We start from the raw sequence: 72,089 nt of genomic DNA on the forward strand, positions 1-72,089 counted from the left end.
ACCGTTTTAAAATCCCTTTGTTGTAGAGGAATTTAAAACGGCTGATCTGATTGGCTAGATTTAAATTCTCTTTGTTAAAATTGTAGCCAATCAAATCATGTGTCCCCTGAGCTACTTGTTTCCCGTGCCCCGGCTGAGTCACACTGGGGACGAGAATGGTTAATCAGGTTATAAGTGATGAGGTTACAGATAAGCATTTGTGACCTTTTATTCTAACTTACAGATTACAAACTGGCAGTTTTGTGCCGACACTGAATCAGGAAACGAGAACTATGGCGAACAGACCCTTGACCAGTGCCGTGAAAACAGAGAAAAATACAAAACTAAAGACGATATTGACGAGACAGTCCTTGAGCTCAAGTTCGACATCACAAAGTTCTCGGCTGATGATGATATCGATGCTATCATTAGCTGTGTCAATGACGAAAGGGATGGTTTTGCTCCTGTCTGCCAGTTTGGTAGTCACTATGCCGTGACATTTTCTGAAACTGTAAGTGCATATAATTGCTATCCTTGATTTCACTGTTGTTTCGAATTCCGAATTGTAGTATGTGGAGGAGGACAGGGGGCGGGAGCCCGGGAGAAAAGGAGGCAGGAGGCTTGGTGCACGGGAGGTGGGAGAAGAAAGAACGATAAATGCAAAGGGATTCACAAGATTTCGTGAACAGGAAAAAAATTGAGAAAGTTTTTGCAACCGTTTGTAATATTTTGTGATAAAAATGTAGGGCAGGCGGTAACCACTAAGAAAAGGGCGGAAACTGGGTGTATAAGATACGGGAAGCGGGAAGGACAGACCCCCCCATTCCCCCTCCTTATTATTGGCTAGCCAACTTAGAGTAATGAGACTTGACTGAATTTCTTTACTTGAACAAAATTTCTACGAGAATTTCGCCAGTCGTTTCTTGCCGACGGCGATATAAATTTTTTCAAATTTCATTACTGCATGGCTTTAAATAAACTATTTTGCACTTTCTATATTCTTACCTTTAAAGTACTATGGACACGTGACCCGCAGGGCGCAGGCCCGTTTTTGGCGCTAAAACTTCCTTCCTTTCCTTTGACTTCTTTGTTAAGGATGAAACTTTTCCAATACAATTACCTATTTAAGTTGAAAAAATGAGAAAATCAAGCAAGTTGATAGTGCTAGTGCATAGAGCCTTTTCTGCTAAAGCACTAAATTTATAAAGTGATAGGTTATGTAAAATAACAACACTTGACTTTGGGGACAGAAATATCCAAAAGCACTGAGTATGGAATGGTGTTACTTCTTCCCTGTTGCTGAACCTGAAAGCCGTTTTTCCAATGCTTATAAATGTGGGTTTAACGGAAATATCTCGTTCGCGTTTCAGGGAATCCAAAAACGCTTCACTTATCCCATAATTATATCTATGCTTTGCGGTGTTTTGTAAATTTTTGTGGGATTTTTGGGAGGAGATAGTTTTTCTTAAAGGATTAGTAAAATTTAGAGGAATAAAAGTGCTCTTGGAGTGCTCTTGCGTGGGGGTTCGACTGTCTGGTGGTTTTTCAAAAAAAAAAAACTCTTTCTTCGATCTCTTCTTTATACCTCTTAAAACTCATCCAGCTGACCTATATTTTACTTACAGACTACAATAGACGGCGCTGTGGCCTGTCTACCCAACGAATATCCCAGGATAAATGACTGCGAGGCTCCTGAAGTTTCTGTTATTTACAGAGAACGATTGACTAAGAAGGACAAGGACAAGAATAAGGATAAGGATAAGGACAAGGAAAATGGAATGGCTAATTCGACGTGTAATAAGTCCGCTCTTACCTTTGCTTTGCAGAAGTTTGAAGTCTCGGGGTTTTACGATCCTTGTGAAAGTCTCATTTGCTCAGGCAATTTGCATAAGTTGCCATTTTCTTTATTGATGCTGAGTTTTATCAATATGCTTTTCAGTTTTTTCTGAATAATGTGGATGTAGTCGATGACGGGTCTAGACCTTAAACTAAGCGGGGGAGGGGATTTTTTGTGTGTACACCCAAATTAAAAATCTTTAGCTGGGGAGTCATTAAAAAAGTGTCTTTTACCAAAAATAAGGAGGGAGCGGACCACCTCCCCCCGCCCCCACTAACCCCTCCCCTAGATCCGCCACTGGTAGAGCGCGATCTCTGATGTGTTACTCTCATAGAGACTGTATAGAGTTGTAGAGTATTTAATATAAGGCGTAAATAGTTCCGAAAAGCGATGAACACTTATAGGCGTATCTCCGCTTTACTAAACTTAAGGCTAGACTTCACTAGGGACATAGCAAAAGCATAACCTAGCGGCGATAGCAGTAACGTAAACACAAGTATATTAAAGCACAAGAAAAACTCTTGTTTTTATGTTGTCTCCATTAAGAACCGACTTCTTATAAGCATAGATGGCCGTTTTTATGCTAGAGACGTTAAAGCCGTCTGGAACGTTAACGTTAAAGCTGTCTCGAGACGATCGACTTTAACGTCAGGTATAAAAACGGTAAATAAGACAGATGCCTTTAACGTCTGATGGCTTTAACGTCTTTTCGTAAGATGGACGACGTTTTTCACGGACAGCTTTAACGTTTAGACGTTAAAGGCGTCTAGTATAAAAACGGGACGCCGTTAACTAGTATAAAAACGGTAAATAAGACAGACGTCTGATGGCTTTAACGTCTTCGTGTCCATTTTCCTCCGAGTGTAGAACCCATTTTTTCTGAAAAACCGCCTGCTTAATGCGTCTCGTTTTTATACCAGACGGCTTTAACGTCTAAGACGTTAAAGACTTCTAGACGACACGACTGTATCGTCTGTAGCATAAAAACGGCCAATGTGAGCATTAAAAAAACAAGAACTGTTTGTTCCTATTGTGTTTATGCTGTCACGGTGACTCCTAGTGAGAACAACATATAAACGAGTGTGTTCGTTCTTGTGCTTGTGCTGATGATGCTGCCGTGTTTACTTTGTGTATACCTATAGCTATGAAAACCATCGGGAGATCAGGGGAGCACTGTTCCCATTTACTCAAAACAATTGTATTTATTTAAAAACAATTCCTATAGCTTTGTATTGTTTCTTTTAGTCTACACCGCTTGATAAAATGTTGTTTGTTTAGGTAGCCTTTAGGGAATTGAATTATCTAGAAATTTTAAATATTTCTTAACTTTCTTAGAAACGTCGAGGAAAAGAGACGGTCACTGCACGTTAAAGGCTGATTGTATGTGATAGCTCTGCCTATCAGATTGCAGCATTTGCATTAGAACACAAGTATTAAGAACTATCCGTTCTCAGTCCTAGAGTTGCTGCAAAGTACAAAGTATGATCAATTTTTTGTCATAAAGTGCATTGAATGAAACAACGTTAGTATAATTTAAGCAAGCCTAAGCTTTACAATAAACAGTCTAGAGCGAGCTTAAATAAACAGTCTTTAGTTGTAAAGTAACAGGATGTATGATAACTTAACCCTTTTACGTACAAGGTGGGGGGAGTAGATGTCACTCTCGTTGAGGTTTTTCCGTAATTTTGAAAAGAGAATTTACTCTATAATGCTGAGACTTTCAGTCGCTGTTCCTCCAACCCTTGCGGACATATTACTTTTATCAGTCACGTCGTCGTTTTTAATCGGTCGAGAAATATAAAAAAACCCCGCATTACTGCCTTTTAAAAATACCCGAGAAACTCCTGCTCTGTGCAATAGTGGGACGCCATAGGTTCTCCCTGGTAGGCGATACAAATTGTTTATATGAGAGAGAGTTGTCCAGCCTGCCAGGGTTGCCAATTATGTGTAATGAGATGTTGTGACTTTAGCGAGTTTGCCGTTTAAAAGAAAGGAAAGCTTTATTTAGCGCTCGAGAGTTTTCTGATCTGAATTTAAGATTTAGCTCAGCGGATCACGTTCAAACTGTCGATTTGACACTAGGGTTAGTTTGTGGCAGCGGCGCGTTGCAAAAAAGTCTATTAAAATACAAAATGATAAAAGGAGAGGCAGAAAGTTTCTGGACCTCTCTCTTTTTTATGCAGAGATGAAAAGAGGCTTTTCGGGCTGTGGTTTAGCTAGCCTTACGACTTTTTGGGGGTCCCTGTCCAAACATTTGGCGTCGTTCTCCCTCAATGCCAACCCTGTTCCCAGAGTCCGCGTTCCGTGGACTCTAGGACGAGATGGCCGAGATGCCATTCCAGTTTTTATTCCATGATTCATCTGGCCGTGAGAGGTCTGAGCATCAATTCTATGGTTAGCCAATCAACAATAGAGTTCACTTAAAATTGTCCAATCACAGCGGACCTGCGAGCCTCGCGGGTTCTTCTCTTCTTGGCTGAAAAACAACAAATTTGGAAGAGGATGTAAAAACTTGGAAATTCATGTTTCTAATTTTAATAATTTGACAAGCTGGCGTACCTGCACAATCGCGCATGGGTAGCTGTTGGCAAAAGATACCGACATAAAGTATGGACAGCTGGTTTTACGTGCATAAAGAAAGTTGTCATTCGTCCTGCACGTAAATGTTGAAGCAGGTTATTTTCTCGCTTGATGGCGACCTGAAGCTGCAAATGACTTTGCTCGCTGTTGTTTTATGTTGAAAAGTTAACAAAGCGTTTTATTAGCTGCTACAGAGAAGCGCAGCTCGTTCAATTTACAGTCGCTAACAAATATTCCAGAATGGCGAACCGCTTTAGGCAGTTTAGACAGCTGATATGGAAAAACTTTCTGCTCCAGGTAAGAACAAGCGCTATTAAAGTTGTGATGTCGCGATTTAATAATACGAGTTTTATTCTGTTGTAAGTAACTGTTGACGAAATTTGTCACATGCCGAACTAATCTAGTGCTGTGTAGTTCTAATTCTGTGTTTTGATCGTTTCATAATCAACAGAAACGAAGGCCGATTGGAACAGCATTTGAGATCGGTATACCGATCGCTGTTATGGGAATACTTATTTTGATTCCATTGTAAGTACTCTGCTAGCATATTTAGCTGTGATATAAAGGTTTCTTTTAATAAATAAGAGGTGTTAGATGGGTGTGTACTGATCAAACCATCAGATGTTTTCACTGCAGTCAATTAATATTAATTTTAATGAAATAATTATGCATGTTTATCATAGACAATAAGCAATTATTAGATGAGGCTAAGTATGATATGTAGAATTATGCAGATCGAGGAGGGTGTTATCCGCCGAAGCCGAAGGCTTACTGACTCCAGTAATGGAAGAAATTGCCTAATGCAAATGCGTCTGTTTGCCATGATGTTATTGGCAGTAAGACTCCTGTACAGTTTGTCAATAGTTGGTCAATATTATTGATCTGTTTATATTATCAGGTCAAATGCCCGATTACGATATGACACGTGCCTGCAGGGAATCATGATAGTTACAATTATCGTTGCCATATCTCGCGCAGGCATGTTTTGATGAATAAAATTACCAATTGATTCCCAGTGCAAGTGCGCACCATACACTGTAGAGGGTCAGGCATTAAGTTGTTCTGTACATGTCTGCAGTTTGTTTGTTGGTTTTGTTTACACCATAAATTAGTCGCTGAAGATCGATGACTTCTGGTCAGTCAACAATAACATTTCTTATCAGATCACACAACCTTTTGTTGTTGTTATTATTATTATTATTATTATTATTATTATTATTAGTTATAATTATATATATTAATTATATCATATAACTCTTTTTTACAGGGCAGATGACGATAGATCTCAGGAGCAAAAGAAGTGTTTTTGTAAGAATTATTACATTTTAATTTATTGGCAGTAATATATTGTTGTATAGTTTGTAAAAGTGCAGTTTTCATCCAATTGTACCTCACTGCAATAGTATCTTTAGTGACAAATTTAATGTTTTCATTTGAATATCCCTTCTTGTGAATCCAAATTACTTTGATGAAATGTTTGTGAAGCACAGTTGAGTGATAATTTAAGGTGGCTCGTACCGGTTTTTCTTGCGTGGGAAGTCTGGTGACTAGCGCGCGCGTCACGCTTCATGCCCACGAGTCACGCGCGAGATTTGAAAAGGAAAACAAACATGGCGGCCGAGTGCGAGGTTGCTTTTCTTCATTTTGAGAAAGAAATTCCGCGTTCAACTGAAGTTTTTTCAACAAGAACATTTTAAGTCAACTTAATGTTCGACAGTTAAAATGTTTTCGGATCTCGCTGCTCGAGTTACAAAAGCAAATTCGCATGTGCTACGATCGATCTTGTCGGAGATCGTGACTCAATTCCACTTTTTTCGTTTCAGCTTATTTGAGTTCGCTTTCAAACACATGATTATTCAGACAAAGAAATACTAAACAGTAAGACCAAAGAGGCACAACTGGCGCTAACTGAAACTGGCTAAATCCCATGAAATCCTGAGCCGAAAAGTTTCGCAGACAAAGCGAGGGGAAGTCCACGCGCGTTGCGCGCGTATGTGCCCGCAAAGATCAGCGGTAGTCAGAACTGAGCATGAGTAAATACCAAACTTTTAAAATCGAAATTTTAAAGTGCGCGGAAACGCGCGTGGGAATTATTGAGTTCGCGAAGGCTTTAGCAAGAAAACTAACCCGATGACCCCTATTTTTTATTGCCCTAATATTTTCCTTTTATGTAAAGGAAACGCCAGAAAAAATCTAAAAAAATTCTACGAAAGGAATTTTTAATTACTTACAAATTGCTCTTTTTTGCATTTGCAAAAAATCCGCTTCGTAGAATTTTTTTAAAATAATTATACAGTTTCTTTTTCATATGCTTAAAGTTATCACGAGAAAAAAAATGGGGGTCATCGAGTTAGTTTTCAAGATATAAGCACTGGAAGCTGAAAAAGGGTCCAAAAAAATCATTGCCTACCGTTGCCATAGTAACCACTGATGACGTAATTATTGGTATTTTGGATCAACAACACAATGGGTAATTTAATTATACAAAAATTTTGTTACGATCTTTAATTATTTTTTTGGCCATTTTCTTCCAAACGTCGCACAGTCAAAAACCTGAAAACTGGTACGAGCCACCTTAATTAGACTCTGAGGTATAATGTACTACATTAAATACCATATTTATTGGATTAAGCGCCCTGGGCGCTTATTAAATTTTTGGGTCATTAGAGTGGGCGCTTATTCGAGGTGGGCGCTTATTCGAGGTGAGCGCTTATTCGAGGCTGGGCGCTTATTAAATTTTTATCATTTTCAGCAAGTAATGAGTTTATTTTGCAACAAAACAACAAATAACAACAAAATGCGAAGATGTCCAAAGCAGAATTTTAACTGTTCATAGACAGTATTTCTGTAAAATACTAAAAAACTCGGTCTTTGGCAGGGAAGTGTCTTTAGTTAGTACAACTAAGTCAATTTCAATCTCATTTTCACTAAGGTCAATTAGCGAGGGAGTGAGGGGGGGGGGGAAGGGTGGGCGCTTATTTGAGGCTGGGCGCTTAGTAACTTTTCTTACCTTAAAGGTGGCTGCTTATTCGAGGTGGGCATGCACTTATTCGAGGTTGGGTGCTTATTTGAATAAATAGGGTATCTACCTAATATAATATAAACATTTAATATAATTTACTTTTTTATTTATAAGGACTAAATCAAAGAAAATGTCTTGCAGCCTTGTTTGAGACTTCATCAGTTGAGTTCCGTGGATCAAGCTTACGTAATGTGAGGCCAGTAGCATTCTACCCAGCAACCAGCACAGGTACATCTTTCTATATCTTTCTTATAGTAAATGGTTTGAACCCAGGAGTATCAGTAGGTCGTGAAGTATGATCGTCCGGGTGAGAGTAGTTCTGAGAAGAACTGTTGTTGGTGACTGACGTTTCGACAACCTGAGCGGAAGTCATCTTCAGAGTCAAGTGAAAAGTTGTTGTCAGTCGATGTTGTTATAAGTCTGGTCCTTTGATGTTGATTGGTCAGTTTTTTACTGTCAGTTTTTACACGAGTCTTACAGCCAATAACATCACGGCTAAACTGACCAATCAACATCAACGGACCAGACTTATAACAACATCGACTGACAACAACTTTTCACTTGACTCTGAAGATGACTTCCGCTCAGGTTGTCGAAACGTCAGTCACCAACAACAGTTCTTCTCAGAACTACTCTCACCCGGACGATCATACTTCACGACCTATATCTTTCTTGTTGCAACACTTGGTTTAAATTTAATAATGTATGTTGGTTAAAGACATGTCACAAAATTGCATTAGTCACATTCCCAAATTTAGCCATGCATGTCTCAGTAAGAATCTTTGTTCTTTCCTGAAAGGCTAATCACAAAGTTTATGAGAGTTTGTGGAAAAATCAGAAAGTTTATCAAAGAAAGTAATCCCTATGCCTATGCACTAATACATGTAAATTGTAATATACCGGTACTTGTGAATCAAGTGATACAATCGTCATTGTAAGTTTCTTTTTTTTTGTTTCAAAACTTGAATCACTCAACTCGAGACTCCAAGTTCTCAATTTAAGGCCTGCTTGATACATGGGGCTTTCAACGTTTGGAGGATCTAAGTGGTTGAACATTTAGTTGATTCGTTCAAGTTTCAAGTGACTGTCAACTTACATTTGACCTGTTTTGTGGGCACATTACTTCCATGAGCAAGGGTTCAATATTAAGGTGAAGTTGATAGCCAACAAGGCAAGTTATAGTGCCGAGTTGGCTAATAGATATAACTATATCTCATATCCAACAAGAGCATATTTTTAGTAGAATAATTGAGAACTACATTATTTGAGCTCCCAGGACCGTTCTCTCTGAACGTGTACACATACTATTTTTGTGTTTTATTGGTTTAAATTATGAGCTCATATACCATGGCCTGTTAACCAATCAAAACTCAGATATTGCAATATATTAATATACCATGGCTAGTTTTTAATAAAAACACATACATGTAGCATCTGGAAGAGAGGAAAGGAGGATGGAAGAAAGAGTAAAAAAAAAAGAATAGAAAAAAAGAAGGAAGTGGGTGGCATTACAATAATTTTAATGTTACATGAATTATTTATGTGGGATTTAGTTCTGTGTTACAACATAAGCAAGAGTAGGATGTTCACAATTATCACGTTTCTTGACTTTAAAGATCTTGTTGACAATTAAAAATGAAAAAGGCATTTAATTGGTTCTATAGTGTCAGAGTTGATGGCAAAGGTGGAGAACATCACCGGGTTGAGAGCAGTCAACCAAAGTGTTACAACGGGAAAGAAATGGTCGTCTGGTGCTAACATGGCTGCAGAGGTATCAGCAAATCGTGAAAAGTATTTTGGAGGTTTGCATCTTTTATTTTATACTGCATGTTTATTAAAAAAAACTCTTCATTAATTATACACTCTTCTCCATAAAGATATGCATTATTTAATAACTACAGGTGTTAGATATGTTAGTTGGTTTAATGAACAAATATAGTGAATGTCATCATACATGGGAGCTTGTCTCCTTTTGCAAGACCCCCCACTATGTAGATGTAGATGTAGATGAATTGTTATGATTATACCTTTTCTACATGTACATGTATAATGCATACATACTGTACATTGTACAGATCAACATGGATAATAAACAACATATAATATTTAAGTCAGGGATCCGAAGAGGATCAAGAAGTGAAAAAGGTAGAGTATTCAGTAAGAGTGAGGGGGAAGGGTTGAGGATCGAGTGAGGAGAGAGGATTAGGGAGTGAGGAGAGAAAGGCAAGAAACAAGAATGAGTGATACGAGTGAAGAGGGTAGAGCAAGATCTGAGAGTACGGGGTTAATAGGGAGAAGTGAGGGGTAATTAAGGGTTGAGGAGTAAAAGGAGAGGGTTAAGAATTGAGGGGAGATGGTTAAGAAGCTGAGGGGAGATGTGCGAGGAGTAAGAATTGATGAATAGGAGTGAAGAGGGTAGAGTGATCTAGTGAAGGGAAATTAAGATGGAGAGGATAGTGGAGAGGGTTAAGAAGTGAGGAGAGAATTTATTTTTTAATAGACAGTAGTGAGAAGTAAGAATTGAGGGATAGGAGTGAAGAGGGTCCGGTAGAGTAATAGTGAGAAGTGAACAGATATGTCCAGGATTGAACGCTAATGAGATGCACATTCCTTATGACAGGCATCACATAGTGTCCTCATTAATAAAAGTTCGCCAATCAAAACACACCAAATTCTGTCAAATAGGAAGTAATATGGAAATGTCAAATAACAATTGAAGTCAAACATGAAGTACTAAATAAACAATACATGTGTTCAATCCTGGACATTATAAGTGGAAGTGAAGGGCAAGGGGTGAGGGGTGAGAGGAGAGGGTTAAGGAGTGAGGAGAGAGGTGGATGAGTGAGGAGCAAAAATTGAGAGACAGCTAAAAAGGGTACTGTAGAGACTGAGTACAAGTGAGTGGTAGAGGGAAGAAGTGAGGGCAAGAGGTGAGGGGAGAGGGTTATGGAGTGAGGGGAGAGGACAGGGTGAGAAGCAAGAATCAATGGATAGCAGGTGAGAAGCAGGAATCAATGAAGAGTAAGCTAGAGTAAGTGGTAGAGGGGAGAACAGAGGGGTATGGGTTAAGAAGTGGGAGAAGGGCCTGGTTATGGAGTGAGGGAAGATGGGTAAGCAGTAAGAATGGAGGGGCAGGAGTGAAGAGGGTAGAGTAAGTGTCAGGGGTTCAGAGGAAGAAGTGAGGGTTAAGGAGTGGGGGGAGAGGGGTGAGGAGTTAAAAATAAGAGATGGAAGTGAAAAAAATAGAGTAAGAGTAAGGGGTAGGGGGAGAAGTGGGCGGTAAGGTTTGAGGTCAGTTGGGGAAAAGGGGTAGGGAGTGAGGGGAGAGGAGTGAGACCATGCATTGGAATTAAGGGTCAGGGGTGAAGAGGTTGTTGTAAGTGTGAGGGGTAAAGGAGAGAAATCAGAGGGGTCACTGTGAAGGTTGTTGTTAACAAAGTACGGTCCTTGAAGAGTATTATTTTATTCCTTACTAGATCCAAGTAACAGCCATTATGATTACAGCAGGCCACTGCCTTGCGATGCTTAATCTTTTACTACTCTCTATTATTTTGTTTTGTAAACCAAATAAATGTTAAATTTCATTTAGTCAACTTTTTTAAAATAAAATAGTTGTCTAAAAAGATTGGATGTTCAAGTGAAACTAAGGAAATTTAATAATTTATTCATTTGTTACATAAATGAAATCACTTCATGTTACTCATCATGATAAACATTAATTTATGTATTTAAGTGTTCTTCATTCAAAAAGGTAATTTCTATCCACACTCAGTTGTTTCTTAAAGTAATAGCAAACAAAGATCATTTTCTAACAAATTTAAAGTAATTTATTATTGTCTTTTTAAATTATCAGATTGTTAAAATAATATTCATGGTGACTTTACTTAACTCACATGTTTCATCTGATAGCATGAGCCATAAATTGCATTGTTTCAGCCATTGAATTTTACACTTTACAACGGGTTGTAAACGGGATCCCGTATAAAAAAGGAAAGTCGTTAGTGTACGTTTTCGCGTGAAAGGTCACATTATTATTGTCTTTTTAAATTATCTTGTTAAAATAATATTCATGGTGACTTTACTTAACTGACATGTTTCATCTGAAACCAGTAAGAATTAGGTGTTAATGTTGTGATAGCATGAGCCATAAACTGCATTGTTTCAGCCATTGAATTTTACACTGATGAAGAAAACAAACTTCCCAAGAAAGTCAGATATGCAATTCGCCTCCCAGGATATTGGGATACAGACTCGGCGTATCCAAGTTATCAGCGTGTTGGTCCCAGAAGCTGGTAATGATACTATTTGATTACTACATGAGCATGTTATTAAAATAATATTTAAATTAAAGAAATGACGTTAATGGGGGCAGTATTCTAAATGTAATGTTATAACTGAATTTATGAAATGATATTAACATTACTCAGAAAATGAAAATGAAGGTGAATAAAAAGAAAGGATTAATATCATAAAATAAATAAACCAGCCATTAAAACACTCAAATGAACAGAAACCTTGTAAACTTAATAGTTGAATTTTTATTGTTTTTAATACATGTTCATTGAATAGTTAGTGTTATATAATTATTGTGTTCTTAAGGTTTCCTGCCTTACCCTAAAATGAAAATGTTCAAGGAACTGCATGTGCTACAATCTTGGTTGATTAAATGGGTTCATTTTTGTAATGCATGCAGTGCCATAAGCAGACAGGCATTCGGCCCAGCTATGTTGACTTTTATGTGATCATTATGGTACCGGTGTAGTTAGGCAAAAATCGAAGATTGGCTTCCGAGATAATTTTCATTTTCAAAGCAATTAACATACCTAAGGGGGGTACCATGACATTAATCATTAATATTATTTACAGGGCCGTAACCAGACCTTTGCCATAGGCGAGGAAAGATCTTGCTAGGGGGTTCTGGGGGCATGACCTCCAGAAAATTTTGAAAACTAGAAGCTCTGAAACTCTTTCAGATACATTATTCATAATGTATTTCTTGAGAAAAATCAATCTTGTCCAACTGCAGATTATTTTCCCCCCAAAAAAGCTATTAATTTTTGTCTTTAATTTTGGGTGAAAATCTAGACGAGGCAAGTGCCTCGTCTTGCCTCTTGCTAATTATGGCCCTGATTTACAATGTAACTTTTATTAACATTGCAGGAGTAGGTATGATCACCAGTTTTTACCGCTACAGTATGCAGTGGATATGGCCATTATACAAAGCCATGCTAACTCTGAACTTACAATTCCAGTGGAAATGAAGGTGAATAAAAAGAAAGGATTATTATCATTTATGCATATGTGTACATATACTGACAGCCAAGAGTTACTCTTTCATGGTAAAAATTAAGATTTTTCAACTGCGTAAAAATTAACGTTGAATGATTTTGTGTGAAAGATGTAGATTTTCTCATTGATAAATGGTTTTGCACCACGTTGCCAAAGAATTTGGAATCTTTCAGTTGGATGACCCATATACTGCGGTACTTAATGTACAAGAGATGTCCATAATGTTCGCTTTATAAAATATATACTATATACCAGGCTAAAAAGAGTTAAAAATGGTAAAATTAAAATGATAAAACCAAACGTTTTCGGCTGTTTGCCATCATCAGGGTGATCGACCGGCACCCTGATGATGGCAAACAGCCGAAAACGTTTGGTTTTGTCATTTTAATTTTACCATTTTTAACTCTTTTTAGCCTTGTATATAGTATATAATGTACAATATAGTTACACACCCTGGGGGTTTCATCTTAGTTATTTTATTTCATCATACTCTTTTGATTTCTGGCATCCATTTTGTTCTACATAGGCAAGTAAAAACGAACGACGTTTCGGAGTCGTCATGGCTCGTTCGTTATTATCGTTTATTTTTACTTGCCTACATATGTATATCAAAACCCTTACTTAGCTTATAAGCATTTTGTTCTACCACCACTTTTTATTTTCATAATCATGATGGTGTGATTGACAATGCCACAATTCAGGGTTATGTTAAAAGCTGCTTTTGAAATTAAATTACCGGTATTATATAATTTGTAAATGTTTAATATAAATTAATTATTGTAATTTAGTTATATTTTTTGTTATTTATTTCTGTTGCAGCAATTTCCTTACCCAGGCTATACAGAGCCAAAGTATGACTGGGTAATGCAATTAATTGCCCTCATGATGCCGCTGTTGGTCACGCTAGGCTTGATGTACTCATGCATGACAGTTATCAAGGTATAATTAAAATAAGTAATTAAAAGTTCATTATTGCAGTTTTCAGTGATATGCCAACTCTAAAATTCAATCCTGCCAACCAACGGTTAAGGCGTTTTGCTGCTGTCAATCATCTAGTAAGCAGACCTCTCAGGAAAGAGAAGTTCACTTCAACTGGGTCAAAAGGTCTCGTCTGTCAGTTGTGATTGGCAGATTTCTATCCATTTTATTTGTTTCCATTGTTCGTGGTTCAATGATTGTCGCCACTATTATGATTGACGGCAGCGAATAAAGGCAATTGTTAGTTGGATTTTGAATTTCAGAGTTCGCATTCCACCGAAAACTGCGTAAAAAACAAACATACCATACATTCTAGATGATAAAATAAATCCTTCTGTGGGATTTTGTGGGGTGACAGCTTTGTAATCTAAAAAATGTTTTTGTTTTTTGGTTTTAAAAATGGTTGGGTTACATACTGTTATCATTAATATAGTAAAATTAATGGTTTGAACCCAGTAGTATCAGTAGGTTGTATAGTGTGATTGTCTGGATGAGAGTAGTTCTCAGAAGAACTGTTGTTGGTGACTGACTTTCGACAATCTGAGCGGAAGTCATTTTCAGAGTCGAGTGAAAAGTTGTTGTCAGTCGAAGTTGATTGGTCAGTTTAGCTGTGATGTTATTGGCTGTAAGACTCGTGTAAAGTTTGTCAATAGTAATTGGTCAGTTTTGATCCGTCCATGTTAGGTAAGTTTAGGGTCAGTTAAGTATTCCCACTGAAATAAGTCTTTTCAGTGTGACGGTGCCAGTTGGTGGCTGCTTCAGGAGGCGGTTCCTGATTGCAGGGTTGCCATGGATACCTTCCTGCTGTGCCTGAATTGCTCAGGCCCCCCACCAACCTGTAAAGCACCAGTTCCCAAGGGCGTCTATTGGTGATGAGTGTAAAGATCATACATTGCATGGTGTTTGTCATTGATTTTGTTTTTGTTTGTTTTTATTTATTGTTAGGAGCTGGTTTTTGAGAAACAGAATCGTTTGAAAGAATCCATGAAAATGATGGGACTTGCTAACTGGGTGCACTGGTGTGCATGGTTCACTAAAAACCTGTTGTTTCTTCTCATCTCTGGCATACTTTTCGTTATTGTCCTCAAGGTAATGTATGTTGGGAATAAAATTAGCCACCAGATAACAAAATCTATCAAATCTATCAATTAAGTGCTTAACAAAGAGTTCAGTTTTTAAAGCAATAAGCCTTCTTGTCGACTGCTTTTCTCACTCTGCCACTCAATTGTCCTCAAAAACGAAACTTTATAATTTTATTATGTCTTGTGAAAATAAGATTCAACTTAAATTTTCTGAACAAAGTTACTTCCAAAATGGACACTGAAATTATGAATAACTGTTACATTAATCAATGGGCAGTTATATTTATCAACCAAAACCGTGCCAGGTGAAATGTTTATCCTAAAGGACTGTCAGCTATTATCTCAGCTTCCCATAACACATCTTTATAAAAGTGACAGGTATTTATTTTTGCTTGCATTTAATTGATAACTAGTCCATGGACTTCCACTGGAAGTATTTATTAATGAAACAAAAGAAACACCAAAGGTTTTTTTTGGTAGGTCCTTGTGTTCAAGCAATCAGATCCAAGTGTTATCTTCGTTTTCTTCCTCCTGTACCTCATTGCCAGCATCTTATTCTGCTTCTGTTTAAGGTAAGTAAAGTTTGCTTGTACTCCGGGTGGGCCAGAAGTGATCCAGTTTGCAAATTACAGATCTGTTAGTATTTTGTGAAATTTGCTCTTCCTCTACCTTGACGATTTTCAACTTTTTTCTTTGCATTATATTAATTTTTGTTAACATTTTTCTTAAAAAATAGTAAAAGATAAAAAAAAAAACGCGATAAAAATTACAAATTACCAAATACATCTTGTTGTAACAATGGTTTTTGAACAATGTGTTTTTCAGTGTGTTTTTCTCACGCCCTGTTCTTGGTATGCTTCTTGGTGCCTTAATTTGGATTGCAACATTGGTGCCATACTTCGCAATTTTTGATGAAGAGAAGTACAAAGCATTAACCAGGTAATAGAATAATTAAAATTGTTGTCCTCAGAAGATGACAAATAGGGACTGTTTTATCGCAGTAAACAGTGGCATCTAATACTTTGTCTTACTTATTTAAAAAGTGGCCACGGTTCCCAGTTCTTTTCCTCAATATATCTTAGATCTGTCATCAGGCTTTTAGCCAGGTGGGAGTCCAGGAGTCCTATCGACCACCGTTTTTCAGAGAAAATTGATATGAATAACGGCATACAGAGCTTTTTTTTGCAAACACCTCAGTTGCACGGCATGCTCCTCAGGCCCTCCAATGGGGGCAAAGTCAGGCCTTATAAAAATTTTGGACTCCCACTTTTAAATCCTGGCTATAAGTCTGTCTGTCATCTCAGTTTACACTGAGATATTTTGCATTTTACAGTTAACATTTAGTTTAAACATTAACTGGTACTTTTTTTTCTGTCTTTTCTTTTTTTCCCATGTTCCCTTTTTTCCCTACTTTTCTAAATTAAATTATTATTTATACATACTTAGTTACATTGTACTTATTTATTTATTTTTTCTGCATGGTACTTAATTACTTATTACTTGTCTTATTTTACTTTTGTTTTCTTTTATGTACAACCTTGTCAAAGCAATTAATTTTTTTTAACTACTCAGCTCGTTTTAATTAGTTTATTTCTATTCTGAGTAGTTTTTTTTGCCTATTTTAGTTAATTTATGTTATGCTGTAATTTATTTTCTATTTTATTTGGCAAAATAAAATGGTTGTTGTTGTTGTAACATAGTTTGCCACAACAGTCCTGCTTACTTTCTCTTTTTTTAGGTCACAGAAGGCAGGTGCGTGCCTTTTGCCTAATACATGTTTGGGACTTGCAGCCAAACTGTTTACAAAATTTGAAAGCCTTGGAGTTGGAATTTCGTGGAAAGATGTGTCTGGTTTTCCTTCACCTGATGAAAACTTTAACTTGGCCTGGGTGTTCTTTATGCTGTTAGCACAATGTGCAATTTATGCAACTATTACTTGGTAGGTACTGTAAATACAAATGAGCAGTGCCTTGGTATAGTATGTACAGTATAGTATAGTACACTCTTACAGACCATAGAAATGACGCCATAAAAACCACAGGCTGTTAGGCAAGTGGTTTTACTGCAAAGTCTTGGACATATAATGGTCTATAATTAGGGTGTATACTGTGGAAAACGTTGGTCAATATTTGTTTATACAATAACACCGCAATTTTCCAGTGAATTACATTGAAAATCAGCGCGAAATTGTGTGCGCATCTAACAGCTTAAAAGATCACTTTTTTCCATTTGAAGTGTGGAAATGTGTGGAGAAACTTTATAGCAGCTGACTGTTTTGGAAAAGTCACAATAATTCCTCAGTTTTTTCACAATTTGTACCGCATTACATGAGGGGTGAGAACATTTTCATGATCTATACTCTCATCGACCATACCTTGGGACCAATAAGCGTACCAAAATTCTCTTAGTTATTGTATAGTATAAAAGTATCATACAGTGGCTTGTTTATGCAACAGACCTGTTATTCTTAGTGCTTGGAGTTTTGCTTTTCACTAGGTATGTAGAAGCAGTATTTCCTGGAGAGTTTGGAATTCCCAAGCCATTTTATTTTCCATGTCAGCCGTCATATTGGTGTGGTCGCTCACATGACAATGTTGTATGTATAAAAGACTTGTAATTAATATATTTCAGAAGATAGTTGATGGCTACCGGCCAGAGTGTTAAAATACAGTAGTTACATGTAGTTAAGAAGAACATCTAAAAGAAAATGGATGAAGAGCTCAGTTCTTCCTTGGAGTTCTTAGTCTATTTCTCATAGGGTGGGGATGGATGGTGGGTCATTTCACCCTTTTCTATTTCTTTAATTACTTTCCATCTCACTGTCACTTCTAAAGTGACATTTCTTCGTGTAGCTATCTCTCACAACTTTCCAGCAGAATTCATGTAGTTGTACGTTGATTGGTTCAGTGTGCTTATAAGCTGTATTTATAATCCTAGTAATGCCGTATATTCAAGGCTGAGATAATACCATAAGATTATAAATAGTAATAATAGGGTATGTTATCTTTAACATGTTCCTTCTGTTCTTCAATTGAAATTCAGTGAAATTGAATCTTTTTATATATTAATATTTTTTTTTTCTGTTTGCAGCTTATTAAGCCAGTGAATCAGGTATATATGTTCAGAAAACATTTTCGAATAAAAATTCCCGTGGACAACAGTTGGATTTTTGTAGGAAAATAGTCAGTAAGAAACCCTGGGCGCTTTCCATTCGACCAAAATTTCTGGTTTGAATTTCCGGAAAATGCCAGTGGCGAATGGAAGAGCATTTTCTGACTTTTCCGGTTGACTGCACAGAGTGCAAAACAAAATTTGCATATGGTAGTGCGTCTAATATGCAAATTTCTACGGTGCATTTAAATAATGCACTGTGGCAGGTTTGCTGCACATATAACTCGATATTTTTGCAAATAAAAAGCATTCCAAGCGCTGATGAACCGCGATGAATGACATCGTGGCCACAAAAACAGGAACCTTTCAAAAGGCACACAAGCAACGAAAACGTCGCCAAACAAAAAGTTTAATGAGCAATACAATGGCGTAGCCTGCACGCCCGTTATAAATATTTGTACATTTCTTTGCTGCCGCCTGCAAAACAACAACGAAAAACAACCGAGTTAACCACGGATTTCAAGGATGCTTTCTTAACACATGTAGCTACTTTCAGCTGCTTTAATCGCTAAATGTTCTGCCAAGGGAACTTGGGCTGAGTGTAAAATGGTAGTTTTTCCAAAATTTCCGGAAAAGAGGACAACCTCGCAAGGTAGACCCAAATTTTCGAAAACAATTTCCGGAAAATTTCAGTTCCATTCGATTTTGCTCCTGGAATTTCCGGAGTTTTCGGCTGAATGCATGGTTCTCATTTCGGAAAGTCAACACTTTCCGCATTTTCTGGAACTTTTCCGAGGAAATGTCTGTACCATTCGCTCTTGTTCCTAAATTTCCGGAATGTTTGGTCGAATGGAAAGCGCCCCCTGTATTCTAACTATTTTCAAAATCCTGAAAAAAACTTTCTGAAAAAAGGTATTCATTTTTCCTTTTCCTCTCTAGTATTCATTTTTCCTTTCGCCTGTAAGGGTTTTCTGTTCATTCTATAAAGAAAGCCCCAATCAATTTGCACATACCAAGAAGAAAATAGCTTGCATTTGAATATTTGTCATGCTTTTTGGCAATGGTGTAAACTGCCTTGATCAAGGGTTCTCCCTGCCTCTGTGTCTCTGCTTTCTTTCACCTGTCCTCTACTAACCTACCTAAAGCCTTAAACCTTGCAGCAGTGTTTCTTATTATGATCCTCTACATAACATTTATGCAGAATTAGCTGTTTACTTACATTGTGTCATGATACATATACTGTATGGATACTATTTGCGCTCTAATATGTTGCTAGGAGATGAAAGTGCTGTCAGATGAAAATGTTGCTAACGTTGAAGAAGAACCTGATTTACCTGTTGGAGTTTCTATCGAAGGTCTCAGAAAAGTGTTCAAGGTCAGTGTTGTTGAAACTTCAATGTAAAGTTCCAGCTCAGAGATGACGCAGGATTTTCATAATATTCAGAAACTCTTTAAAGTGTGTACAATTTTTTTTTATTAATTGTAACAAACACATAAAACTGCTTGCGATGCGACTACTTGCCCTACTTACAATACACTAATATGTTGACTTAAGTGCGCACTTTATAAAGAAGATTCAATGGTACATGATGCATACATGTGTGTGGAGTTTGTATGAACGTGACCTGTTTGGGACCAATTAAGCAACTGAATATAGTACACGATGCAAGGTTTAACTGTATCATGATTCGTGTAATGTTTAAGTACCTTCTAATGGAGCGTATCTAAATCGATTTCTTGACCTGTTTTTGCTCAAAGGGGTCTACTGGATCCAAAGTTGCTGTAGATGAACTTTCCCTAAACATTTTCAAAGGCCAAATAACAGCTCTTCTGGGACACAATGGAGCAGGCAAGACAACAACAATATCCATGCTGACAGGCTTATATCCACCTTCCTCTGGGTCCGCACACATCAATGGAAACAGTATCATTACTGATATGGATGCTATTCGAGAGAGCCTGGGACTCTGCCCCCAACACAATGTACTGTTTGACCGGCTGACAGTGAAGGAACATCTTGAATTCTTTATAAACTTAAAGGTATGAAACAACCGGATCTTACATTTTTTATATATATACCATGTAATTTGGCGTAACTGTTGCCCACCAATTAAATCTATTCAGCTATGAAACAATTGAATCCACACACTATAAAAGTCTGAAAGAAGCCTTTAATTGACTTAAATTTTATCAGAAGGTTGGTTGAGGGGGAAGGGCTTTTTGGCTATTAGCTTCGGAGATTTGGAGGAATTATTTGAAGAAGTGTTCGGGACTTCATTACCCATTTAAGGTGGAGATTCGGATCAATGTAGGTTTCTGGGAAACTGCCAACTTACCCCTCCCCAAACCTAACATTTCGCCCAAAGCGATAAGTAAGGGTTAATGTTAGGTTTGGGGAGGGGGTAGGTGGGCAGTTTCCCAGAAACCTAAGGAAAACAGCTAGACTGGTCCAAAATGGTTCCTCTATTTCCTTGAATAATAGCCACTTTCTTGTAACAGAGTTTTACTTCTTCCAAAACCTAGACTTGTTTCTTTCCAGTTAAGCAAATGATGCAAGTCCTATAATAAGTATGTCTTTTTGATTTCCAGGGCAAGTTCGGGCATGAAGCCATGCGTGAAGTAAGTGAGATGATAAGTGACATTCAACTCACTGACAAGACGAACACTTTATCATCCAAGCTATCGGGTGGAATGAAAAGGAAGCTAAGGTAGATCGCTATCAATATGTTACAACTGTAGCTCTAATCACTGTGATTCCAAGAAGGAGATCGGTTTAATATAGTCTAACAGTCTTAGTTTAAGTTGAAGAGACAATGGTACCACAAACTCTGAATGATAATAATGCCAAAGCTGAACACTGAATGTTTGCAGAATGCAGTATGAAAAAAATTGAGTTCATGGTAAGTTGGCAACTTGCTTTGTCAAAAGAGCACGAATATGTTGTAGGTTGAAATGGAGCTCACTTCAAAATGATTTCAATTTTCACATTAACATCATACCCATTTTGGTACTTGTATTTCAATCTAAAGGGTTTTTTTATGCTATGCCTGGTTTTTACACAGTGCATAACGTTTGACCTTTGATGTTCCAGTTTAGAATACCTTAATTGTAATAATACATTTAAGGGTGTTATAAAAAAAAACATCTCATTGGTTACTAACCATCTTTATTACTCACAGCTGTGCTATTGCTCTCATTGGAGGACCTGAAATCATTTTCTTGGATGAGCCCACCTCAGGAATGGACCCATATGCCAGAAGAGGAACATGGGACCTGTTGTTGAAGCACAAAACTAGAAGAACTATCATCCTGACCACACATTTCATGTAAGCTTAGTCATGTGGATTGAGTAGCTTTAAGTCTGCTTGCCATGCGTTTGCATGATATAATATAACGAACTCGTAGGCCAGCAATAATTTCATGTAAATTTCGTTTGTGACCTATTTTGATAATGTAGCAGTATTAATTTTTCTCAAGTTGTTCGTACTGTCAACGTTAATAGCATTTAAGTACAGTCGGATATTCATTAGCTTCTCCTTGAACCTGGTTTTGTTGATATAAAAAATACTATAAAAGTGTGTCATTTGTTTTGTCAGTTGTTTTATCATTCATAACCTTGGCTAAGTGAAAAAATAATTATATTCCACTACTCATTTTGTGAATAGATATTGCTTCGATGTACTTACAGTTTTTTTCCTCTTTTGTAGGGACGAAGCAGACTTACTTGGAGATCGTATTGCAATAATGGCTGATGGACAACTACGTTGTTGTGGCAGCTCTCTGTTTCTAAAAAGCAGGCGAGTGAAATGTCAAATTATAATACCACGAAACTTTTCCAGTGACATGCCCTCTTTAACTACTCTTCTGATTTTGTAGAAGATTCGCAACTGCTGTTAACTATCAGGTCAACTATCTTTGCTGTCAACTATCTTTCAGTCCATTTTTTACTGACCCTGATTTATTTCTAGGTATGGTGTTGGGTATCACTTGACGCTGGTTAAAACAGACAGCTGTGACCAAGAGGCTATCACAAGTCTAATTAAACAGCATGTGCCAACAGCGGAAATTATCAGTTCTGTTGGTGCAGAAATCCAGTTTGTTCTCAGCGGTGAAAAGTCACACCACTTTGAGGCCCTCTTCTCAGAGTTGGAAAGTAAGTGAACAGAACAACTTTGATTACAGGAGAGCTGATTGTGATACTTAGTTACATTTCTTACACTATGTACATTTCGCCGATAAAAAAATATTAAAATAAGGTTAAAAGCTGTTAAAAAAATGTCACTTTAGTGACATTTTACTAGTACTAGTGGTAACCACACTAGTGGTTAACAGATTTTAACCTTATTTTTAATATTTCTTACAGTGGTGTCAACGTCGTTACCATAGTCACACAGTATTAGTAAGACAGTTTTGGTTGCATCGAGCAATAGCCTTTACTTTGGAAACTACCTTCTGACACAATTACCTGCAACGTCGTATTTAGCTGCTTTGTTGGCAGACCACTTTGCTCTATCACGGAGGCTGGGGCATAAGCTGATCTTCGCCAATTCTTGAAGATATACCAAGTCTCCCCAGTTGCCAACGATAAGAACACTTGCAAACAATCTGAGACTGGAATATGTCAGCTAAGCATGATATTCTTTGGTAACATCTCACTAATATATCATTCTAACTTCATTTAGCGCACCCATTCACCCATCATGAACACGTATGTTGTTATTTACATTAAAGTAGCTGTAACTGTACAAAGTAGCCGAAATTTGTACACTTCCGTTGTACTTGCACTTACATATAAATGCTCGGTAACACAATGGTTGCCATTTGGAAAGAAAACAAACACTTGGTAATTTTTGTGTTCTTCAGTATCTTCTTATATTCATTGTACATAACACATTGACTATTTTTAACACTTAGATAAACTAGAGGAATATGGAATAACAAGCTTTGGGGTTTCTGTGACAACTTTAGAAGAAGTATTCATGAAAGTAGGGGAGGGATCTGAGAAGCCTTTGCAAGATTTGTGAGTATTAATTTTAGTTCACTGCTCTAGTCTCTTTACTGTGCTATGAATTTTAGTAGTCACAGACTGCGTGAAGCTCAAGTCAATGCACATAGTAAATTCTTCTAGCGTTTTACCCAACGTAACAAGAAATAAACAAAATACCGCCATACAGATTGAGCAGTGACTCCCTGAAAGAAAAACTTATGACATCCTTCAAATAAATAAATAGATAGACAGATTTATTTAAAGAGGGTAGCACGTAACAAAAATTTCTGATGAACTTGTGGTTCACTTTTCTAAATATTTTACAATGCTAAAAAACGATCTAATTTATTCAGTTACATACTTAAATCTCTGAAGTGCTTTTAAAAATACAAATTCTTAGTCTAGTAACATCTAATTACAAAGCTTAAAATCTCAAATAAAATGCTAAATGATAAAACGAATGTATTTTACCTAGTTAACCATTGTTAACCTTAATTATTCTCAAATGTCTCAATTTTCCTGATGTTATATCGTTTTTTTTTTCTTGTTAATGGCCCATATGGAGCCATTAATTAATGTGGGTGTACATTTTTGAGATTTTTTGATGGATTTCTTGATTTCCTCTTGTTACATTCAGAACTGTTGAAGAAGACCCTGGGCATGAAACAGAAAATCTGATTTCAATACAGGGGGCTGACCAAGGCTCGGTTGGAGGTATTTCAATTTCATTGATGTAGGACATTTTCTTGTACCATCTTATTTACATTTTTAAAAAAAACATCAAAAACATCAATTACTACATGATTTTGCTTTTATCTCACAAACTCTAATGTTTATCAGGCTCCAAGGACATTTATAACTAAATTGATTTTTCTTTATTATTTAACTTATAGCTAATCTTTGAGGTGCACTTCATCGTCTCGTATCATGTGCTTCATGCCTTGGTACTTTACCAGTCTGTTTCAAACCTTTCAGAGGTTGCCTGCTTTCCTGAAATGCTACTGCCCATTTTTTTTCTTCCCACATTGATCTATTTTTTAGTTTCTTTTCAATAATTAAAAAAATTAAAACATTTCCAGCTGCGCATTATTATTGACAATGTTTTAGAAAATTATAACTACTTAAAAAATCTAAATATTATTCAAAGTCCTAAAATACATTTCCGGTATAAATTCCACTTATAAATAGGTAATAATTAGCTAAAAACGCCTGCCAAAACATATCTGTTTTCAGAAACTTTTTAAAACTATTTCGATTAATTAACCATAAAAAGGAAAGCAAGAAGTCAGATAACAGGACAAGGGACATGATTCATAGTGCTACTGACATTAAAATGCCATTTGAGGGTTCGAGTTTTTTTTTAAATTTTATTAAAAACAGGGCCCACTAATTGTCAAATCCGTCAATGTTATAACTGACATATTTGGTTTTACCATTTTTTTTTTATAGATTTGAAGTCAGGTTTGAGTCTTAAGTGGCAGCAATACAAGGCCATGGTTATCAAGAGATTTCTGAACTCCAAACGTGAGAAGAAACTTGTTTTAACACAGTTCATTCTACCACTCCTGATGGTGCTGCTTGGATTGCTTCTTATCAAGGAATCTGAAGATCGAATAAGAACGAATGAACAACCACGTGTGTTGAGGCTGTCTAATCTTAGTATTGAAGGGGTTCCAAACATTGGCTTTTATGCTGACTTCCGTGCCAATGCGACTGCTAGTACAAAGAAGTCTCTTTTTGATGTGAGTTTAATAAGTTAAAATAACGGAAACAAAATTAATGATGTGGCTTCAAAGATCAAGCATGAAATCAAACTTTATCTAAAAATGAGCACTTTCAATCCGGCACCAACCCCTGGCAAAAACAAAAATCATGTTGTTTACTGATTTAATGTTATTTCAGCTGCAAAACCTCCACACAATGTTGCAAAAAGATACAAAAACTATTTAGTGATGTAATACTGACAGTGTCTCCCACCATTGCTCTTTCCTCTGCCAGCACTTTTTTGTGTACAGTGAAAGTGTACTTTAACTAGTTAAGGTGAATTGTAAAATTTGTTGGATCCAAACCGGAGCACATCAAAGATGATGTGTTCTAAGCACCGGCTAACATTGGAAAGCTTCGTTGCTATTGTGCAATGAAATTGGTTGCTGGGTTCAATAGTCGCACTGTAATGGGTTCCACGGCAAACAGTGCACTATCACTTATTTTCTCTCTTTTCCGTACATTTCACTTGCAAAATACTACTTGTCAAGCCATTTTCTCGAAATTTGTATGTAACTCTGCATGTATTTGCATCGAGGACTTTGTGACTGAGAAAAACATATTATACAAAAGTTCTCTGTTTGTCACTCATTCACTAGGTGTATCAATTTATTTTTATTTTTCATTAGAAAGCAGAAAAACTTCTAGACGATGTTAAGGTGGACTTGAAAGACATAGCATCGGATGTGAGAGAAATTGTCATAGGTAACCAAGGAAATAACATATCAGTAAAAGGGAAACACTTCAAATACAAAGATGCAAACCAGATGGAGGAGTGTTGTAACTATGATTTCCTCATCCTTAATGCCAAGTGCCAGAAAGATGTAAGTTGTTTATTTCTTTAATAAATTAATTGATTGCTTTGGAAGTTAACTTAGAGGACCCTAGTTAGCCTTTGTTTTTGTTGTGTTCCGCAGAAAGCTTTGCTGTAAATAAGCAATCCCCTAGGGTCCCCTTGTCAGCAGGGGTATTGCATGTATGGGCACTAAGACCTGTGTTGTTCAAGACCACAAGGTTGCAAGATGTCGTCCATATTGAAAGCTGTACATGTTTCCTCCTCGGAAATTAAAGTGTTGTATGTTCTCAAAGACTGAACATTTTTGCGGACCTTCGCCCCTGTTACATATGGAAAAGGTTGACATACAGGATTTTTGGTATCATATTTCACGTGGAGCGTGTCTAAACAAATTAGATCGGCATGAAACTGCTAAACGTAATTTAACAAACTTCCAGTAACACAACTTGCAGCGATATGCAGTTAGATCTCGCTTCCTCACACAATTTTCATAACTTCGATGCTTTTGAAATGGCAGATTTCACGGGCAGATCAAGGCATGGAGCTAGGGTCCCTTAAGTTAAATAGAGAAGCTTAACTAATTATGTGACTTTCTAGTTCTTTTCAGAAAAGCTTAAAGTTGACACATGCAAAAATAACAAAAACTTTGGTTACACTCATTGTCCAGACTGTATAAGGTAAATGTCGTGTTAACAATTCCCCATGGTAGTAATTAAACTAAGGTTTGTGGCTTAGCTTGCTTATAAGAATCCAACAGGTGCTTCCTTACCAATTTTCAATAAGCTTTTACATTGGTAACTTATGTGAGCCACATTAAAATCGGTTCTGTTTTGTAGTTCTCGTTGCAGTGATCAGTCTTGCAACACAATGAGCTGTGAAGATGGATTTAATCTTAACGATTCAAAAACGTTCTTCTCGGAATATATCTTGGAGCAAAGCGATGCAAAAGACTACTTCAACAAACATGTTGTGGGGTTTACATTTGAGTCACGTGAAGATAATAAGTCCCATAACTCAGAAAACATGGATACCACTGTTTGGTACAGTAATAAAGTGAGTATGCTAGGTACCTTCTCTCGGTGAAGATTGAATTTTACGTGTTAGCCAGAGAAAGTGTAGCCAAGTGATTTAGAGTGCCGGTGTGTTAATCTGGACGTTGCTGGTTCAAGCCACAAACCCTGCGACTAGCTGGATTTGTTCTCCGTTGTCCCAAGTTAGAATCCTTGGTCACGCTTAATGTATATAGCCAACTGGTCTGCCTCGTGTCAGTTGCAATTTTTTAACCATGTAATGTTCACTTAAAATACTCGTTCCCCCTGTTCCACGATAAACAACACTTACATTTACATTATTTACATTAATTTACATTAGTTGCTATACCTCATAAGAAGTACCTTCCTACTCTCTCTGTAAAGTTTAAGAAATAAGAAATATTTCAAAATCCTGCAAATCAGTCAAAGAGGTTTTGGCCATTCTTATGCAATGTTAACTGTGTTTTCTAGGCCTATCACACAATAGCAGAATCCCTTAGTGCTCTGATGAACACAATGCTGGTGTATAATATGAGAGATGACTCATACAGCATCGAGACCACCAATCATCCACTACCAGTGACTGCTCAAAAGGAGGTGAGATGAGAAAATCACTCTTTGTGTGTTATGTTTTGTTTTAAAGTACCAAGTTGTGAATTGGTTCTGGTGCCAGTTGAGTTACAGTGTAAAAGTTTGCCGCAAACATACAAAATTAATGCCATTTGGATTATGGCACACGCCAGCAACGTTTCAGTAACTGTAAAGAGATTTTACGCATCAGTTGTAGAAATTATGAAACAGTTCCTAAAGCTGATCTGTTTTTGTTTTTACTAAATTTTCGGTGGCTTCTCTCCACCTTCATTGCATCCTGTAATAGACAATTATTGAAACCTCTTTAGCTTATCTAAATAACATGTAATGTGCATTTGCAGCGAGAAAATTTCACCAAGTTTACTTTTAAAACGTATTGGGAATAAGCAAGTACGACATTTTAGCAAAGTCATTTCTACATGCATAAGAGATTCAAGAAACAAGAGTCGAGGTCATGCTAAGCAATACAGTTCGCAATTTAACTACACATTAAATTTTATTTCGTTTGTAGACAATGGTTAGCCTAGTTTGTATGACCAAGAAAGACATTCTTTATTCTCTCACAGCACTGGTTTTTAATGTCTTGTTTTGTAGGATGGTGGCCAGTTCAGTTCATTCTTCATGGCATTAATGTTGGCTTTTGCAGTAGCCTTTCTGTCAGCCAGCTTTGTTCCATTTTTAGTAAAAGAAAAAAGCTCAAAGGTTTGTAATACTATTAAAGAAAATTATGTATGTGCTAAAACTGAGAAAGTACCACTGATTATTAGTTTCACTAAGTAATGGCTTGCACATAAATTTCACAGTAGTCACCTTAGGGGAAGGAGAAGGGACGAGAAGGGAGGGAAAGGAAGGGGGATGAAAAAGTTGCAATGAATACGTTGACTATGAAATGCACCCATCCAAACCTACCCACCCCCCTCGTTTTAACCTATGATCTGGTCAATTCCAGCTAAACTTGGCACTGTCAGACCACACATTTCTGTGGCAATACCTTATTTCCAGGACTGTACAGTTGAAAATTTACCGGCGTAACCTTTGTAACCGAGTCAGAACAGACTTCAATCACCTTACAAATGCTCCAAAATGTGTTTTTAAGTGTTATGGGTTTTTTTTACTTTATATCAGGTCTCCTTTTTTTCCACAGGCGAAACATCTTCAGTTTGTGAGTGGAGTGGATGCCGTTAGTTTTTGGTTGGCTACTTATTCATGGGACTTTATCAATTATTTGTTTCCCATGTTTGGGATTGTTATCATGTTTGCAGCCTTTCAAGTAGATTCACTAAAGGAGGACTTGGGTGCAATTTTTCTGCTTCTGGTAATTAATGCTAATCATAACTTTGATGAATTTCTTAGTGTTCTGTACGGAAAAAACCTTTAACAGGTCATGGCATCAAAAATATCAAAGCTAAGAATGCAGTAGCTTTCACTTGGCAAACATCGAAGAAGTTAACTTTCTCTTGCACAATTACATGTATTCTTTTTTTCATCACAGAACTGTTTTGTGCAGTTGTGCAGCGTTTTCAGAATTGTGTTGCCTTTGTTACGTTTCATAGTACAAACATGATGATTGCTTGCAGTAAATTTTCTACCCTAAGAGAAGTGAAGTTTGCTTCGAACTGTCATTGCAGCGTGCAGTTTTCGTTCATACTTATTTTCCTTAACTGACAGTAATAATATCTGCCTGTTTTGTTTCTAGTTGCTCTTGGGGTTGTGTATGTTACCATTTGTCTACCTGCTGTCATTTATATTCAAGAGCCCATTTATAGCCTATGCCATGACAGTTTTTATTCTGTCTGTTGTGAGTCTGGTAAGAATTTTACCTGTATGCAAAAAAATACTAAGCTTTATTACCAAAACTACTAAGTTCCGCTGGCTTTTATCACTACCGAAACTACTAAGGTAATTAAGAACTGCTATAACGTTTCACCTAGCAGCACAATTTGCTGTTAGAATGACAAAACGAGGTACATGAATATTTTCGATTCACCATATCGAATTTGGCAACAAAATATAATAATTTTAAATGTATTGCAGCCAGTAATATTTTTGTGTGCCCGCTGGTCATACACTTCCAGTGAAATTGTAAAATTCAAACTTCTATATTTCCTTGAGTTCAAATCAGAAGTCTTTGAACCTTTGCATTGTTGCCAAATGTGATGTGAAAATTCTATTTTCCCTGTTTTAGCATTTAATCTAACATTTACATGTCACACAAACCAAGAACTGTTCTGATCGAGATGTGCTGCATACAGGAATGAAACATGCATACTACTGTTACAAAAGGTTGATGAACCGGTCTGCACAAAATTATGCCCCTGATACTACTGAAGCTAAATCTTCCGCCTGTCCACATTTCACATAGTAATTTTCTCTTTAATTTTTCAGACATTGCTGATCGCAGTAACTATACTGAAATATGACGATGATACAAAGAATGATGCTGAAATTCTTCATTATGTCAGCTTGTTCTTCCCAACGTATTCGTAAGTTGTTTATACACTTAGTTTTCTTTATATAAATATCACGTTTTAGTTCAAATGAAAAGTCAACATAATTTTGCTAATTCTTCAAGATACATGTATGGATTTTTATGTAATCCCTGGGTGCTTACCATTTGGAAGTTCCGCTTATCATTTTCTAAAGGGAATGGATGTACCTCATTCTAATATTTTTACCAAATGCCAGAAGGCCTTTAGATTAAACTTCGCTTTTGAATCATCAATCTTCTCAGCAAATTACTTGGTTTAACACTGTCTTCTACTAAAATTTTAGAAGCTGGACTCCATTTCCCACACAGTTTGTTCATGTTGGTACTAACATTTTTAACTGTTTTCTTATCTTGTTATTCGTTCACTACATCACAGCCTGTCTTCTAGTATCATGGACATCAGTGAGAACAATCTTATTCTAAAAAGCTGCAGCCAATTGCCGTATGTGATGCATCCTTGTTTACACATATGTTAACAATAGCTAGTAAATGTAACAGTAGCTTTTCCATTTTTAAACATTTGAGGACGCAATGTGGTGAAATGTCACCCACAACCACAAAACCTCATTTGTTATTCTTTTCTTTTTAGTTTCAATTTTTTGAAGTAATTTATAGTCAGAAATTATTTAAAGAGCTAATTATTAACTAACTCCTATTTAACTATAATTTCAACACGGTGTAATTTGACAACAGCTCCTCTTGTACTTTGTAGAGGAGATGGGTGTAAAAACTGACTAGCAATGTTGGTTCCACCCAGCAAATTTTCTTTAAGAATAAATGTGTTGGTCAGATTGTTACAGCTTCAAACGAGAATTTGTAGAAGACTGTCGCGCATAATATGAGGATTTTAACAGATGGTGGGGGTGAGGTGTTGATACTACCAAGTATAGTAGTAGTCATATTTGTTGTACTGTCTGTCCTTAACATTTTAGGGAAACTGATCTGTGCCTAAAGGAACGGAACTACACTGACAACGCTCTTGCCTGGGATCGTCCAGGGGTGGGACAAGCAGCCCTGTACATGTTCATGGAAGCTGTTGTCCTGTCTGTACTCATTATTCTTATTGAGGTGAACTCTTTGAAGTTTTTTCGTTTTCTTGGCTAGTTTGTAAAGCATTTTTTATTTAGCGATTGACACAGCTCACTGGCAACCAAAGAAAGCAGAGCACAAACATCCCGTCAAAAGACACAAACACAAGTTCAATCAAGTATTTAACAGTACACCACATTTAAAAAGGTCGAACCCAATCACCATTACAATACCTTGAGGGGTTGTAGAAACTTCTCTTGCTATTACCCGAGTCTTGCAGAACATGCAGCGTTTCAAATTAATTGTCATCTCGATCAAACACGAGAGAGAGTGTTTCATCACATTTCCAAACACCAAGAAGAAAGGTACAATAATGACACGCAGTGGGGTATTTTTGACAAACTCTCAAAAAGTGATTGTTCAATATATCTTTTTCGAATGTTCAATATATCTTCTCAATCGTCTTTGCAGACGGCAAATTTCAAGATTTGATATTTCAATAGCCGATTCCCTCTATAGTTTGCGCCTGCAGGGAATCACGGTAGTTGTATTCATCAAACCAAGCGCAAGAGTAAACAACGATGCACTTTGCTGAGTCTCGCGCATGGTTTGTTGAATACAACTACCGTTATTCCCTGCAGGCGCGCGCTATAGAGGGAATAAGGCATTATGGGATGTTTTAGAGCACTACTGCGTCGAAAGTCACGTACTTTTTTTACCCACATTTTTCGAACTTTGCTTTTGTGGAGGCTAATACGTCTTCATGTGTTGTGATGTACCTTGATTACTTTATTTTTTTTTCACACAACAGAAGAATTTTTTCATCAAGGCAAAGGTAAATTTGTCTTCAGGAGCATTTGAAGCTCGCAGAAAAGAAACTGAGGTACTGCAGTATGGTATTATGTAATTATTTTATTAAATTATTCTCTTACACTCAGTGTAATGGGCTGGCAACATTAGCCAATAAAGTTTTTCGGTACTTTACATAATAACTTGCATTTGACAACAAAAGTTACCTAAGAAGCTTTTGGTAAACTGCAGACTGCCTTTCATTTATTTCAAACAATGCGTCACCTTGATTGAAGCTTTGCCTCCCTTTTTTCTTTACTTTTAATGGATAACTACTGGATTTTTATATCAAAGCAGTTATGATTGATATTATTGTGGGCTCCCATCCACAGGATGAAGATGTTTTTAACGAGCGCATGCGTATAAGTGACCAAGATAATACTGGGACTCAGAACGAGGCTGTAGTACTGAAAGGCCTGACAAAGGTAAGTTGCCAGTCGTCCTTCTGTTCAACTGATACAATTCATGTGCTACAAAAGCTGACAATTCCAATGTTTCGCTGTCATGGCTGACTAGAGTCTACCACGTGTATGATGTGATTCAAACTGGTCCGCAATAGTCATTCCAAAACATACCGTAAAATTCGGGTTATAAGCCCCCCCGGTTATAGGCCCATCAACCTGGAAACAAAAATATACATCCGATTATAAGCCCCCCCGGATATAAGCCCCCCTCTACCGGATGACAGTGCTGAACAGGGCTAAATGTTGCTTTTTGTGCGTTTTTAACTTAAAAACGTTTTTCGATCAACACTCCCGAGGCTCGTTTCCAAACTTTTTTTTCATTCCGCTTATAAGCCCTCCCGGATATAAGCCCCTCCGCTTATAAGCCCACCCAAAAACCCTTACGAAGTTGTATAAGCCCAGGGCTTATAACCGGAATTCTACGGTATATTTTCATCCATTAATCTTTAATATTATTATTTTTTTCTTGTTCATAAAGGTGTATCGTGGTACTGATGTTACTGCAGTCGATCATCTTTGTCTTGGAATTCCTCGTGGAGAGTGCTTTGGTCTTCTTGGTATAAATGGTACGTTGACTCTCTGTACTTAAAGCTGTGCTTTTAGAATAATTGCAGGGTGCCCAAAGGCTCTTAAGTAAGAAATCTTGTGTGCCTAGCTCATAAAAGCTGTTAAAGTGGTTCAAGTAATTTTTTGTGAAAAAAAATTCTGGGTATTTTTGTTAAGATTTCCACCTAAAAGCGGAAAAAATCTACTGGCACCGAAATTCTCTGAATTTTTTTGCAGGTGCTGGAAAGACCACGACATTTAGCATGTTGACAGGAGATCTGAGCATCACTGAAGGGACTGCTTTCCTGGATGGGTTCAACATTCAAACTCATTTGAGGGAGGTACGCATCCTACTTTCCACTATTATTTATTTTGTGAGGTTGAGCGTCACAGTCAGCATAATGCTGTACGGTAGAAAGAAAGTGCTCTTTATTGCTAAGTTGTGTTTCCAAACAGATTGAACGCCACACATACCATTAGAAATTAATTAATAAGAAAGTAATTACCAAAGTTTTTAAGAAGTACGAAGTAACATAAGGTTTTGACAAACCAGACGAGGATTTTAAAATGCATTTTTCGTTATAGAGGAAACCTACTGTCATGCTTATTTTCTAACTATTGTAAATTATGAATTACCTTTTAGGAGGCTTTATATATTTTCCGTTTACACTTCAGTGTTTACTATGATTTTTTTTTTCAATGAAAGTTCTGTTTTCTTGACAGTCAGACTTCGTTTTTCCGTTCCATAGGTTCAACAGCGAATTGGTTATTGCCCACAGGTAAATAATTCAAACTGAAAGGCACAAACGTGTTTCAAAATTAATGCAAGTGACCATCGAGTAGCTCTGCTGAATATGAAACAGAACTCACTTAGCAAGCTTCACATGTAGATCACCTGACAAAACAAGAACTAACGTCAAAAATCAATCCTTTTTGTAACAATGACACGAAGGACCAGCATAAGTAAACTGCTTGGGCTCTAAGTGTAAATAGAAATGTTCTTTTCCTTGTGAATATATTCGTGTCATCTTGTAATACAAGTTGTAACAAAGTTGTTTTAACCTCTTCCAACTTTTGTAAAACAACGTGTTCAATCCCATGCCAGCTGGTAATTCTTCCAAACCATTAGAACAATGATATATTGAAGTATATTACACATTCCTGATCTTTGATGATTGCTATAACGTTTTCATCGCTACTTTATTTATTGACTACTTTTCTTGTTCTATCTTAAAATCAAATTGTCTCATTCTTATTTCTTACTTCGTTTTTTGTAGTTTGATGCTCTACTTGAACGTTTAACTGGCCGTGAAATGCTTACAATGTATGCTCGGCTTCGTGGAGTCCCTGATGGCAAAATAAAAGGCATCGTCTCAGACGCTATAAAACTTCTTAATCTGGGAAAGTGGGCTGACTCGCTGTGTGGAAACTACAGGTACTGAATGGGGCTGGGTGATCACTTGTGGTGGCTTGTAATCAGTTTTTTGATTGATTGATTGATTGATTGATTGATTGATTGATTGATTGATTGATTGATTGATTGAATTTGTTTTGTTTGTTTATTTTTTAAAGTGGTGGTAACAGGAGAAAGCTCAGTACAGCAATTGCCTTGGTTGGCAACCCGCCCATTGTGTTTCTGGTGAGTTTTAGAAAATTGATACTTTTGAGATTTGTGTATTGTACTATATAGTAAAATATACTATATTTCTTTTATATAGATTGACCTGACCTTGAGTTCTAGCTTTAAATTCAATTCAAATTTAATAAAGCGGCTTGTTAGAAGCATAACGAGAATAAAAAGGCCAATGTTACATGTAGGTGCTTTATAATAAACGGCCTTGCCCCCATTAACACTATAATTAACTTTGCGTCTTGCATTTGCCTTCTCGACTACACTACTCAGCCAGCATTTTTAAAATTTTTCCTATTTAGTACGGAAAGGGTCTAAAAGAGCTCTTTGACAATATTTAATAATGAGAGAATGTAACTGGACCGTTGTATGTTACAGGATGAACCCACCACTGGCATGGACCCAGTCGCTCGCCGTTTCTTGTGGAATACCCTGACCGGGGTGATGAAAGGAGGCCGCTCAATTGTTCTCACATCTCATAGGTAAGAAGCTGAACGTGCAACTGCGTCAAATTGATTTAAAGACGCTGCTATTAACAGAAACAGCTGGGTATATCTTTTTTTTCAAGGTCGATTGTAGCAGGCAAGCGCTACTTAATACGGCTATCAGTGTTCTCCTTATCAGGCGGTAACCGGTAAAATTTACCACTTGTAACACGACTCTTTACCGCCTAGAATCGCTAAGATATCTTGTAAATTCAACAGGTAAATAACAAAGTAACACCACTTGTTTCACCCTCGTAGTCGTGATTGAAAATATAAAATAACAGATTGAAAATAAACAGCGACAAATGCAATATTCATTTACGAATTTGTGCTAGTATTCAAATTCTTTATTTCCCTTCGCTTTCCGAATCTCTGAGGGCTGGTATCGAAGAAAGAGCAAGTTTTGCTGGTCTTTCTCACTTCGCCGCAAGTGCACATCTGCACAGTTTCCACGATCGATTCCACAATGAAGTGGCAGCAATCCTTGCTGTCCTTTCACTTTGTCCATTGAAAATAAAAACAATCACAAAGGCAAAGAGGTAAAAATAATTCCAGAAGTGAGAAATAGGACCGCCGATTTTTTAAGTAGTACGTCATGTAAGCGACAGCAAATGTATCCTTAAAACAACAGAAGATTTTATGCTGTTTTTCTTAGGCTGTATAGCAGGCGAAAGTCTGCAAGGCCGTAATAAAGTTGTCATGAAATAAACTTCGACCAGCATTTGGACAACATTCTGTTTCATGTAGGTAAACTAGAAAACGGCTGGGATTTACCGAAATTTCTTTACCGGTTTAAAAAGTTTTCTTACCTGCTGTGCTGAAAACTAGGGAGAACCCTGGGCTATGTCACGCAATTTTAGGCAATTTCGGCACCGACTAACTGCTCATAGAATTAACTGAAATAACACAATACTGGCTCAAAACTGTAGAAGAACTCAAAAGAAACTCAGAAAGGCCAAAAAGGGGCATGGATGGACAAAATTCGAGAAGTTTAAAACGGATTGCGTTTGGGTAAACTTGAAAAATTTCGGCCCGACTTTTTTGAAGTTTATCTCAGTTTGTATGAAGGTGTCATTTACAATGCTAGAAATCATCCTAGTTTGTTATTTGACCGTGATTTTGCCAATACAAGACTTTTGCTCTGGCAATTTAAGTTTAGATCTCTTAATTCACGAAAATAAATAGAATTACCCTAATACCGTGATCTAGCCCCTTTAATTGTTAAAATTAAGTACCTTCGCTATCAATTTGCATTTGCACAGAAGACTCAAGCTTGCATCTGTATTAGTAAGGTGCCGGAAGAGTTAGGCTCATAAAGCAAGTTAAGTCTTTAGTCTTTTAGGAGAAATCAAAGAGTTTTTTTGGTATAACTGTAGCATGGAAGAGTGCGAGGCTTTGTGTACAAGACTGGCAATCATGGTGAACGGACAGTTCAAATGTTTGGGATCCACTCAACACCTCAAAAGCAGGTATGTGGCTTGTTTATCCAGAACAAAGACAGTTTAAGGTATTACTACCCTGTAACTAATAAAGGTGTAACTTTTAATTGGTTTCACTGGTGAGTTCACTTGCAATAATTTTTTACTTACCTTAACAATGCAAACACGAAATACTAAAACTAACAAATGAGGTTTACATTCTTAAAGGACTCCGGTCAGCCCCCGCCATTTTCAATGCCATCGAAATTATAAAAACTGCATAGCGAAGCAAAATCTTATTGCATTGCTGTTAGTTGTGTTACTGGAAGTCTGTTTAATTACCTTTAACAGTTTCACAGTGACCTCTTTCGTTTAAACACCCCACGTAAAATATAATACCGAAACTCGTATGCAAACAAAAACAAAGGCGTGACTGACAAGGGTCTTTTAAATAACTTTAAATCTTTGTATATTGTTTGGCAGATTTGGAACAGGATACACCTTGATGGTGAAAGTTGGTGCTGGCATACATGAAGTGGGCCAACCCTTAGAGGTGGTGGTAAATCCTGGAGCTATTGGACATGAAACTGAAGGTGATGCAATTCTCATGCCCTTTAACATAACATTTCTGTCTCCTTGCAGGCTAACAAACAGATAATCCAAAGTCGTTCTACTGTAGTTGCAGTTCAGTTGGGAAGCTTGTGTTGTCGTGTTTGCGTTGCCTACCACCATTGTTGTCCAGGTTCGATTCCTGCACCCGGTGTCATATGGGTTGAGTTTGTTGTTGGTTGTTGTCCTTGCTCCGAGGGTTTTTTCTTCATGTTCTTCGGTTTTCCTCCCAACACTCCTATATTGCAAATCATTCAGGACGTACATGAAGAACCACTTCGTGGAAATGCCACTGCAAATTCCCATATATTTATATATTTTATTTATTATATGGAAGCAATCCACACACTCCCTCCACATGCCCCCACCCCCTCCTATAAAAGTTCCTGGTAGAAGTGTACAGGCCGCACGTCCAGGATATTTTAATTGCACGCTCCACAATCATCTAAGAAAATAGCTGGGTGGTAATTAATCAAGAAACAGGTTTATCTGTACAAATCGATGTAACTGTGCTTTTTTAGCTATTGATTGTAAGGCAGTGTCACCTCACCTAGAAGCGAAAACTTTTTAGTACATTAGTAACAGAGTTGTGGATTGGTAATATAACCATTTTTGAAAATGACACATAACTGGGTACCAAAAGAAAGCACATCGTGAGTTAATATATGGATAAACCGCGTTTGTGATTGGATATTAAAGTTTGGTCGAGATTTCCCCATAATGAATAACTAAACGACAAGGTGTAAAACTACCTGTTTACGTCATCTCCTTTTTTAATCCTTGCCAATGCGACATAACCAATAGTGACTTTAATATATATATTTTTTAAAAAAATGTTAAACATGAAAGCGACATTTGCTACGAAAAACGCTTTCATTTCTTAATGATTTCAACTCTCTTTATGGCGCATGTTATTTGTTGTTCACAGTGAGCAGCAGTGGTGTTCAGCCATCCATCCCAGCTCCCCCAACTCATCTTCCCGGCCAGCCCCAGGTTCTGTCCAATCAGATTGTTCAGCCGGTCAATCCTGACCGTGTAGGAACGGAGTCTGTTATGCAGTTTGTTGCAAACACCTTCCCGGGAGCACAGCTTATGGACAGTCATAGTGTATGTTACCACAAACTTTCTAATACGCTTTGTAGTATATCACCAAGATATTCTCTAAATAAACATATCACGTAATTCAAAGTTTTGTTACTCTGTTTTCACTCATATGAGATCGAGTCACCTCCAAGTCACCCTGACTCCAATGTTATGAATTTATTTTCTCTATAAAAGGGCCTTTGTCACAGTCTGAAAATATTTAAAAGCAAAGCGTTCTCATCCGAGTTGTGTCTGTTCCAGTTTGGTTACTCACTTTTTTTTACATAACTATTTTTTTTTTGTCTTTCTTTTTCAATTTGGCATACGTGTAATAACATCACTTTAGCCTTCATTTGCTTTTATACAACAAGAATACCTTCGTCGACATTTTGTCCTCACTCTTTACTCTTTCCTCAAACTTGACAATTTACAGGGAAAAACAGAGAAATTATTATACGTTGAACCTCAGGAGAACTTACAGTTTTGAGCTAGCTTTTAGTGTTTGACTTATAACTGTAGCTGCTCTCTTTTTTCAGGGAATTCTTCATTACCAAATAAACACTGAAGGTCTGAGTTGGTCCTACATCTTTGGTCAGCTGGAGAGAAATAGAGCCGCTCTGAATATTGTGGACTACAGTGTCAGTCAAACCACACTTGAACAGGTCTTTAAGTCAGCTTGATTATATCTTCTTTTGTTGAGCTTGTCCGTTTGTAAAGTTGAGTTTTTGCACCGCTTCTTTTCGTCTCTTATGTTACCGTCAGCTTTACAGTGGGTGATGTCTTGTCCAGAGTTTCCTTCCTTTAATTGCTTGTGTAAAATCCCATCCAGGAACTGTCCAATTTCTTTAGTTAATTATATAGCTGTCAGTAAATCCTATATTGTCAGCGCAGCTATTTTTCCTGAATTTCTGAGAACTGTCCAATTTGGGATTAAATTTGGATAGTTTCAATTAGGACTTTCACTTAAAATGCACAAACTGTCCAATTTAAGAAAAATTGGACAGTTTTGTCTCAGCCAATCAAATCGAAGAAAAAACAACATGTGACGGATATTAGCCAATTAGCACAAGGCATAGCGTCAGCGCTGCAAACTTGTCGCATTGTTAGTCGACAATGGCGGGATTTTATAAGGCAAGTGTGCTACGTTTCCATTCCTTTTGAGCTTTTCAGCAATAGTAACAACAAAGAGAAATTTTCTACTTTGTCAGAAGAGGAGCTAGCTACACAAAGAAGCAAAAAACCAAGAGCAAAACACCTCAAATAGTACAAAACTTGAGTGAACGTAAGTGCAGCGAAGCGAAGCAAGAAATCTGTCAGATATTCATCGCCACGAGCTAGATGCAATTCTTTGTCGTTTTTTGTTGGAATTCGAAAAGAAAAGACGGCGATGAAATACGAACGAGATAGTGGAAAGGAGTATGTCAGAATCAAGAAGTTGTAAAGCTCTTCGGTCACTTTGTTTACGACTTTCATTGATTGATGCAGTATTTTCACTCACTTTGTAGCAAGCTTCGCAAACTCAGGTGAATAAAATTGCACTGTTTTGTTTAAGTTTTATTTGTGAAGACAATGCTTTGAGTGAGTTGCATGTGCTGTGTTATTCCAACTACTGTTGAATGTTTTTCTCGTTCTGGACATAAGTTTATTGTTTACGCTGGATTGACTGACTACAAGCTATATAATTAATATGTAACCGGACTACATGCTTGTCCAATTTGGAAATAATTAGATTCAAAAAATTCCTCTGACAGCCAAATATCCGAAAAGTAGAAGTAGCATTTTGAACCGGGAATAGTAAAAGCCTACGAGTTTCTGCAATATAGTCAGTGGACAGTTGTAACTTTTTATAAGATATCCGCCTAGTACCTGCTATTCGCACAAGAGGGGCAGAAATAGTTATGCAGTGTCTTTTCGTGGCGTACCGTGAATATCCCACTCATGACTTGAATTTGTGTCTTGCTCTTGTGTATACTAAAAAAACAAGTCGATTATGTGATATGTCCGGGTATGCCACTCAAAACAATGCAAAACTAGTATTTTTGTCGGTTTTTTTGCTTATCTTACCCTTTTTGATGTTTTTTTTTTGCTTCCCCAGGTTTTCATTAACTTTGCTAAAGAGCAGCACTCGGAAGACCGAACTGTAGTCAAGAAAAAGTGCCTGTGTTTGTCTTGCTGTTGATTGACTTGTGTACACTCGAACCCCTCTTTACGGACACCCGTTTAATATGAACACTTTCTGTGTTTCCGTACGATGCCCGTGTTGACATGTAGTAGTACCCTTTATTCCAACAGGGTGACTCCATCAGCTTTTACAATTAAAACTGTTATCAATAGAGGCCCTAGTAAAAAGTAAAAATAAAAAAGTCGCAAAAAGCCTTTCAGTGTACCTAAAATGGAAGTTAAAAATATTAAAATATATAAGAATACTAAGATTTAAGTAAAAAAGATTGACGGATTTACCTATAGTTGGATTTATTTTCTTACCAGCTTTCTAGTTACTGTCTTGCTTGTATTCTTTCTTTCTTTCTTTCTTTCTTTCTTTCTTTCTTTCTTTCTTTCTTTCTTTCTTTCTTTCTTTCTTTATTTATTTATTTATTTATTCTTATTTTTTTAACTCATTGTAAAGCGCAACTGAATATTTATATTTATTATTATTATTTATCTCTTTGGTTGGTTGTTTATTTATTTATTGTGTAATTGATGATTCGTGGAACAAGGTAAACAGGAATGCTATTGCAAAACAATATTTTACGATGGTGTAAAGGGGCCAAAAGATGACAAATGATGACTAACTTTAAGTTTCCGATAAATATGAAAAAGAGAAAATAGAAAGTTTTATTGTGTCTCTTATCTTGATAATAACGAATAAAAAAACACCTATAGTAATACAGATTAACCGTGCAGTATGATGATGTTGTAAACATTTGTAGTGTCTTGCGCATGATATCTCGACTCGCTTTTCCTCGGTTGAGGCGAGTGGGTGGGGGTAGGGTGTATTCTACAATGTTGCTTTAGGTGTGGTGCTCGACTGGGGCTAGCGAACCCTTTCCATTTCCCACAAGTAAAGTATATATTTTCCCATCCCATTTCGGATCAAGCGATTAAATCCAATCACAGAATCGCGCGAATTTCCATTTTCCGAATAAATATAATTGAGTAATAGAACCGATAGACCCACCTTATTCTTAAAGGCTATCCAGCGGCAAATACGGCGACACCATAATTACAATTGCAAACAGGAAACAAGAGCTCTTAGAGCTTACAACTGCGCTGGTCTCGTGAGCACTTTAGGGGAGCCATGTGGGGGGAACAAAAAATGCGCCGCCCCCCATTATCCCCTTTACCTGCGTCGAACAATGTTGCGACTGACAAACAAGATGGTAAGAAAACACCTTGCGTGACATTTCATGGTTGACTAGTTCCATCCGAAATTAAATATTTTTCTTATATGCTAATGCTGGCCAAATTTAATTCCCACGATCCTGATCCGTGAAACAAAAAATTCTTTTAAATCAGCATCCAGTGTTGTCTTGAATTACCGTTTAAAGATTGAATAACCAGCTCCGAAAATGGAATATTGGAGCAAATAATTAAATCAAATTTGAGAAAAACACTAGACCTGTGTTTTGCTGAAAGGGGAATTCCCCGGGGAATTAATTTAGCAATGACGTAACCCTTGCAAGTCAGGGTTTGTCTCAGTGGTTTTCCATCAGATTTCAGAAATCCTCTAGATGACACAGCTCCAAAAAAAAATAACGCTAAAAAGTCAAACTTTTCACACTTAACATGCTAAGTTTAGACCAGAGGATTTGTTTAGTTTCCGTTTGTGGCAGATTTAAACCTTTCAGAGCATTGCGTGATTCTTGCCGATCAGTGCCTTGTGAAAGTAAAAATTTGCTAACGCCAGCACATTCCAGGACACAAACGTAATGTATTAAATAAATATAAAAATTCTTGCCCGCTAAAGCGTATTTGTTTAAAGCGTGAAATTTTAGTATTTTCTTCGATTCAAACTTTTCAAAATACTTCACACTGAATTTTGTAAGGAAAGATTAATGGCTTCGCAAAGATTTGAAAGGAAGCTGATAATAGCTTTGAAAAATTACGTGACTCGAGGTTTAGCCGATCGAAAGTGAAAATTGTCATGTCAGCACATTCTTTTACACCAACGTAATGGTATTTATTCACAGATTCTGGCCCGCTGAAATATATTTTTCTTTTCACGCATGAAAATTTAGAAATTTCTTTGAGTAAAACGCTTCAAAATCGGACATTTCATGCTAAACATGCTTATTAAGACCAAAGCATTTGAAAATTTCCGATTGGTAAGTTTTTTCTAGCTTTAAACCTTGCGTGACCCGAGTCCGGCCGAGCGGGGCATCAGTCTGGTCACTGAGAAAAAACAAGAGCTCTTAGAGCTTACAACTGCGCTGGTCTCGTGAGCACTTTAGGGGAGCCATGTGGGGTAACAAAAAATGCACCCCACTCCCTTATATCCCCTTTATCTGCGTCAAACAATGTTGCGACTGACAAGCAAAATGGTAAGAAAACACCTTGTGTGACATTTCATGGTTGACTAGTTCCATCCGCAATTAAATAGTTTTCTTATATGCTAATGCTGGCCAAATTTAATTCCCATGATCCTGATCCGTGAAACCAAAAAAACGTTTATCGGGATGATGGGTTTTTTCGGGCAAAAGTTTACAACAACTGCCCCTGGGTCTCCGAGGATGAACTTTACAATTGATAAGTACGTCAGGCTTCACGCCAGGAACGTAAGTATCCGTGAGAATTTCGACAGTATTCCCCATTTGCATAAAACTGAAAACTGGCCCAATGACAATGTTTCGCAGTTTCTATAAAGTTAGTACTAGCTTTGAACCTCTTCAACAGTTCAAATTTTATTTGACCCTGTTTCGGTTTTCGTATTACAATAGGCGGTTGTAAAAATGCAGCGTCTGACAAACTTTGTGTGACATTTCATGGTTGACTTGTTCTAGCCGTGATTAATAATTTTTCTTATATGCAAATTCTGGCCGAATTCCCACGCGCTGACGCTGAAGCTGTTTTTAGAACAGAGGGTATTTCCCTAGCATACCGAATGACGTAAGTGGTATTAGTCAGGGCACGTTTGTGAAGGGAATTTTTCTTTTTATCTCTAAAATCCTTTCAATGACACAGGCAAAAACAAATAGATTGCCCTTAAAAGAGAAATACTTTGCAATAATTTTTTTTAGTAAAGACCAAAGGATTCACAAACATTTGAAAGGTAGCTTATAACAGGCTTTAAAACATTACGTGACTTGACCTCTAGACGATCGAAAGTGAAACTTGTCATGTCAGCACATTCTTTTACACCAACGTAATGGTATTTATTCACAGCTTCTGGCCCGCTGAATTATATTTCTGTTTGAAAGCGTGGAAATTTATCATTTTCCATGAGTCAAACGCTTCAAAATCGAATAATTCACACTTAACAGTCTTTGTAAAGACAAAAAAGGAGAAAAAGATCAGAGGATACGCAATGTTGTCAAAGTGAGAGTTGTCATGTCAGCTAGCACATTCTTTGACAACATCGTAATGGTATTGGGAATTTCCCTAGCCTACCGAATGACGTAAGCGTTACAAGTCAGGGCATGTTTGTGAAGGGAATTTTTCTTCATATCTCTAAAATCCTTTCAATGGTACAGCCAAAAAATAGATTACACTTAAGAGAGAAATACTTCACAATATATTTGTTAAGTAAAGACCAAAGGATTCCCTTTAAATTACGTGACTCGATGTCTAGCCGATCGAAAGTGAAACTTGTCATGTCAGCACATTCTTTAACACCAACGTAATGGTATTTATTCACAGATTCTGGCCCGCTGAAATATATTTTTCTTTCGAGGCATGAAAATTTAGAATTTTGTTTGAATAAAACGCTTCAAAATCGGACATCTCACGCTTAACATGCTTATTAAGACCAAAGCATTTGAAAATTTTCCATTAGTAAGTGTTTTCTAGCTTTTAAACCTTGCGTGACCCCAGCCTGGCCGAGCGGGGGCATCAGTCTGGTCACTGAGAAAAAAAAAAAAAAAAAAGGACATGCAGATTAAGAACTGCGCAGCGCAGTTAAAAATAAGAAAATGTTTCCATTTGTTACTGATTTGTAGCTTCTAAACATCGCGTGACCTGAACCTTGACCGAGTGGAGGTCTGCGTCTGGTCACCGACAAAACGACGAAAAACAAGAGCTCTTAGAGCTTACAACTGCGCTGGTCACGTGACCACTCTAGGGGAGCCATGTGGGTAGGGGACAAAAAATGCGCTCCCCTCCCACCTGTTATCCCCTTTACCTGCGTCAAACAATGTTGCGACTGACGAACGAAATGGTAATAAAACACCTTGTGTGACATTTCATGGTTGAATAGTTCCATCCGCAATTAAATATTTTTCTTATATGCTAATGCTGGCCAAATTTAATTCCCACAATCCTGATCCGTGAAATCAAAAAAATCGCTTATCGGGACGCCGCGATTTTTCGGGCGAAAGTTTACAACAACTGCCCCTGGGTCTGGAAGATCAATTCATAAGTACGTCTGGCTTCACGCCAGGAACGTAAGTATCCGTGAGAATTTCGACAGTATTCCTCATTTGCAAAAAAATAAAAACTGGCCCAATGACTATGTTTCGCAGTTTCTATACTGTTAGTATTATTTTTGAACCTCTTTAACAGTTCAAAATTTTGCCCCTCTTTCGGTTTTCGTGTTGTAAAAATTCAGCATCTGACAAACTTTGAGTGACATTTCATGGTTGACTTGTTCCAGCCGCGATTAAGAATTTTTCTTATATGCAAATTCTGGCCGAATTCCCACGTGCGGACGATGAAGCCGTTTTTAGCACAAACGCTCCAAAATCGAATATATAACACTAAACATTCTTTGTAAAGACAAAAAGTAAGTCAGAATTCTTTTTCCATTTTATATAAAGACCAAAGGATTCGCAAAGAGTTGAAAGCTAGCTGATATAAATAGCTTTCAGAAATTACGTGACTCGAGGTCTAGCCGATCGAAAGGGAAACTTGTTATGTCAGCACATTCTTTTACACCAACGTAATGGTATCTATTCACAGATTCTGGCCCGCTGAATTACATTTCTCTTTGAAAGCGTGGAAATTTAGTATTTTTCATGAGTCAAAGGCTTCAAATTCGAATATTTCACACTAAACATTCTTTGTAAAGACAAAGAATAACCATTTTTACCCATTTGTTACTGATTTATAGCTTCTAAACATCGCGTGACATAACCTCGACCGAGTGGAGGTCTGCGTCTGGTCACCGACAAAACTAAAAAAAATAATAATAATAAACCCCGTGCAGAGCAAGAACTGCGCAGCGCAGTTAATAAACCCCGTGCAGAGCAAGAACTGCGCAGCGCAGTTAAAAAGCCCAGGTGAGAGAGAGTTGCTTGTCAGGAAAATGACAAGCAACGTTTCGAATGGTCATTTTTGGGATGCCTAAGGGCATCCTAGTTGTTTTCAGGGTGCGTGTGTATTTCCCTTGGGAGTGAGGATAATTGGATTAACAACCGAAATAACCAATAACAGCATCATATATTGGTCCCTTGGGTGTTGGGCAAACCGGTTTTGGCAAGGTTGGGTTAAATTGTGAGGAATTGAGGAAAACAGGTTTTGATGCGGAAGACAAGGAAATTAGTCAAATGCATGAGCTCGAGGATAACTGGTTTTGCAAGGTGATTGATCGATTGTTTCTATTTTCGTGTTCAGCTGCGTGTAAACAAGAGCGCGTAAGTTGCTTTAAATAAATCCGGGAATAAACCGCCCGAACTAGCTAACATCTAAATTATTCAGTTACAGTTGGACTCTCATTCCTCATATCGTTAGAGCGACTTGCGGAAATACGTCGACTATGCCAATATGATAAGCAAAAGCGAATTCTTTTGGTATTTTCCTTCGGGAAAGCTAAAATTCCTTGCCGTTCCGTCAAATGTCTACACTTTCGGTGCGTTGCTAATTAAATCAGTTACATGCGGCTGACTTTTCCCAATAATTTTTAATCAATACAGTACTGCATGTGTCTTAAAATTTATTCAACGTTTTATCAACAAAAAAGTGTTTGTTTGACTTAAGTAAACTGTAGTAAAAAATACTCGTGAATTAAGACGTTTTTCGCCACTTTTGTGTCTTACGTGATGTCTGTTAAAATTTAATTAACAATCAAGTACTAGAAAACACGCAAAAAGCTCGCTTTATATTTTTCGCCAATACATCGCTTTATTCGAACTTTAAAAGCATTGTAGTAGCTAAAAAATTTCAATATTTTTTGGGGTTGCTGAGGATTATCCTTTCGATATTTGAAGAACATGAAAAAAGAGTTTGTTCGCCTTCGCTTTTAGCACAACGTGTTGACATTGTGGTAACGAGCGTTCTTCTGTTTGGATAGTAGACATGCTGTGTAAATAGTTCACGTCGAATCCAAAACAATAACGTTTCGTTTCTGAGGAAACCAACCAAAAAGAGCAACGCGACGTTTCTCTCGGGCCTTATTTTAAAAGTATTTTTTTATAATGCACAGTTCTTTCTTTTAGAATGATTCTCGGAAACATCAAAGGAAAAAAATTCTGCCGAAAAGTTTGAATAATAATATCCAATATTACAAACTTACAAAATGCTTCCCGAGAAAAAAAAATTCGTTTTCCATTGGAGGAGGTTGCCACTCGCTCACCGGTCGCCATATATAAATATAGTTGACTACCAATTCCAAGAAATTTCCCCGAGTTTAAGTCTTCTGTTTTTTTTTTTGTTTTTTTTTCGCTCCTAGCGAGGAGTGCCAAGAATGAGACATGCACTTTTCGCGAGGGACAATAAGAGGGAGGCTTATCAGGTTCTACACCGTAGTACTCCAATTTAGTGTGTTGTAAAGGCACCTTGAGTTAATTAATTGAGATGACGTTCATGTTTATGGTCCTTCAATGTTCTCAGTTTTATATATCGTATCCTGAACTTTTTCAGTGACGGGAACATCATGGCGGGTAACGTCTTCCGCTGTAACGGAACTCTTCCGACCAATGTAGTCTACGGTTTATCATTAAGCATAAAAAATCTTTACGGCATCCCCATTTGTTGCTACTTTTCCAGCAATAAATCTGCTTGTTATGCTTGGACGTGACTTTGCGTCTTAAAATTAACCCTATCCAGACCGGGGGGAGGAAAGTGCCCGCGCTGACTTTGAACACATAACTTTTTCAAAATTCAACCAAACGCTGTCAAACTTTGTGACTTTATCTAAAATTTTTCTGGGAATAATTTGGTAGGATTGGTTGTTGTGTCAGGAAATTGACGTCACCATGGCAACGACATTCTGTCAGGCATGTTTTTCCCAAATTTGTAATTTTCGTGTTTCTGTTAATGACAAATACCTTAAATGCAATTATTTTCACCTTTTGGCGGTATTTAAGCACAGATTTATTGATTTTAAGTACTGTGCAGTAATTTTGGGCAATTTTCTGACGTTTTGGAAAAATTTTGAAATCCAAGATGGCGGCTGTTTAGACATAATGATGTCATTGTCACGTGATGAGACGTCATCATCCCACGTGACGTATACCAAAAGACAAATTTTTCCTCTAAGTTTCATTGTGATTGCTCAAATATTCTTGAAGTTACGGAGGGGGGCGGAATCCGCCCCCCCCTCCCATCCCCCCCCCCCTCGGTCTTAAAAGATCCAAAAAAGCCCGGTATGAATAGGGTTAAGGCCCGATATTTTAATCGTTCTCGATAAAAGGACGCGTAATTAGCTGTTTCGTGCCAAGTTTATGTTAAGACAAATAAATGGCTTTTGTGTTTAGGTAAATTCTGATGAAGTAGCCAGAAATCGTTAAGTCAGTTGCATATAGTACCTCAGCACGAATAAAATATTGAAGTTCCTTAACATTTTTTGACTTTTTTGTGCAGTTTAATGATGGCCTCTATCACTCATGTTTGAATAATGTATATAAGTTGTTGCTTATTGTAGGCTATTTCCAACAGTACGAAATGTGTACCTTACTAAACACCGAGTCAGGAGTAGAAATCAAATCGGGCGGTTGAAATCACTTATTGTGCTTTGAGTGTAATAATCGTAGAATACGATCCAGTGAATTTTATTTTCAGAAGTCATTTTTTTTCTTGTGGAACTGGTCAATCAAAGTCAGCTAATTAATTGGATTGATTATCCAACGATTTCCTTCCCGAAATTCAGACTTTTGCCATTGAATGCACTGATTGCAATAGACAAACGCACACTTAAAGGCTGTTTCCACTACGGTTGAGTAGTTATATAATACGACACAAGCAATGCATAGCACTTAACCTGTTGCACGAGGTAATGGTTTCTATACAAGAGAGAATCTTTTGTTTCTAAATGGAATGAGAACAATTATTATGAAACGTTGAAAATCCTGAGAGAACTGAATATATTCTACTCTTAACCCTATTCAGACCGGGGGGGGGGGGGCTTTTGAGGCCCGCGCTGAATTTGAACGTTTATAACTTTTTTAAGATTTAACCAAATGCTGCCAAACTTTCTGAGTTTTCCTAAAATTTATCTGGCAACAATTTGGTAGGGTTGGATGATGTGTCAGAAACTTGACATCACCATGGCAACGGCATTTTGACAGGCATGTTTTCCCAAATTTGTAATTTTGCGTGTTTCTGTTAATAAAAATCAACTTAAATGGAATTATTTTTACATTTTTACGGGTTTAAAGCACATTTTTATTCATTTTGAGTACTTTGCAGTGATTTTGGGTGGTTTTCTGGCATTTTGGAAAAATTTTGATGGCGGATCCAAGATGGCGGCTGTTTTGACATCATGATGTAATTGTCACGTGATGTGACGTCACCATCCCACGTGACGTATACCAAAAGAAAGAGTTTCGGACGTACAATATATCCTATAAGTTTCGTGGTGATTGCTTAAATATTCTGGAAGTTACATAGTTGGGGCTTCCGAAGCCCCCCCCCCCCCGGTCTGAGAAGGTCCAAAAAACCCGGTCTGAATAGGGTTAAAAGCTCCAAAAGAAAATCTGAAAGATTAATGAAGAGGGACGATTTTCCTTTTTCCCCCTTTCCTTTTCTTTAATTTCCTTTTCTTTTCCTTCCCTTTATCCTCATTCCTTAACCTCTCCCTCTCGCTTTGTTTCTCAATCCAAGCTGTCCGTGCATATAAATTCCGGGCCCGAGGGAGCACTTTGATTTTTTGTTTCAAATTTCCTTAGTTGTACAGATAGTCCACTTTTCAGTCGTTTAAAATACCATGTTAATTTAGAATTCACGTTGGCATACAGTATCATCCGGCTTATATTACTTTTATTTACCCTAGGATTGTAGAGTAGCTTATAATTTGTTTGTCTCCGAGCATTTCAAAAGACCAGACCACAACACCGGGAACTCCATGCCCTACTCTTAAGGTCGCGCAGGACCCTTGCTCATTAATATATTCATTAGCCAAATTTCTTGTTGGAGTGCTGTCTTGTAAAGCTTTAATTCACTACATTTTGAATATCGATTCCTCTAAAATTTAATAAGTATACCCAGGGATTATGGTATTACATCATGATTGTCCTTTTACTGAGAGATGACCGTTGTCTGTGATGTTACAAGCCCTTAAAAGTTTAACTGAAGATAATGCAATTTTGTGTCCAAGTTTTCAGCTAGCACAGCGCACCAAATTAAATGATTATATAGCCTAGTGATAAGTCGTAACTTCTTTTGTGTTCCCACTAGAACGAAATTTTCGATTTCAAAAACTGCTACAAGTTAATGGCTTCTAAGAGAGTAAAAATGTGAAATCTAAACTTTGAAACATGCTATCTTCATTTTGAGAAGGAAATTTAAAAATTCGCTCTAGCCAGAACACAATAGAGTACACCAAGTTTATGTTCCTCGCGAATCAACTCTTGAAATTCTATATCGGCGGGGAAAACTTGGACACAAAATTGCAGGTTTTGAGGCTTCCGAAGACCTTCCGAGTCGATGTTTACAACAACGTGTGCTTTATTTAAAGCTGTGAATCTAATTATGATAATTCGCTATGTTCCAGCGCACGGGATGCGAGGCTGAGAACAATACCGTGTAATTACTTGTACAAAGAACTCTGAGAAAAAAATTCTCATGAATATTTCGTTTGTTGTCGGCTTCAGTCGTCGCAGTTCGTGCATACTCTTTAAATAAATACATACATAATGATTTCAAGGGTCCTGCGTGACCTTAACGATAAGTGTGTATACGGGTTTTTTTTAACTATAGGCTCGCCACCATTCGATGCCAGGATTTTGATCATTATGGAGATTTGTTAAATTTTTTAGCCAATTGAATCTATTTTGGTCTTCCTTACTTCTTCTGCACTGGTTACCCTCGTAATCCGTTTCTCGTCCTCCTACCCTTAGTTGTCATATCTTACCAGAAATTCTTCATACGTACACTGGTGTGAAAAGGACACTGCATTTGTTAGCTTTTAATAAATTGTAAAGCTCGGGCCAAACGAGGATGAGAGTTGATGAGAGTTGACTCTCATGAGAGTTTTTGTTCACTCTCATCAACTACCGTCAACTCGTGCCAAATGAGAACGAGAGTCCGTTAAACGCTCATTGACTCGTGAAAATTTGAGCACGTTCAAAGTCGATGAGAGCGCATGAGAGTTTCATGCCAAACGAGAGCGAGAGTTTGAACTCTCGTCAACTCTCATCGTCGTTTGGCCCGGGCTTAAGACCCAGAAAATGTGTTTATGCGCGCACTTCACGTCAATAGTTGTTATATGGATTTTTTCCCAAGGGATATACGATGGTCTCCAAAAAGTAAGGCGGCATTCGTATTAATGGTGTTTCCGGCTTTTGTTGAAAAGAAATACAATTGGACACGAGTTATACATTACAGGAATTATAAACAACAACAACAACATTTGCTAAATTTCCTCCAAGCAATAGCATTTCATATATCAGGGTCCCCTATACCTCTCTGCGAAATGGAATCACGTGAAAATATTTGGCTTTTCACGCGTCACAAATAATTCTGAAAATGTTTTTACGTTCACGCAAAAATCATGGCGATCCCTGTTTAGACTGTTACGCTCAGATGGTGTAAGACCGGATATTGTGCCTGGCAAGATCACACGAGACAAAATAGTCGACAAAATTCCCAATCCCAACCACGGAGCTAAAACAAAGATGAAGGTTTACTAGAACTGTACCTAGAAATCAGAAATGAAGTCACGAAAAAGAAGATTATTCGCGATTCACGTCTAATTTAACTCTTCGTTCACGGGTCACGTTTAAGATAAAAATTGCGTTCACGCACACGTAAAAAGATCTTAAAATAAGGAGTCACGAAAAAATAAAAGCCCTAATCACGCTTCACGAAAAAAGTATAGGGGACCCTGATATATTTTTTCACTTCCCTCAATTAGCAGAGCCACTGGAATCAATAGGGAACAATGTAAATCTGTAATTTTTGTTTTGTTTTGTTCTTTTGTTCTCTATTTTCATTTGGTTAACATCGATTCTATTTCTATTTTTATGATTTAACATTGTTTTATTTTTATGTCTTTGTTTTACTTATTCGATGTTCATTTTAAACTTAGTCCTGGACAGTTCCGTTTGTAAATCAATTATATTGTTATAACGATTACGAAGTGTTGAAATACTCAAGCGCTTAATGGATTTCAGAAAAAAAAGCAACAACAGAAGATCACTTCTGTGTAAAGTGGCAATGTTTAGCTCTTGTTAACAATTGGAACAATGGGACACGAGCAATGATTACACGCTGACCTGCTTCAGAGCAAACAGTCTCAGTAATGGCGCTTAATTATTCATATGAAGCACACGAGATCCTTTATGACCAAAATTTTAAGAAATATTTCAATGGGTGGGAGGAGGCGGATGCCGGGATATACGGAATATGATTGGTTTATATTCTGAGACAAAAAAACTAAAGACAAGTGCCCACATAATAATAATAAGAAATGGAATCACGTGAAAATATTTGGCTTTTCACGCGTCACAAATAATTCTGAAAATGTTTTTACGTTCACGCAAAAATCATGGCGATCCCTGTTTAGACTGTTACGCTCAGATGGTGTAAGACCGGATATTGTGCCTGGCAAGATCACACGAGACAAGAAGAAGATACTGATCTATAATTAATCAGGTGAGCCAACAAAAAGCTCTTGAAGATCTAAGGAAACAAACGCAAGTCAGTAGAAGCATAAAAAGAGTGGAGCATTTTCAACAATGAAGATTCTTGTGGTTTTCTCTTTTGTTGTTTTGGTGATGCTCTGCACCGGAGGTAAGTCGTTTTGATCGATTTCTGTCATAAAATACCTGACAAGTGACAAACAATTGTCAGCGTACACTTTGAACTTGAATTGGAACAAGGTGATCGTTTTCGTTTTTTTTTCTTGATTATTTTATCTTTACTTTGTTTTGCACCTTGTTTAACAAGCAATGCTTTATCGTAAATATTTTTTGTAGTTTAACAACAGGGTAACAGTATCTTATATCGTGGGTTCAATGATCTACAATTTATAATTTCTGTGCCTTTACACGGTTTCTTTCGAGCACGAATTTGGTTGCTTGTTAGCATAGAATATGTTATGGCAGTGATTTAAGTAAGTCGACGGCAGTGAATTATAATATTCGAAAGAACAGATAGGATCAGTTTTTTTTACCTTTACGTTTGTCTTTTTCTTTGGAAAACAAATTTTGGTTTCTAGTTGGCCTACCTTATATTAGTTAAGTAATTTAACAATGTCGGTCTGTGTGTTACGTGTGCTCAGTCCTTTTTCAAAAGTAAATTCACGCAAAATATTTTAAAAAGAAATTCACACAAAATTCGACTTGACTTCTTGTTGAGCAAAAAAATAAACAAAACAAAACGTAAAATGCGGGTAACGTCGGTTACAACTCCTCCCCCTGCGAATAACTTCCACCCCACTATATCTTATTTTTCTTCTTATGGAAAAGTACTCCAGTTATACCCCCCTCCCCCGACCTCCTTCCTTCTCGGGATAACATTTCTCATCCTACCCATGCAACTTCAAGTAGAGTGTAGATCAAAATGTTTAATTACAGTAACTTTCCTATAATATATTCCTCATTCTTGTCAGCAGTTTTTTTTAACGGTCTTTGTAAAAAGCCACTTATAACCCAAGGCAATCAATGCCAACATATCCGTGGGAACAGCGTTTAATTCCCCTGATAAGGTTAAACTTTCTAAGAAGGTTATAATGTATGGTAACTTGTCTCTGTAATATGTTCTTAGGCATATCAGGTGTTGAAAGCAAACTGCCGGAGCGGTATCGTTCAGGTAAAACCAGTATATTTATCCCTGTGGTCTAATTGCCTTTTTTCCTTCATATATCCCGTTCCCCAAAAACATTATGCGAAGTCGTATGCATCCTTTGTGAACTAAACTTGCCAAAAATTAACAGTATTTTGAAATTCTTTCAAAATCGTCCCAGGGCCCCACTGAGAACCACTTTTTGTGACGTGGGCTACCTGTTAAAATATCTCTTTGTTATTATTTAGCAGTCTTTACGGGTAAAAGTGGCGTTTGCGTCGAAGCATGGGCAACTTGTGCATGACCTGTGGGACTTCAAGTAAATCAAGAATGGAGTTTTCAGAAAAATCCCGTTTTAATGTGAAATAGGCGCTTTTAAGTTGTTTCGTAGTATTTGAGTGCAGTTATTTAAAATGAAATATAAATACTTACACCATCAAAGACCTTTAACTAAGAGCGAGAAAGTTTTTGCTTTAAATTTTTTAAAATATATTGACTGGCCATTGTATAAAACTTAAAAAAATTGCGAAAAAATTCAGTCTTGATTTACTCTAAAACGCTCTTACAGATTTTTCTAAAATTTTGTCTACAGGTTGTAAATCCACTATACTTTAACATATCAAAAAAAATAAATACCAAGAGTCAATCTAGATTTCGAGAAAATCAAGCTTGTTTGAAAACAAAAGAAAACGACAATCGTTGCTATGGTAACCTCTGTGACTAAGTGACCAGTAAAAAGTAAACTTTGGTCATATTTGATCATTATGGTGTATTTTGGTAAAATCGAACATTGGCTTCCTAGATAATTTTCATTTTTAAAACGACCACCCTAGCTAGGGCTAAAAAAACTACATCGAGCCTCCTTAATGGGGCACTCTTGCTTATTTTGTAAGAAATTACTATTTACTAAATTACTTATTTGGTAAGAAATTACTAAGTTTTGACCAGGGGGAAGAAAGTCGGCACTTTTTTTGACTACACAGCGGTGCCGGGAAACGGCGGCAAGTCTGTGTCAATCATGCCGTTGCTAAGAAAGACTTCACCCAAAGTTTTGTTTTTCTCAGAAAGATTTAAATATCAATGACTGCATGCGTGTGAAATGCGAATAGTGGAGATTTTTTCGTTTGATATTTCACGCCGCTGAGTTTTTTTTTTTAATTTTCAGCCAGATTTCTCACCTGATTTTTCACGCCACTGCGAATGTTTTGGCGGCGTGGAATAACAAGCGAAAAATTAGTTACGGTTGACATTTAACAGTCAAAAAATAGCAAATCATTTCAGAATCATTGTAATTATTTTAATGAGTACTCACCGTCACCGTCGTCACAGTTTGTTGTTTTGATGTCAGGCAAACTTCAAAGGAGCAAACAAAATACAAATAGCTATTATGTTTTTTGCAAGGTCAAGACCACCTTAAATAGGTTTTACATTCAATTATCTCCTAGATTGTACAGCAGATCAAGCAAGCAAACAAGGCTGTCGTCACGGAGGCAAATGTTACGCTGAGCACCAAGATGGATCGACCACATTACATTGTCGTTGCCCAAAGAATTTTTCTGGATCAAAGTGTGAAACTACATGGCTCTTTCTGATGGGTATTGGCCGAAAATGAATGGAATGTAAAATGACTAAATAAATTTTGCACAACCAATGTAAATTTTTGTTGTCGTTACTAACTTCACCCGGCTTCTGCTACAGTTGTTTTTATTATTATTATTTTTTATTGGTTTTCATCTCTTCCCACTAACCGAGGTGGCCTCCCCTATAAGCCCGGTAGTTTCTTGGAGGTCTCCTCGCCTTCAAATAATTATTACTAAAGTAGCTAATAAATGATGATGATGATGATGATGATGATGATGATGATGATGATGATGATGATAAAGCAAAAAAGTCCCAGCATGTTTTCTTACAAAATTCGGTAATCCCAACATTTTAAATTTCAGTGGATTTCATTTATACACTTCAAAAATATATACCTGCTCTATATAACCATTTTTATTAACGTTGTCGGATTAATTTTACAATCTTCCTCACTCAGTGGAATTTTGCATATCGGTGAAGAATAAATCTACAAGTCTACAAAGGTGGGAGGGGGAAGTAACCGCGCTAACTTTGAACGCTTATAACTTTTTCAAGATTTAACTGAACGCTGCCAACTTTGCGAGTTTATCTAAAATTTATCTGGGAATAATTTGGTAGGATAGGTTGTTGTTTGGGGAACTTGACATTACAATGGCAATGGCATTTTGACAGGAATGTTTTCCAAAATTTGTGATTTTTGTGTTCTATTAATGAAATTAATTTAGGTTTTTTGTTTTGCACCGTTTTATTAATTTTGAGTACTTTTCAGTAATTTTGGGCGATTTTCTGACGTTTTGGAAAAAAATTTGAAATTCAAGATGGCGGATCCAAGATGGCGCCTGTTTTGACATTATGATGTAATTGTCACGTGATGTGACGTAATCATCCCACGTGACGTATAACAAAAGATAGATTTTCGGACAAACTATATATTCTCTAAGTTTCATTGTGATTGCTTTAATATTCTGGAAGTTACGGTTAGGGTTAACGGTGCAATGACGTCATTTTAGGTGTCTTTTTTGTGACGTCATTTTCAGACTGAAGATCGCACAAGAATTTTTGGTAACAAGCATTTTCGTTTTCAGCAGGTCAAATTACTTAAGAAAAATCCTGTTACCGACTTTTACTAAAAAATGCGTCATAACTTTCAAATTTTATGAAAGTCGTCTAGTCTATGAGTAGAAAGCCCAAGCTTACTCTACAAGATCACATAGTTTTGGTTGGCTGTGACGTCATTTGACATCGTCATCTTGGACCCGCCATCTAAGATTTTACCATTTTCTTAGAAAGTCAGAAAATAAAGGAAATTGATGCAAAATCAAGCCAGAATGCATAGGGAATGTAAAATTAAACAAATAATTCAAATTGTGTTTTAAAAACTAGCAAAATAAAGAAAGATGTGAAAAATGACGATTTTTGGCCAGACCTGCTTTTTATATGTCGTTGTCTTAGCAACGTCAAAAATCATGGACACATGGTTGACATATCAAAATTTCTACAAAAGATTAAATAACAGCTACTGAAAGTTTCAGCATTATAGAGTGACTCCTCCTTTGAAAATTAGGAAAAAACATCAAGAGGGGTACGTCCGAGGCCGCTTTACCACCGTTTAATTAGTGTGGGTTTAATGCGAATATCTCTTTAGCGTTTCAAGCAATACAAAAACTCTCTGCTCATTTCACAAAACTATGTTTTGCGGTGTTTTGTAAATTTTTGGGAGGGATAGTTTTTCTCAAAGGATTAGTAAAGTTTAAAGAAATAAGAAATATTGGAGATTTAATGTGATTTTAAATTATAATTTGAAGTTTAAAATTAGTAGACGGACACCAGACAGTCCCCCCTGACAACCTGTCAGTCCCTCCTTTCTATAAGCCTCCTAAAATTTCACTCAAATACATATTTACCCCCGCCTTTAACACAGAAATAAATTGAGAGAAGCATTTATATTCACAAAAAGTTTGATAAGAATATTAACCATTTTGGGATTGAAATTTCCCACGCACTGTTTTTTTGGACTATTAGGTCACATAGTTAATTTTTCTTTAGTTAACTTACTAGCTAATTAATTAATCAATCATTTGTTTATATTTTTATTCTCTTTTTATATACTGCAGTGTGTAAACCTTACTTTTATTGTAACCCTTGCCCCCACCTCGGTTAGTTAGTTTTAATAGCAGCGGGGGAAAACAATATTGTAAACCAAAAGTATTAAAAACAGAAAATAAAGTTCAAGTTCAAGTAGTTAACTGATTTACAACAATACCGATTATAAAATAATTCATATAGCGCAATTGCAAAGAGCTATATGGCTCTTTACAGTGTAGTAGAGTATATATAATAAAAAGAGAAACTAACGAAATGCAAATTCGTGCTTCCAACAGAGGGTGCGCAGGTAAAAAAGTGACACCATCTTCAGTCCGTAACTGGCAAGAGGCAAGACGAGGCACTTGCCTCGTCTACATTTTAACCCAAAACTAAAAACAACATTCTTTTAGTTAAGAAAATAATCCCTATTTGAACGAAATAGATTTTTTTGGAAAGATTACGTTATGAAAATGATAAAAATAGCGTTTCAGAGCTTTTAGATTTCATAAATTTCTGGAGTGCATTTCCAAGACCCCTCTATAGGCTCGTGCTTTCGACGATCGCAGATTTAGCCTCGTTTATGCCGAAAGCCTGGCTACCTGCCCAAATCTTCACCGGGTCGTGTTGTTACAGAATCCAGAAATTTTCTTGTTATTAACTTCTTCAAAAGCTATTTAAAAAACATCCATGAAAGCAGAAAACGATCATGTTCACCCAATTTTAAGTGTACGCTGACACTTGTATTTTATCAGTCAGATAATTCATGACAAAAATAGAAACAACTTACCTCTTGTGCAGAGCATCACCAAAACAACAAAGGACAAGACCACAAGAATCTTCATTGTTGAAAATTTCTTCTCTTGTTTATGATTCAAACCAAACTCGAAAGAGGTTTGTTTGTTCAGTGAAATCTTCTGGAGCTTTTGATTGTTCACCTGATAAATTATAGATCAGTATCGACTACATGGCTACTTGCCTTCTATTCCTTTGTCCTAAAATATAAACCAATCATATTCCATCTGGCTCCGCCTATCTATTCATTGTGGCGAGCCCCACTTGTGGTAAAATATTTTACCATTTCGTAATTATTGATCTCATATGCCTCTTATGATTAATTAAGTAAGGTCCATTGCCAAAGCTGTACCTCGTGTAACAAGTAAACACGTAATGCATTGCTCGTGTCCTATTATCCAATAGTCAACAAAGCTTAACACATTACACCAGACTGTTTTGTTTTCTCTGAAACCCATATAGCTTCTCTATTTATTGTGGCGAACCCAACTGTCGTAATTATTGATCTCATGTGCCTCCTATGATTAATTTAACTCCATTTACGAAGCCGTACCTCGTGTAACAGGTAAACACGTAATGTATTGCTCGTGCCCTATTGTCCAATAATCAACAGAGCTTAACACATTACACTGTTGTTTTTTTTCAGAAACCCACTTAGCGCTTAAGTGTTTCAACATCTTGATATCATTGTTATGGTGGTAATATGCTGCGTTTTAAGTTTAATTTCAAAAATCCATGCCAGCTCGACTTCTGAGCTGGATCCAGGATTGGGGCTGCTGGCTGGTAAAGCAGGATTGTTTCATTACTTTTCTTGTATAGAAAAGAATGCTGCGTTTTCAGTTTAGTTTTAAATTTTTTCCAAAATCTCAGCTTCTAATAAGACCAGACAGATAATTGATTTTACAGAATCGCTTTATTATAAAGCCCGGGCCAATCGAGGATGAGTGTTAATGAGAGTTCAAACTCTCACGCTCGTTTGGCATTGAACTCCCATGCACTCTCATCGACTCTCATGCGCTCTAATCGACTTTGAACGTCCTCAAATTTTTCATGAGAGCTGATGAGATTTTGACAGACTCCCGTTCTCGTTTGGCCCGAGTGGATGATAGTCGACGAGAGTTAACGAAAACTCTCATGAAAGAGAACTGTCGTCAACTCTCATCCTCGTTTGGCCCGGGCTTAAAAAAAGTAAAGACGTGAAAGTTTAAATTTATTTCGGCGAAAATGTATTTTTTCTAAGCAATCGAGTAGCAGCTAACTGTTGGTATACAGTATACGGGGTATGGTTAACTAGGCACATCACCATTCCATGCTAGTGTTTTGGAACATATTGAAGTTTCGTTAAATATTTTGCCCATGTGAATATTTTGGTCTTCCTTGCTCCTTCTATTCTTGTTACTTTCATCATCCTTTTTTCATTCTCTCGCCTTCTGCCGTTGTAACTTACAAGAAAATCTCAATACGCAGCTATTAAGGAGCACTGTAGATCGGTATTAATAAAGGATATTGACTTGCCACAAGTCGACTCTTTTGAGCGACGAAGTCGCGATAAGCCAGATGACCTTAACCGAAAACGGTCTTTGAGAAAGTCTCTAAAGGATACTGTAATCATTCAATTGTAAGACCAGGAAGGTGCTTTTATTCTAGAACTACTTTTCAGCAGTTGTCACATGAATTTTCTCCGAGGGAAATACGATTGTCTCCAAAATAGCAAACCAGCGGTTGTATACGAAAGGACTCTGTGAGATTTTGCTCGTCGAAGCCAGGAAAGTATTACTTATTATCACCTTAATCAGGAAAAACCTATTTTTATACCTAGCTTCGTCTAAGACGTGTGAAAGGTGTTTGCAGCTTTTGTTGAGCGGTAATACTACAGGACATTAGGTACACCATTGAAGTTATGTGTTACACGAATTATCCTTTCCCTCGTGGCCCTTACCATAAGGTCTTGTCAAGATAATTTCTCGTCAGAACAATGTGATTCTGCAAAATCTGTCTGTTCTTGTTAGAAGCTGTGATTCTGTAAATCGTTTTAAAACTAAACTCAAAACGTAGCATTGTGGTCTTTTTAATTCAATACCTGGTTGACGATAATGTAAATAAACACCAAAATATTGCGACTAAACGTATTTCTATTTGTTTGGATATTAATCATGTTTTGATAACTCCAAAAGATGTTGACCTTTGGGTTATGCTTAATAAACACAGATTGTTTTTCAATTTATGGGATTTTACAAATTATGTCAAATATGATCTTTTAGTTTTAGGGAAATAATGTTATATAAGTAAGTTTTTTCCACCATATTACAATGACTTCGAAATGTTGAAACACTTTTTTCTGAGAAAACAAAATAGTCCGGTGTAATGTGTTAAGCTCTGTTGATTATTGGACAATAGGACACGAGCAGTGCATTACGTGTTTACCTGGTTCTCGAGGTACAGCTTCGGTAATGGCACTAAATTAATCATAGGAGGTACATGAGATCAATAATTACGAAATGCTTAAATATTTTACCACAAGTGGGGCACGCCACGCTGAACTGATAGGCGAAGCCAGATGAAATATGATTGGTTCATATTTTTAGGACAAAGGAATAGAAGGCAAGTCCCATGTAGTTGATACTGATCTATAATTTATCAGGTGAACAATCAAAAGCTCCAGAAGATTTCACTGAACAAACAAACCTCTTTCGAGTTTCTGAGGGAAGCAAGTTGGTTTTAATCATAAACAAGAGGAAACATTTTCAACAATGAAGATTCTTGTGGTCTTTTCTTTTCTTGTTTTTGTGATGCTCTGCACTGGCGGTAAGTTTTACTATTATTGTCATCACGAAAGTATCTGACTTATGAGGTACAAGTTTCAGCGTACACCTTGAACTTCGAATTGGGTCGACATAATCGTTTTCTTTCTTTCTTGATTATTTAAATCGTCTTTTATCTTTGTTTTATCAATAATGCTTAATTAATCACAAATATTTTCAGAAGAAGAGTTAAGATGTTTAACAACAGGATAATAGTCTTCACGGGTTGTGTAAATACCGGCTTGGATACATGTTCACTTTATATCCACAAAACATCATGTCCTTTCTTTTGTGCCTTCACACTGCGGTTTCTTTAGAGCGCGAATTTGGTTTCTTGTTAGCATACGATATTATATAGCAATTATTAAAGTAAGTCGTAAATTAATATTTTAAACAAAAGATGATATCGCTTTCCCTACCTTCACATTCGTCTTTTTCTTTGGAGCACGAATTCGGTTTTTAGTACTTTTAAAATGCTTATTAAAACAAGTAAAGTAAATAAGGCAGCGATGAATTTCTTTTAGGCATACTTCGCCCTTCCCAATTTCGATTAAGATGTTCCCTGTGCTCAGGCTTTTTAGCTTCGCTCTCACTTCTTGTTAACCCTTAAAATACCACGCTTCTGGGATTTTTTCAGCCGTTTTCTGGGCTTAGGCAATCTTTTGAATTTCATGATGGCATATAAGAAGCTTAAGTAATTAATATGTGCTGTTTCAAAACACTGAGGGCTCAAACTTTTATTGTGACGTCAGTATTCAGCCGTCGCTTCTTTGATAAGCGAGCACAAGGGCTCGAATCTGGCAAAATTTTCGTTTATAAGTGTTTTTCCGAGTCATTTTCCACTGCAGAAGCCCCCAGGCTGGCATCATTAAGCTAGAATGGTGGGTAGAGGCAAACTTCTGAAAGAAACCAGAGGTGAGAGATGATTTGACGATGATTGGAACGCCAAAAACATTTGTATCGGAACATGGCAGTCCATGAATGAAATTGTCTCTCTGGCCGTTCTGTGGATGGATTCCGAGACCTGCCAAGGCAATTTGGACAACTTTTGACTTCCAAAGAATGCAGTCGGTGCAGTATTTTGCCGGTAGGATTGGGTGGCTCGACACTTATAAAAAACCTATGAAATAGAGGTAGGTGGACTTGCATTTCGCCGACAAGGCAGTTTTACCCAGGCATTCCTTTCGGTCACCAATAAGGAAATTGCAGGTTTGCAAGCATTGCTCTAATCGAATGGTTATTGCTCAGTCTGCTGAAAGATTGATGAGAATTTTTCTTGGTGAACAGAAAGAAATAGGCTTGAAGTTTGCTGCAAATGTACACTTTTGGATTCGGAATTACTTTTTCATTAAAAAAAATTGGAGGCAAAGATGTATGTTTTTTGTTGTTGTTCTATGGAGTAAAAACGGGCATTTTCGGATTTGCTGCAGAAAAAAACAGCCATATATAACGGAAATCTAGAGCTGTAGTCAGTTAGTTGGCTTTAAAAACTATGAAAACAATCACTTTGCCAGAACAAGGGATGATTACTATCATGTGCCCAGATATGCGAAGGCTGCAGATTTTTTAATCACTGCTGGTATTTTCTACGCAAATATGCGTTGTTGGTAGTTTAAGGGTTAACAAAAATAAAAACCGTAAAATGGTTGTTCGCTATGTTTCATCTTTCTACTTATGAAAACATACAACATATGTTGAAGAGCACATCTTCTTTTATTAGTGTGGATTTTTTATAATATATCCCACATTCTTGTCAGCACTTTAATTACTATTATTACTTTTACTAATATATAGATTTAGGCAAGCCTAAAAGCTGAGCTCCCCGGTTATATGCCCTTTACATCTTTTTTAGAATGATTTTTTATTCATGTTATTTTCTTTATATATATTATGTATTGTTTTTCACCATAAACAACAGCACCAAATAAAAGTAAAAATAGTTGATCAATCAAAAGAGGATGATCATCTAGCAGTTTGTGCATAACCTCCCAAAGATATATAAACTCTCAAAGAGAAACTAGAACAAAGAAAGCGTTGCTCTAGAAAATATCCATACACCCACCATAACTGGTATGTTATAGCTGTACATAGCATACAACTGGAAAGTTTTGCATGTAGCTTGTCCCACCCCCCTCAAACGGGGGCCCTATTGGAACAGTGACAGTATTATTTCCCGATACTATAAATAACAGCTGTCTGCTAGCAAACCGGAGTAAAAGCCAGCCGCAAGCAAAATAGTGGCATTTATCATTCTGCCAAATAGGTTCCCCCAAAATGATAACACCATTTTCCCTTCATATGAGTCCCTTTGTCCTTGAGGGGCTTCACTTTACTTAATTGCATGTAAACTAAGAAAAATTCTGGAGAGGCAGACATACTGTTTGTTAGTCCTAAACTCAGGTATAGTCTGTATAGATTGTTTGGCAAAAATTTTACCATGCATTTGCTTGTATATTAAACCATGCAAGCATGAGCAAAAAATATGGCTATAAAATTAGTTCTACTGAAACAGAAGGCTTAACAACAAATAACTGATCTGTGAGACACACCCACAAAACAAAACAGCTGTGTTTAATGTTTTATTATTTAATGACTAAGTTTGGTTTTGGTAAAGTAAAAAAATTTGCCTATGAACAACATATATTTCATCAGTTATTATTGTATTGCAACATGTGATATTAATTTAGAGATTGATGAACTGTGTATCTCATTATCATGATTACTGTTCTTCACAGTGTGGGCACTGGGAATTAAATGTTTGGGTAGGTAAAGCCTGCTGTTGAGCCAAGTGTCTCATCAGGCTGGAGCGTAACCCGGTTTCTGAAGCATTATTAAGCGGCTAGGAGTATTTCTACTCCCCCTGGATGGGATGCTAGTCCATCGCAGGGTTAACCCCCCCCCCCCCCTCCCCCAGCAGTAAATAAACCGGTACCCATTTATACACCTGGGTGAAGAGAAGAACTATGAGAGTAAAGTGTCTTGCCTAAGAACGCAACGTAGTGCCCGGGCCAAGTCTCGAACCCGGACCGCTCGATCCGGAGTCCAGCACAATAACCATTAGGTCACCACACCTCCCACAAATGTTTGGGTAGCCGGATGATTTTTATATTGTGTTGTCAGAGATCCCTTAAGAAATACGTACATGGTTGAACCTTATCTGGCTCTATTTCATTAACTTTAAAATTACACCTGACCACATAAATTGTATTTCACACAGAGTACAAAAGTATTAGTTGTACATGCAATGAAGAAATAATATATTCTGATTGTTCATTTATCTCTCTCTGTGTCTGCAACTCTCTGTGGAAATTCTGCTACTCGTGTTAACCCTGAAAAAGGGAAAATAACAGATACCATTTTGTTGATGATCATTGACATCAAATGAATATTTATAATTTTAATTTAATTTATTCAGAACATTATACAGATACATAAAAAAGAGAGTTATTTTTCCAATTTTTGCATGGGCCAGGGAATGTGTTGGGGGATATGTTTAGAACCAAAAAGTCCTTTCAGAGTGAGTGTGTCAGCAAAACCTTTTTTTACCTACTGAAGACACTAATAGTGCTATCAATAAGACCCGGCACATGGCGAGGCTTTGATGAATGTTTTGGGGTGTGAAACACCGGCTTAATTCAAGAGTTCCCTACAAAATGATGTGTCTTTTGAGACTCTTATATTTATCTCTGACAGGTGCTGTTGAAAGTACTGTGATTAAGTCCAGGAAAGCTTACATATTCTCCCTAAAACTTTTATCAGGGATGTAGCTAAGAAAACACTAAGCCGGCTTATTAACAAGCCCAGCTGGCTTTTCTGGCCTAAGCAGCTCTAAAATTTTACTAAGTCTTTGTGTTCACGTAAAATTTCAGCTGAGTTTAAGTTCTATTTCTACATTTGCCTGGTACCACAACAAGACAATTTATGTTAAGTTAGGGCTTGAGCTTATTAGCTATTAAGGTTTAAGGTATTAACAAAAGGAATTCAAACACAACAGGTCAATCTGCACTTCTCCCACAAAATCATTACAAGTATTCCGGTATTTTGTCAGGTCAGGTAGCAGATCTTGTTGGGTCTTTGCCCTCATACCCCTCCTCCACGGTGGGGGAGGGGTGCATTGTATGAACAACGAAAACATTTTTCTTGAACAATAAAAACATTTTATGTACATGTGCTGTTACATATAAATTGTGTATATTAAATTCCTCAATTGAACGAGGATTTTAAGGAAATATACAATGTAAACTTACCAAGGGGTTAAAACGCATACCATTTTTCACACCCAAAAGTTTTACACTTGAAAAACAAGTTTCATGCACTAATGTGTCATGGAGCTTCTTTAATATCTAGATAAAGAAAGGTATAAGCTGACACTTATGTAATGATTACCTGCATCACCAATTTCACTAACTGCACCCCTTGACTGTTTTCCCTGCACTGAAAACAAAATTTATACATATCAAAAACCTGTAAAATTCTTAACTTGCATCCTGGCAAAAAGTATGGAAATCCTAACATAGCAAGTTTTAGAAAGACAACAGATTTACCAAAATAAATGATAACTTCAAACTGCATCTTTCACCCTCCATAAATACTTCTCACTGAATTGACCTCAAAAAACTTGTTGTACATGTATTATTTACTTTTAATTATATCCTCGAGTCATCGCAGACAGGCCCATTTTGAACATATTTTTTTCACGATCAAAAACTAATCCTACTTCTCTTGTAGAAAAAAAATTGGCAAAAATATTTGATTAAGTCACTGCTTTAAGGTGGCCCGATCCTATTTATTTACGTGATGGTTACATTTTTGAATCGCGCTTTTTGGCAGGAAAGATTTCACCGATTTCTTCGAATTTTTGCGTCCTGAATGAAAAATGTTCGAATTTACAGAATATGGCATTCGTTTTTCAGTCGGAATAAAGTCGTTTGAGAATTGAACATATTTTTAAAATCTAGTTTTTACCAAAAATGTCCATAATTTTAAAACCCGATGACAGATTTCTCCCAAACTTTAGCAAATAAGCCTCAGAGCTCTCTAGTTTTGTATCAGGAAGTTTCATGACAATCCTGACCATGCAATTCGCTGCACAAAATGCTTGTCAAATTGTATTTAAAAATGCTTCGCTTATGCATTCATGTCAACTGACGCACAAATAGCGGAACAGTGTAGCCAAACTATCGGTCATCTGAAGGTATTATGCTACCCAAAACCTTATCAAAAAGAAAGTGAGTAATCAGAAACCTACAGCAAATACTGACAGCGCAACAAGAAGGACAATTTTATGACTTGTGCAAGGTAAAATTAAATATTTTATATTCATCTCACCTATCACGTATTCGTTCACTTATTTTCGAAAAAAATCTTAGGATAGCAAAAATGAACATTTAAGAAAAACCCTTACCAGTTCTCGTCACAGTAGGTTCCCATTCTGAGGAGAAATAAAACCGCCAAGTTGAGTACTTCCCACCATCCGCTTTTCGACTGCAATGAAAACCCTGTGCCTGATAATATATTCAAGATAACTGACTTTGTTTTCGCATTCCTTACGGCCAGTTTGCCACTTGGGGATAACAAGTCTTGGGAAACATTAAAACATCATTTTAATAAGAAAACCAATTTTCATATTTGAACACTCGCTATACCCAAGTGGCTAACTGCCCGTGAGGAATTCGAAAACAAAGTCAGCTATCGTGAAAATATTACTGAGCACAAGGCTTCTCGATGCAGTCGAAAAGCGGATAGTTGGAGGTACTGAACTTGGCGGCTTTATTTCTCCTCAGAATGGGAACCCACTGTGATGAAAACTGGTAAGGGGTTTTCGTAGATGTTCTTTTTTGCCATGCTGAGATTTTTTTCCGAAAATAAACGAACGAATACGTGATAGGTAAGATAAATGTAAAATATTTTATTTCACCTTGCATGGGTCATAAAATTGTGCTTTTTGTTGCGCTGCTTGTGTTTGCTGTAGGTTTCTGATTCCTCGCTTTCTTTTTGATAAGGTTTTGGGGATCATAATCCTTGCAGATGACAGATAGTCAGGCTGCACTGTCCCGCTGTTTGTGCGTCAGTTGACATAATGCATTGGCGAAGCATTTTTAGATAAAATTTGACAAGCATTTTGTGCAGCGAGTTGCATGGTCAGGATTGTCATGAAAACTTCCTGATACAAAACTAGAGAGCTCTGAGGCATATTTGCTAAAGTTTGGGAGGAATCTGTCATCGGGTTTTAAAATTATGGACATTTTTGGTAAAAACTAGGTTTTGAAAATATGTTCAAATCTCAAAAGATTTTATTCTGACTGAAAAACGAATGCCATATTCTGTAAATTCGAACATTGTTCATTCAGGACGCAAAAATTCGAAGAAATCGGTGAAATCATTCCTGCCAAAAAGCGCGATTCAAAAATGTAACCATCACGTAAATAAATAGGTTCGGGCCACCTTAAGTTGGAAAACTTTGAAAGGCTTAAAGAATTGTACGAGTCATGTGCAGCCTTCAAGAAAGCAATGCTCATAGCCACAGGGCTAAAAAAAGTACCCTCTGATTGTCTGGGGCAAGTAGATTTTTCTGTCAAGCAATTAATTTTTCATGCCTGTTTGCGTAATAGGTTAAAAGGCCCAGGCAAGTCGTCTACATGTAAATTATACAGTCACAAGTTTACTAAGAAACACAATCATGCACAGTCCTAGGCAAGCAAAATTTGAGAGCTGCTTGTTAACCACAGGGCAATCTGGAATTAATTTTTTTCCAAGCCCTTATCCTACATTATAACTTCAGGATCAGTTTGGTTGTTATAACTTAAGAAAATTTCATGATCTTTCACATAACATTTTAGAATCTGTGCTATATTCTTTTATGTACCATATTTATTCGATTAAACGCCACGGCGTTTATTTAATTTTTCGTGATTCGAGTGCGGCGTTTATTAGCGGAAAGCGTTTATACAAGGCGGCGTTCATTTAAAATTCAATTTATTTCTTGTAAACAATAGTATGGTAACTGAACATTTTAATTAAAAAAAAAAAACAGAAATATGTTTTACTGTATGCCTGAAAAGTCAATTTCAATACCTTAAAACCTTGTTACAATCACGAAAAATATATTTTTTTGGCCTGCTCAAGCTTGATTATTACTGCATTTGCTTTCCGAGTCTGTTATTCGAATGAATGCCGCATCATCATGATGCGGCGTTTATTCGAGGGCGACGTTTATTAATATTTCTGTTCTAACACTGTAGCGCTTATTCGAGGGAGGCGTTTAATCGATTAAATACGGTAAGTTATAAAAAATATGAATAAACTAATCAATTTATTCTGAGAAAGGCTCTTATCAGATAAGAAATACAAAACTTTCACAAAACGTTTTCACTCAAAACATTCATATGATAAAAATTAAAATAAGGAAAACTACGCAAAGTTCTCAGTGAAAAATAACAGAGGTCATGGAGAAACTATATTTCGCTAAGACTCTCAGCTAGCAATTACCCTAGCTAGCAATGTCCCCTATATTGCATCTGACTCGACCACATTCTTACAAATTTGCATGTAAATTTTGTTCTCTACTTGTTCTGTACTCTTTCCAACGTTTTAAAGTGGTGTGTTCTTCCTACTTCGGTGATTTAACTACAGAATAAACAAATTAACGCGGAAAGGAAAAACCAGAAGTAAGGTATGCTTTGAATACAACTCGTGTTTTAGACAATTAAAACGAATATCAGTTCACTAAGTCTATGTCCGATCCTTGTTTGACATACCGGTACACCACTGAGAGCTAGAACCCAGCTTCGTTTAAAAATGATGTATTAGGTTGAATGCTGGTTAATCTAAATACCAAAGACTTTTCTAATCTGTTAAAAAATGAACATCAATAGCTCACCTTGTTTTCGTAAAGGAATGTTGTCTTTGACCGTCCTTGCTTCAAACTCACCAAGAAGCTTGGAAGATTTCCATTTCGATCGGCCACAATAGTTTACTCCTCTACTAACTATGGTTGTCATCGCGGGTGAAACGAGGAATATATCCAAAAAAAATGTATCTGTAATAAACTGTCTTTAAAACTGAGTCCTTCGTGTGCTTTTCAATTGAGGAGTCTTCATGCTTAGTAGTGAACTCATGTGTACGCTTGGTAAATCGGCATGCTGTGAGATTGTTTCCTGACTTTTCACACAGCGGCCTTCCTCAAGTCAGTCTCCCCTTCATGTAATTCAGGAGATAATTCTAACATTGTCAACAAGAGCTAAGAATGATTTTTTTTTCCTCGCGTTTAAAACTTCCTACTATATAAGCTTAGCTGAGTAGAAATCGTTTTTAAAAAACTTTTTTGCTAAGGCCTTGATAGTAATGATTTTTCCCGCCAAAAGACGCGGGTTGTCACCGGAGCCTAGCTCGTTCCCAGGCCTAATCCGTGCGTACGTACGGACGTACGCGACAACCAAAATTTCTCGGTTCGATAGGATACCATTTGCCCTGTCTGTTCCCTTGTACCCGCATGTTACCAATGGAGCTACGCTACGCGCCTTCGGCGCGTGGGAGCTCCGCTATTATCATAATCATTACCATCATCATCATCATCATCATCATCATCATCATCATCATCATCATCATCATCATCATCATTATCATCATCGTTATTATTTCTATTCTCGAGATATCAATTAAATGGAAGCCTAGCTTAAGAGTGTTATCTTTAACACGTCTTCGTTTAACAAATTATTATCATGGCTTTCGAAATTAAAGCTTAGAGGAGCGTCAAAATCGCCTCCGAAAATCAGTTTACTATGTGACGTCATAAGTCTAAAATAGCAGCATGCGGGAAATTTCAATCCCAAAATGTTTGCTATTCGTTTCGAATTTTCCGTACGTGTAAAATTTATTTCTGTGTTTAAGTTAAGACGATATTTTTAACGGCTTTTACTTTCAGCATTGGTCGATTCCTACAACAGCAAGCATGAATTGAAATTTCACGTTCAAAACATTTCTTTTGTAGTGATCGGGGGAAATCAAAAGGATTGTGTTTTTCCTTTTGAATATCATGGCACGACGCACAACATCTGTACCTATGCCGGCAATTGGGCCACACCGTGGTGTGCTTGGGATAGTAACTACCAGAGTGGACGCTGGAGTAATTGCGGTAAGGAACGAACCTATCCTTTTTAAATTATAGTATCACTTTGAATTTAAACCAACTGATGTTATGTCGTCTGCTATATTACTATTTAACAAATAGATTCCATTTTGCCGTGCGTCTGTTCAGTTATAGATCATAGATGTCGTCAAAATGTGGTAAGAACAAAAAAAAAGTGGCCCACGAGCCGCTGGGTGAGTGGGTCACTAATGTCCATACCAAATTTTGACGTCTTCTGTGATCTATAACTGAACAGACGCACCGCAAAATGGAATCTATTTGTTTTATATAATAACACAAGATTTCAGTACACTACAGTGTAAGCAATGCCGCTACCGGTAAGCTTAAGTTGTTTTCATTTCACGATAAAGTTTTCTGTAACCACGAAGCACTGTTTAACCGATTTAATAAACAGAATAATGGAAAATTAAAACATCAACGAAAAAACTAACGTTTATTCCATTTGGAAAGTTGTTCAAATCTGTAGGCTTCAACCTAAGCGTTCAACCGCCATTCATGGATTTTCCACGGCTCGTCCAACTGTTCAACATCGGACAAACTCTTACAGATTTCAATAATTTCTCAAACCATTTAATTTATACTTCAAGCTTGTTTCGCCCAGTTAAATGTTTCGAAAGGTGAATGTAACTTGGCGGATTGTTTCTCAATGTTGATCATTAAATAAGCTGAACATTTTTGCTTTGAGTGTGGCCCGCGAGTTTTGAAAACTTTGCCAACAAGATTGATTTGGACTATGAACTCTGATCACGCCCGCGACTCACACCACACAGTGACGTCATCTGTGCGTCTGTACTCTAATAGATGACCGGCATCAACCAATCACAACGCGCGGCGTAGCTCGGTTATTGTATAACGTACAATATTTCACCGATCACATTATCTGTTTCATTTATTTCCTAGCGTGTAGCAGAAGTTTAGCAAGAAGATTAGATTGTCCAAGCGGAGAGGGGTGTGTACCAGCAGGAGATGACATCGCCGCGCATTGCTCTAAACGTGTTATTACGTCGTTTGGACGCTGAGGCCACAAGAACATTCCACATGCTTAAATCACGTTTTTGTTGAATCACACTTTGTCGTCTATTGTCTGCAACAACTAACTTACACAGTTTATTGCAGTGATTCATTTGTGTGGGCTTAAACAAGTTGAAAAGAATAAAAGTGATTTATGCAAATGCTGTATCTGAATTAGAAGATTCCAATTTTTCATCTGAAATCTTCCCTTAGCGTGTTCTATCTCCATACTTTCCTGAATCTTTAGCCACTTTCATTCAATTTTAATCAGGACAACTGGAATGTTACCAATCGTTAATTCCGGGTCACTATTTGTTTTATTCTCCTCGATATTATAATAATTCATCGGGCATTGTGGTGTATTTTGCGGGCTTAAATGGAGAATTCAGCAGGCTGAAATAAACTAAAGGCCCTTTGCAGCCTTGACTCTTTAAAGCTCTCGTTGCATTTACTTATAACCTAAGAAAGTTCACCAGGCAAAGTTTGAAGGAAAACTTTTTTTCGACCCGAAATACGATGGACCGCTTTAACATAGACTGTCACTTAAAATACGGCTATGTGCACATAGCTGAGATATGCCACAAAATATCTTCCGTTATTCTTTGTTGCCTTGTGGCCCAGTAAACAGAGCTCAATCAGTTACAACTCCCCTACCAAGAGAAGGACATAAATGGCTTTTTAAGGATGATTGACCGCGAAAACAGTGGAACAGCACTCAGGCGTAATATGTTTCAAGCTTTGGTTACAATGGGGCACGAGCAATGCATTACCCGTTTGCCTGTTTATAGACGTGGTATATCTTTGTTAATGGAACTAAATAAATTATAGGTGGCACATAAGAACGGTGATTACGAAATGTTAGAATGTTTTATCACTAAATGGCTGAACAGATGCGCGAAGGCAGATGGATGATGATTGGTTTATGTTTTACGACAAAGGAAGAGAAGGCAAAGAAAATGCACTAACTCACTCAGACTCAAGTTGGTTTAAAGAATCAAAAAGAAGAGCTTTTCAAAAATGAAGATTCTTGTGGTCTTGTCCTTTGTGGTTTTGGATATGCTCTGCATTGGCGGTAAGTTGTTTCGATCGATTTTTGTTGTAAAATACTTGACTAATGGCGCATCTGGCAACGTGCACTTTGAACTTTGAATTGGGTCAACGTTATGTTTTTTTTCGTTGTTTTCTTTACTTCTTTTCCACCTTCGTTCAACCATTAATATTTTTTCAGAAGTTTACAACAGGAAAACGAACATTCCATGATTCTGTAACACGTAAATAAAGTTGTCCACAGGACTCATTCAAAGGATGATGTCGCCTTCTGCGCACTTATTTAAAGCACAAATTTGGTTTTTGTTAAGAACATTCTATTCTGTAACCACGATTTGAATTTTTCTAAACATATTTTATGCTTCCACAAATGATAAGAGGCTATGATCATGGAATTCACCAAAAAATTACATTTCAACGACCTAAAAGTAGTCATACTTTTGTCAGTAAAGTTTACCATACTGTTAAGCTAGAAAATACGATGATTTTACGATGATTTTTTATTTAAAAGTTTTCTTTTGTTTATTGGCCTTCGCTGTTGTGAAACTAGAAAATCCAATATAGAAATTAATTGATTTGGTTTTCCGAGTAGAGGAAAACATTCCAGTTTATTAACGGTGAATACCACCTGTTTTTCAGTCCGCTCAACCATAAACTGTTC

General features: G+C 37.0%; 1 protein-coding gene and 1 long non-coding RNA gene across 2 annotated transcripts; one reads left to right on the forward strand and one right to left on the reverse strand.

Annotated features, from left to right (window-relative positions):
* Window positions 1-4,369: 4,369 nt before the first annotated feature.
* Window positions 4,370-40,057, forward strand: LOC144629776 (phospholipid-transporting ATPase ABCA3-like). The gene is made up of 46 exons (XM_078487984.1): window positions 4,370-4,693; window positions 4,848-4,924; window positions 5,664-5,704; window positions 7,560-7,646; window positions 9,083-9,220; window positions 11,584-11,710; window positions 12,579-12,681; window positions 13,527-13,646; window positions 14,631-14,774; window positions 15,248-15,339; window positions 15,593-15,706; window positions 16,506-16,706; window positions 17,264-17,363; window positions 17,858-17,878; window positions 19,155-19,253; window positions 19,637-19,918; window positions 20,468-20,586; window positions 21,058-21,204; window positions 21,586-21,675; window positions 21,847-22,031; window positions 22,793-22,898; window positions 23,503-23,579; window positions 24,315-24,607; window positions 25,259-25,453; window positions 26,023-26,102; window positions 26,262-26,478; window positions 26,928-27,053; window positions 27,642-27,749; window positions 28,192-28,362; window positions 28,744-28,854; window positions 29,433-29,530; window positions 29,912-29,977; window positions 30,468-30,603; window positions 31,376-31,447; window positions 31,746-31,838; window positions 32,356-32,443; window positions 32,661-32,764; window positions 33,173-33,202; window positions 33,701-33,858; window positions 33,996-34,062; window positions 34,432-34,535; window positions 35,915-36,007; window positions 36,440-36,549; window positions 37,494-37,672; window positions 38,185-38,310; window positions 39,744-40,057. Exons 1-46 carry the CDS (start codon window positions 4,637-4,639, stop codon window positions 39,825-39,827), a joined length of 5,436 nt encoding a protein of 1,811 aa, XP_078344110.1. The 5' UTR covers window positions 4,370-4,636; the 3' UTR covers window positions 39,828-40,057.
* A 22,799-nt stretch (window positions 40,058-62,856) lies between these two features.
* Window positions 62,857-68,762, reverse strand: LOC144629872 (uncharacterized). Its single transcript, XR_013566426.1, has 3 exons — window positions 68,102-68,762; window positions 64,609-64,656; window positions 62,857-63,551 (listed from the first exon to the last, which is right to left on the reverse strand). It is a non-coding gene; the product is annotated as an uncharacterized LOC144629872 (long non-coding RNA).
* Window positions 68,763-72,089: the final 3,327 nt, after the last annotated feature.

This window comes from Oculina patagonica, chromosome 11, assembly GCF_052425735.1.
Source record: "Oculina patagonica isolate OP01 chromosome 11, crgOcupat, whole genome shotgun sequence".
Taxonomy (NCBI): domain Eukaryota; kingdom Metazoa; phylum Cnidaria; class Anthozoa; order Scleractinia; family Oculinidae; genus Oculina; species Oculina patagonica.

Bases quoted from the DNA above. Each gene is read 5' to 3' on its own strand.
- LOC144629776 (XM_078487984.1), top strand. From the start codon at position 4,637: ATGGCGAACCGCTTTAGGCAGTTTAGACAGCTGATATGGAAAAACTTT. The intron at 9,221-11,583 runs GTTTGCATCTTT...GCATTGTTTCAG, and splicing joins TCGTGAAAAGTATTTTGGAG to CCATTGAATTTTACACTGAT. The intron at 19,919-20,467 runs GTATGAAACAAC...TTTGATTTCCAG, and splicing joins AATTCTTTATAAACTTAAAG to GGCAAGTTCGGGCATGAAGC.